Here is a 72,089-nt window from a genome sequence, read left to right on the forward strand (position 1 = left end):
TTTGGAGTTTCATTCTGCTTAGCTGGCTTTGGAGACTGGAAGAAGTGCATTTTAGCCCTTCTGATTATGCATGTATGCATGCATGTGTGCATGCATGCACTTACACAGGCATAGTGTATACATGCATTGTATGTATGTACGTGCTTATGCACACATATGCATATCTTTGGTTTGTGTGTATATGTAATATGTGCTTGTGTACATTACACATCTATAGTCTTTGTATGTATAGTATGTGTGTACACCCACAAACATATGTATATGAACACACACACATATATATATATATGTTATAAATTACAGAAAAGCTGCCAACTTGCATTTGAAAAGAGTTTATTGATCAAGGAATTCCCTGAACACATGACATCATTAGTCCAGCTCCTATGCCCAAACTCATGACTTTGAGCAAGGTTACTTAATTTTCTGTCTGCTCCTTTATATATAAAGTTAGGAGATAAGTAAATTGAAAAGTTAAAGAAAAAAAAGCCTGATTATAGCTTAATTGTATCAAAACTTCTGGGGTACCACTCCCTCAGCTAAAGGACATCTTGATTGATTCTTGATTTACTAGTGATTCTTATAAAAAGCAAAGCACTCCTGAAAAAAGCTAAAAATAATGATAAAGAAAGAAGAAAGGAACTACAAACAAAGAAACAAAAACAGACTACTGTCAGGTGTAGTTAATAAAGGGTAGGAGAAGAAATAAGAAAGGATAAGGAAGAGGTAATAAAATGTCAGGGGTAAAAAGAAGTCTTATAATCAAAAATGGAAAATAAAGTAGCTTTTGAGGTAAGAAAAAAAGGTTGGATGTAATATGGGGACAATATACCAAATCACAAAAGCCCCTAAAAAACAAATAGCTCTTTTTCTCCAATAAAGACATAGAAGATATAGGATAAGAGGCAGCTAAGTCAATTCTATGGAAAGAAAACTGGTTCTGGAGTCAGGAATACCTAAGTTCAAATTTGGCATCAAAATTTTTCTGGTTTTCTGATCTTGGGCAAGTCACCTGTTTGTGACTTGGAGAAGGAAATGGTATACCACTCTAGTATCTTTGCCAAGAAAACTCTATTGCATGCTATGATCCATAAGGTCAAAAAGAGTTGTACAGCATTATACATTAACAACAACCAGGTTTAGGATAACTTGGGGAAAATGAGTAAGGAGAGAGAAAATGTAAAGGATATAGGGCAGTGATGGGCAAACTATGGCCCGTGGGCCAGATGTGGCCCCCTGAAATTTTGTATCTGCTAGTGCGACATTATTCCTAATCTGACAAATACAATGAGTAGGATACAATTCAATGAAGCTTCAAAAGAGTTGCCTTAGAAACAAACTGACAGATGAGCATTTCCTTTCCTTTGGCCCCCTCTTTAAAGAGTTTGCCCATCACTGGTATAGGGGGCAACTAGATAATACAGTGTATCAATATGCTTTCTAGAAACCCTAGGTTTGCCCCTATCCTTTTTGGGAACTTGCCTTTGAGGGAAGTCCCAGCCTGACCTAGGCTCTGGCTAAACAATAAACTTTAAAGTATTTAATGATCCCAGTTTAAGTGGGACTAGTAGATATAATCAAATGTTAAATACTCTTTTTGTCTTAGAAGTCTATCCAACCTCAACAAAGTTCTCTCCCAAGTAGCACAGCCCTTGGCTGGACGCTTCCTTTTGTATACACTGTAAAACATCAGCCTCTCCCTGATAATCCAGCTCTGGACTTCTCCTTTACTTATGACAATGTAAAGTCAATCAATTTTTCTTTCCCCCAAAGTTATAGGAGACCCCTATATTCTATTATTCTTTGGAAAGTCATCTTTGGCAGTGATTCAGAGACACTGTACCCAGATCCTCAGAGTTTTGATTCTGTGTAGTATTTAGCACTTGGCTCTGTGTGGCAGCTGATTATTAAAGGCTCATCTCTTTTCCTGATTAAAGATTTGGTTTTATGACTATTTTAGTAGTTCTTTATTTTTCCAAGTTTACAGGTGGATAGAGAGCCAGACATGGAGGTAGGAGGTCAGGGTTCAAATCTAGCTTTAAACATCTCCTAGCTGCGTGATCCTGGACAAATTGCTTAACTCCATTAATCTAGCTCTTAACACTCTTCTGCCTTGGAAACAACATATACCATTATATCCAAGATGGAAGGTAAGATTGAAAAAAAAAGAGAAGAGCATTTCCTATAAAGGTAAATGAAGGCCAACTGCTCAATAGACTTTTAGTATTTTTTAACAGTCATAAATTAAAGTTAACTTTAGCTCAATGTCCTCATTTCAGAATAGTATATTAGAAATGCTATAGATATTTTTTTCTAGAGGCCTGGGAAAGTGATTTACCCAGGATCACATAATTGCCACAAAATAAGCAACTTTGTGAGTTAAAGGGGGCTTCAATGATTATTTACTATAACTCCTGAGGAAATAAATGGCAGAACCAGGATTCAAACAGAAAAACTCCTTTCTAGAGCTGTTGTTACTTCACCATACTCCCTTTTAAGAGCAAAGAAAACTATTGATTTAATTCCCTGTGTGAATATATACTGTAGTATCATAATGGATTTTCCATATCACTACAATAAATTTACTCTAGCACAGTGATGATTTAAGCTGTAATACTGTAGAAAAAAAAAGAAGTATTTCCATAATCAGAGGAACACTAAGAGCTATATGATACAAGAATAGAAAAAATCTTCTTACTATTGGATTCCAAACTTTTTTTTATTTGCAATAATCTTTAGGTATTCCTATGTATAGACTCAGTGGTACTTATAAAAATATTTTTTTTGTCAATTGGTGTTAACCAGTTTAGAAGACATTTATAATGAATGAATTTAGCATTTAAAACTGAAACATCATTGGGAGTTTGTTTGTATGATATATTTAATGGAGAAAGGGGAAAAACAAATTTAAAAAATCCTTTCCTAACCCCATCCAATAAAAGCAAATCTAGAAGCCAAAGAACAATGTATAAGTTTTTCAGAGAAATTATTTATTAACCTTTTTGGCAATCAAAAAGTGTCACAATGTTAATAATGTTCAGTTATTTGGGGAAGATATTCCAAATTGAACACTAATGGCTAGTAGTAAATCATCTCTAATTCAAGGAAGAAAAGTTGATTGTTTTCATCTCTTCTAAATTATATAGCTTCCATTGAAATACTATGTACTATAAAGAATGGAAAGCAGGATGATGACAGAAAACCTGAAAAGACTTACATGAATTGATGCAAAAACAAGTGAACAGAAAAAGGAGAACATTGCATACAGTAAAGCAATTGTTACAATTATCAACAATGAATGGTTTAGCTTTCTCAGCAAAAGAATGATCCAAGGCAATTCAAAACAACTCGTGCAGAATATACTATCTACCTCCAGAAAAAGAACTGGTGGGTGTCTGAATACATAGGAAGCTTACTATTTTTATTTTATTTTCTTCTTTTTAAAAATTTCTTCTTTCACAACATGACCTGTTGGAAGCTATCCAGCAGCTCCAGGGGTCTGGAAAGGTGTACAGTTTAGGTGAGAATGAAAGAAGCAGAAGCTGGGAATTGTCAGTCCAATCCATTAGCACATGAATACTTATAGGCATTGAGCTTGGGGTTTATTATATACATTTTTCAAGAGCAGTTTCTTACAAAGCATAATTGAGTTCATAGCTGTATGGAAATACCCAAGTTTACAGAATTGCATCATGATTGGCATATAGCTTACAAAAAATTTCTCTCATGAAGATTATACCCAGATGAGACAAGTTCCAAGTTTGAAAAAGGAGTCTCACTTTATCTATATTCTATTTTAGTAAAAAGCTTCCATACTTCAAAAGATATGTTAAAGAATAAACCTTTAAAATTATGGGGTGTATTTAGTTACTGGAAAGTACCTAAGTGAAAGTGGAATTCGTCTGGATCTTCCCTACAGTGTCCTTGGAATGCCTGAAACAGAGAAAAGAGATACAAAAAAGCTTCAGCTGTTCTCTGCTGAAAAAAAGACTGTTAATTCATTAACTGCTGGTTTACTGTATGGTACTTAGTGGTTTCCTGCAAAACTTAAACCTATCCTAAAACACTAAATTATAATGCTTTCAATAATAAAAGGAGTCACAGAGAGGGGTCAAATTTTTGGATAACCCATCCATCCTGTAGCTTGATTTTCAGGCCACAGAAACCAAACACAGAGCTTTGCCAAAATTGCATTGATCTTGATGGGGTCCAAATAAAAAGTCCCTATTAAAGACCCTATTTCTCTGAGTGGCTCCTGACAATGACCAACATGTAAATATATTTTGCATGATAGCGCATGGACAACCTAGATCAAATTACTTATCATATAAGGGAATGAGTAGGGTAAATAAATAAATTTAGAACAAATTTTGGATTTGGAACTAAAATTTTAGAAAATGAAATTTAAGAATCATTTTTACATGTAATTGCAAAAAATTATATTAAAAATAAAGAAAATTAAATGAAAATTGACATAAAATAAATGATAGATCTTTCAATAGAATAAAATTGTAGATGAGTGGAAAAGTTATTTTCTGAGACATTTCAAAATATTCACACATGTATATCTATTTTTGTCTTATTCTGAAGCTGCTTCTCTCATAACCTTTTTCTATATATTCTGTTCTTAACTTCTTATGACTCCTCTAGCTAGAGTCTACTATTTTAATTTTTTATAAGTTACTTCATCCATCTATTGGTTTTCTCTCCCTTTTTCACAAAAGAAGAAAATAAGTTTTATTTTGGCTTTTAAACCCTCAAATCTGAGACTCCTCATTCATAGTGGCCTTCCTCTGAAAATATACAACTAAACAATTCCATATCTCTTTCAGGTATGACCCTATCAATCCTTAGATAAGCTTTACATGTTTACAAATGGTTATTTAACTTAAAATTTTCATAATTTTAAGAATCACAGTCAATGACCTAATCATGGCAATTTGCCATCTGTGTGTCTTTCCTCAACATAGATTGTGATTTCCTGCCCTTAAAAAAAGGAAAGCACCACCATGGAAAAAAGCTAATAGTTTGGACAGAGAATAATTTAGTACAAGACCAGATAAAATCATAATATCTGCTTCATTTTGTCATCATGTTTTTATACTTTTACGGAAAGTCCATTTCACAACCATCATGGAAAGCAATGGCAAGATTATCTGGAAACTGCTTGAGTCACATCTGACAGAAGGATAGAAATACTAATGCATGTATGATGATATGGAAAAACTAAGCAATTCTCTTTAATATTAGATAATTATAGAGTTCACAGTAAGATATTAAATAGTCTTACTATCTATATAATTTATCACACCTTATTGACAATATCATGTAATTTATTCTACATGTGGACTGTTATTTTTTAAAATATTAAATATAATTAGAAAATAAAATTTAAGATAATTTGCACTGTGTAAATAAAATTAACTCTAGCCCATTCATAGTCAAAAAACTACTTACCCTAGGCAATCTAGATTATACCATCCCCACCTCCCTCAAAAGGGGAATGGAAATAGTTAACCACACGTGACAATAAGTATCAAATCAAGAACAAGGGACTGCCCTTTGGGCAGTCCAATTCAGTGTAGAAGCAGCCATTGGTCCACTTGAATTAGAGGTGGGTCCACAGGAAATGATGAGAGGCGCTATCTCTTTAAATACGTGGGTTACAACCTGGTAAAGTTAGTTCAGGAGTGGAAGGAGTTCAGAAGTTCAAGAGTTCAGGAGTTCTGGCTTTGGACTTGGGGCTGAAGGTGCTGGGCTGAGACCTCAGAATGCTTCTACTCTGAATTGTCACGTGGGTAAGTTAGGCTGACTTCCTTGGCCTACCTTGGCATTTCCAAACTCTGCCTTAAGTAGGCTTATAGCCTCTCTGATTTCTAAAGTCTTGTGGCTTGTAACCTAGTTTAATTAGTCTTAAAGCCTCTCTCTCCGTCCAGGCCTCTCCCTCTCTCTATTTACCTACCTTTTACCTTCCTAATTGTAAATAAACTACCTTAAACTGGATGCTGACTTGGGTCTGTTTTAATTATGGAATCAATCTGAATTGTTGATTCCTGGTGGCCATATTTTAAATACATATTTATAAAATACCTGAAAATCTCCCTCTTACAGCACACACATATATTAACTATACAGAGTTTTTAGTCTTCCTATAACATTAAACAATTCATATTTAGCATTATGTAAGCCTGGATTTCGTTTAAAAGTCAAACAACAAGTATTTCAAAAACATCAAGTACTATTGGGATATCCATGTAAGTTTCATCTATCGGTAAAGAATTTGAGGCTTTGGAGTAAACTTTCCCATGTCAATGTAGCAGAGATGAAATTATTAAAGTTGGTTTTTATCCTTACAACTCTTAAAAACCATGCTCTTGAAATAAAGATATCTTTTCAAATTGAGGATTAGGTTGTTGGAATCCTTTTATATTAGTGAAATTCTAGTTCAAATATTTTTGTATATGGTTGACAAGTCAGGGTTTTGATGGTAATCATTAAAAAAGAGTGTACATGGCAAAGATTGATTATGGAGATAATTACAAATTAAATAAGTATATATGAAGAAATTGAATTATATTATATTTAGATGAATTAAACTGTATACAGATGAATAAAATTGTATACTCTAACTTGATGTGAATTATGCAATTGTCCAAAAAGTCAATGCAGTTAGGATGTTTCCAAGCAAACACATTTCATTCTACATCCTGGTATAAGTGAGCATTCATTCCCAGGATCCACAATGTTTGCATGAAAAGTTAGGTGAACACAATACAATGATTAATAAGCATAACAGTGACAGATATTTGGCATTTAACACATTCATAAAAGGTTTCTTTTCCTTTTTTCTGTATTGCTGATAAGAATGAATATATATATTTATGCAATGATTTTAGTATGATTTATATTTTACTATACATTTTTAATATATAATGCATAAATTAAATAATAATATAATTTATGATATCATTCAGACAGTAAGTATAGTGGATAGAAATCTCCCTTAAAGTTAAGTAGAATTACTTTCAAATTCTATCTCTGACACATACTGTGTGCTCCTGGGCAAGTCTCATTGTTCTGGGCAACTCTTGAAGGCTTAATGTTCTAAGAGTTCATCTTACTAATATAATCACAAATTTAGTACACATTCCTATCTCCTATATCAGTGATAGGGAGCCAATGCTTCTCTGAATTCCATGTAATTGTTATTTCTTATAGCACAGTGATATTATATTCATGTGCCTGCATTGGCTTAGCCATCCTCCAATCAATAAATATCTACTTTATTTCTAATTCTTTGCTAGCATTAGAAAAAAGTTATAAAAAAGTTTTGTCAATTTCCTTCTTGGCATAAAGGCCTAGGGTTGAATCTTGATATTAAATGCTATTTTGTCCATTTTATTTGCATAATTTCAATTGTCCCCCAAATATTGCATGTTTTGCATATGCATAACTCCATTGACACTGTATCAGAGTGTTTAATTTTCTACAGATACTTTAACATTCACTATTTCAATTATTTCTCATTTTTTTGCCAGGATGCTGGGTATAAGATTAGGGCTTTGATGTTTTCATTTGTCTTATCAATGATAAGAAACATTATTGCATATAATTTTTGCTTATTCTTTTGAGAACTTTATTTCAATTTTTTGACCAAGTACTTGCCCATTTTACTGAGGAATATTGACTTCATTTTCAACAAAGAGTAATCAAGTTCTATTCTTCTTTATGTGTGGATTTTTTTCTATCCTATCCATTAATTTCTGACTTCTTAAAAATAGTATAGATCATTGTTTATTTATGGGAGCTATGATTATGATTATTTTTAAAATTGTGTTTTTATTGTCATGCAAAATATACTTCCATATTAATCAGTGTTGTAAGAGCAAACTCATTTGTAACCAAATCCCCAAAATAAAACCATAAATACACTGATGTGAAAGAAGATATGCAACAGTCTTTCTCTGCAGGTGAATAGCATTACCTGTTGGAAGTCTTTTAAGATTATTCCAAATCATTGCACTGCAGATAGCAGTCAAGTTTTCACAAATAATCATCATATTATACCACTGTTATTGTGTATAATATCTTCCAGTTCTGCTTATTTTGCTCTGCATCAATTCCTACAGATCTTTTCAGGTTTTTCTGGAATTATCTTGTTCATAATTTCTTATAGCACAATAGTATTCCATCACCAACATGTACCACCATTTTTTCAGTCATTTGCCAATTGATGGACATCACAACAATTTCCAATTCCTTTCCACTACAAAAGAGCATTTATTATTAAATAAATATTGTTTATTATCTCTTTGGGATATGGACACAGGGATGGTATTACTGACTCAAAGAATATGAACAATTTTATAGCCCTTTGGGAATAGTTCCAAATTGCCCTTCAGAATGATTGGATCAGTTCACAACTCCACTAGCAATGCCTTAGTGGCCCAATTTTGTCACATCCCCTCCACCATTTACCACTTTCCTTTACTGCTCAGATTGGTATGAGATGTTACCTTAGCATTGTTTCAATTTGCATTTCTTTAATTAAAAGTGATTAAGAACACTTTTCCATAAGATTATTGATGGTTTTTATTTCTTCATCTGAAAATTGCTGGTTCTTATCCTTTGATCATTTGTTAATTGGGAGATAGATTGTATTCTTAGAACTTTTTCTTAGTTGTGAGACATAAAAATGTTTCAGACGTTGGCTACAAAATTTTTCTTTCCTAGTTTTTTGTTTCCCTTCTAATCTTGGTGAAATTAGGTTTGTTTGTGCAAAAGCTTTTTAATATAAGATATTCCAAATTATTCATCTTATATCTTATAATGCTATCTCTTTTTTGGTGATACATTTTTCCCTTTTCCAGTGATCTGCCAGGTAAACTATTCTATATTCTCCTTTCTAGTGCCAGAGATCTATTAGCTCCAACTTTTCTAAGATTCCATTCACTTCCTTTACTTCTTTCATATTTATTTTTGTTTGATTTATCTAAATCTGAAAGGGGGAAGTTGAGGTTCTCCCTCCCCTTATAGTTTTGCTGTCTATTAACTATGACTATTTTCACCACAAAGGTGAATGGATCAAGAATCACTTTGGTTAAATTCAAAACTGATTATTTTTCATAATACAGTTATGCTATCATATACAGTGGTACAATGTCTTCCAAATCAGTGTTCCACAGTTAAACTTGGGTGGGGAGAATGAACAAAAAAGAATTTTTTTTAAATTCCAGAAATTAAGCATAATGTTTATGAGTTTCACCACCACCTGGCCAAGCAAAATAGACTAGAACATGGTGAAGTCTGTCAGCTCAGTACCTGAACTCATCTTCCTTTGTCCCCATGCCCATTCTTCTTTGTGAAACTTTCCATCAGTCAGCCTCTAGTGCTCTTACTAAATACATTAGTTGTAGCATTATCACAGTACCTTTATGAAAGCCTTTATGTTTGTGGTTTCTGTCATCCACGGTAGGTTCTGGAATATATCCCCCAGGGATATGGGGGCTTTACTGTAACTCCTTTCAGCTTAGGTCAAGTGCTCCATTTTATAGGAGATATTTCCTAATTTACCTAACGGTTGATGTACTTTCCTATAAAGTTCAATGTTCAGATAAACCATTTATTTGAATTATAATTGGATTTAACATTTTAGTAAATATGTGCCAAATTCATATTATGTATAAGTCAAAGTGTTACCATTTGGTTGAAATTCTAAAATGGCAAGATATCAGAGCTCCTCTAATCTAACACATACCTGCCAGAATCTTTGCTTGAAGACTTCCAACAAGAGGGAGTCTTCTGACTCCTGAATGCAGACCATTCTATTTTGGAATAGTTCTAATTAAATTTATTGTCCCCTCATACTGGAACACCATCTTTCATTTCAAGGTTAAATGGCCTCTTTGCAACTCACACACATTGTTCCTTTTTATCATCTGGGGCCAAGAAGAATGAATAGTTTGAGTAGAACAAGGCTATTTCCTCTTCTTCACAACAGCCTTTCAAAATAATGTAAGATGTTAAAGATGTTACCCCTGAGTCTTTTCTTTTCTATGCTTAACATATCTATTACCTTCAGCTTTGATAAAACACAGGCCTGTCTGCAACAAATACATTCTATACATTAAATGCTTTAGAGTTAATGTAAAAATATCTTAGGTATATTTTCTAGAGTAATGCTCAGGGACTTTGCTATTATGATATTGAAATAATTTAATTCTACTCTGATACACCACAGCACCATCTAAGAGTTCTATTACAGAATATGATAATAAGATAAGTTGCTTGGCTGCAGCTAGCTAGCTTCCTCACATTTCTCATCTCTTTGGCACTGGCTAAGAATCACACTAATTACTGTGAAATTGGCAGAGAGTACTCTTTAACAAAGCCTGTTAAACTGCTTGTGGCAGACTCTTTAATGATGTGCAGTGAAGGGTTGCAAAGTCTCTTATTTTACTCATTCTTTGGAACCCAGTACACAATCAGATAATAAATCTAGTACAATTCAAATAACCTTTCTGTTATGTTTTGTCTTCCTTCAAGTTCTTACCTTGTTAGTGATATGAGTATATTACAATGAATAATAATGCATTAAACCTTCACATATGTGATATTCAATTTATTTTTGTAGACATTTCTTTTTTCAGGAAGGCTCAATTAGTTCAGGCAATGTAATTAAAATTTTCACATAAAATTTCAATCTCATGAATCACCCAAAATTCAGTTTGGTTCTAGGCAGCTCAGGATTATCTATTTTTGTGAGCATCAAAAATTTTCTGAAGAAATAATTGCATTCATACAAATTGCTGAACTTCTCAATGGAGTGAAACTTTAACATGTTGACTTCTTTCTTTCATTCTTTCTTTCTTCCTTTTTCATTTTTCCTTCTCTCTCTCCTTTCTTTCTCTCTTCAATCTCTTTTCTCCATCTCTCTCCCTTCCTTTCTATCATTTTTTGTTTTCCTATTTATTTCTTTATATCTATCTTTTCCTGTTTCTCTGTGTTTCTTTTCTATCTCCCTACTTCACTCCCTCACTCCAACTATCTATCTCCGACTGTTTTTTCTTTCTCTCTATGTCCCTCCTTCTGTTTCCATGTCTCTCTTTTTCTCTGTTTCTGCCTCTCTGTCTCTGTTTCTGTGTCTGTCTGTCTCTGTCTCTGTCTCTGTTTCTGTCTCTGCCTCTGTCTCTCTTTCTCTCTCTCACACACAGAGAACTCTGGAAACCTATCCCTTGGTAACTGTTCAAGTAAGTAATAGGACAGAAACCTACCATGCACTTACTTATAAAGAGGTACATTCCTGTTCTTATGTGCCTTTTTAGGTGATAGACATTATAAATGACTTTCCTAATTTGCCTATATTAAAGTCAGAACATTCTAGTTTTCCTATATCTGATACATGCATGTTAACTCTTCATTCAGCTTTTCGGAACTTCTTTGGTCAAATATGATTAAAGTAATATTACCATGAGTGCCTTTGAAAAGAAGGGTTCCCAATACCTAAACAATAATCCATAGAAGTATGCCATAGTACACATAAACCTGAGTAATTCCCATTTTACCCTTTTCTCAAGGCTCTACTATAAAGGAAAAAGTGTTTACATTGTTGATGAAGTTTGGGTGAACAAATATGTGGTTGGCCTCAGTGCCATTTTGTTTGTTTTTGCTGAACTCATGATTTATTTGGGGTAAAAAACAAAAACAAAAACAAAAATCTGGTGAGGAAAATCCCTCTAGCAATGCACAATAGTAAACCATTCTCTGCACTTTATATCTTTAGGGAGTTGTCTTTGTAGCACTGAGAAATTAAGAGAATTGTGCAAAATTGTCATAAAGCCATTTTATATAAGAGTCTGGTCTTGAACCCATATTCTGACTCTAAGGTCAGCTCTCTATCTGCTTTGCTATGTTCCCTCTATCAGAGAAGATGGTATGAAGGGCAATTTATAACTGAATGGCAGATGGAATAGAATGGGGAGAGCCTTGAGGTAGTACAACCCACCAGCAAGTAGACTATTGCATTAATCTTGGTGTGAGATGGTAAAGGTCTACAACAGCCTGAAGGCAGTGTCATAGGAGAGAAGAGGTTGAATAAAAGAAATGTTAGAAAGGAAGGACAATTTAATATCATAAGGCTCTTTACTATATTATCTCACTTGATCCTAATGATGATGTTAGTTGTTATTTCTATTTTAAATAATTAAAATGCCTGAGAATCAGAAGGATCATGGGACTTGCCCATGTTCAACCAGCAAGTTGGTGTTAGAAAGATTTTAATTCAAAACTGATCACTCCAGTACATTTCTATTTCTACTATACTTTCCTTTTAAAATTGTTTTTCATATTACAAATTCAGATTACACATTACATTAATAATAGTTTTCAGGCATTTTGTGATCCATTACTTTCCTTCCCTCACAACCATCTCTCTTCCCCAAGATAGAAGGTACTGTTATATAGGTTGTACTTGTATTATCATAAAATAAATATTTCCTTGTTCTTCATTTAAAATTATATTACAGTAAGTGCAACTAAAAAGAAGGGTTGGTGAAGGAAAGCACAGATTGCTTTGTAAAAAAATCATTTACATTAAAGAAAAATTCATGGAGGAAATTAAGTGAATAATGACATGTTTCAACCTGTATTCATACTCTTTGAGTTCCTTCTAGAGTGGTGGATAGCTTTTTTTCTGTTGAGTCCATTGGAATTGTTCTGAATTCTTGATTCTAGTTCTGCTCACTTTGCTTTGCATCACTTCATATAAATTTTTAAAGGTTCTATTCTATTTGTGTGTGTGTGTGTGTAATCCTATTGTTCATCATATCTTATCGCCATAATCTTCTTATGGTTTATAATAAGTATTCCATTACAATCATATAGCATAACTTGTTCAGCCATTCTTCAAATGATGGACTTCTCTTCATGGCTTCTTCTGTCCCTACTTTTTTGCTACCATAAAAAGAATTACTTTAAACCTATTATGTTTTCCCCTGCTATGCTAAGCAGAGCACCTTAAATAACCATCATATTTATATGGTCTTTATTGATGAAAGAATACTTTTAACTCTAAACTTTAGTAGCAGATGGGATAATGGGAATGTTATATACCTCAATCCATTCCTAAAATATTTAAAATTTTTCTACTTAGCCTCTATATTTTGAAAGTTTTGATATTTTAAATATCTAATATGTTGACACTTGTTACAAATGCTATTCTTTAAATTCTTAAATCTGTAGTAATTACTTTCTTCTATAATATTTAAGTGTAACTTAAAATCTGGTATCAAAATTAAGATTATATTCTTCTAGGTAATAAAATATAAGAATTTATTATCAAAATACTGAATTTGAATATTAATTTTATTGCTACGATAGATATAATAGATGTTGGAAAAAAATTATAAGCATCCAAAGCTGAATTCTGTCATTAAGGATATGTCAACAAAGCAGTATAAGTGACTGAAAAGTGAAAAATGTAACCACATTACAGTGGAGTAGAAAGATTAGAGTCACCTCCTACTGACTCAAGCTTTTCATAATTCTTTAATTTTTATACATTGAAAATTTTAAAAAACTCACTAAATATCAGGGTTGCATTGTCCAGCTTTAAGAAATTGATGGAGAAAATGTTAATAAGGAAGATTAAACTTTTAAAATCCTTACCTGTCTTAGAATCACTACTAAGCATTGGGTTCAAGGTAGAAGAGTGGTAAGAGCAAGACAATTGGGGTCACAGAGCTAGGTGATGTCTGAGGTCAAATTTGAACTCATTACCTCTTGTTTCTAGGGATGGCTCTCCAACCACTGAGTCACCTGTTTCAGCACATATTAGTTTTTAAAAGGGTTTTGTATAGATGTATGTGAGTGTATAAATATGTACAAATATATTTTATATATATATTTTATATATATATAATACACATATATAAATACTATATATCTATATATCTAAGGATACAGAATATATATATTGCAATGTCTGTTAAACATTTACAAGCATATCCATTTAAAATATCATTTAACTGTACTGAGTCAGGTTTGTATTCAAATATTGGTTCCAATACTTAATAACTTTCTGACTTTTTACAATATTTACCTTTCTCAATTTCAATTTCTTCATCTGAAAAAGAAATGGAGTAGTCTGTATTAATATCTAATATCCCTTCCAGCTTTGATATCTTTCCTTAATCTTCTTATATCAGTGGTGAGCAAGGCTAATTCCTTCAGCTAATCCTCATAGAATGTGATCTCTATACCATTATTTCTCTAGGCTCTTCTCATTACACTTTATCACTTATCAGTGTGTGGTTTTTTTTTCTTCCTTAAATTGTGGCACTAAGAATGAACACAGCTGTAGAACTCAGGGTTATATAGAAAGAGATGTAGAAGCTAATATTCCAAACTAGTATTTATTTTATCTAAAAACAAATACTTGGATCCTTGCAACCACAGTCTCCAGACTCTGGAGCTGCAGAAGTAGGTCAAATGTCTTTATTGCTTGTTGCTCAAGCCCCAAAGTACTCTGGTGAGTGGTGATGTAGGAATACTTAAAAGGAAGCTGACTCATTTCCATAAGCTTTCCTAAAACCATCACACAGTGAACTCAATTCAAGTTTCATTTTAAATCCTTTTTGAAGTCTAAATTAAATCAGTGTACTTGTCATTCCCTAAAATCCTGCTATGCGTTTCCACCTCTGTGCTTAGGTCCTCACCATCCTCTCTGCTTTGAATGCTCTTCCCCTTCATCTCTGGCACCTGAAATTTGAAATCATTCTTCCAAATTCTTCTCTGATAGCATGAGCCAGACATGATCTCTCTCTCCTGTGAACTGGCGTAGGGATCAATTGGTGCTGCTTGTAAACTGTTGCATGTCTATTTTTATATTCATTTTTTTAAAAGCAGTCCTAAATTGTAAGCTCTTTAAATAACTTAATGATTGATTTGTGATCCTCAATGCCAAGTTTATCATCATCATTTATGTAGTAATGTAAAGTTTGCTTTTAAATACATATGCAAATATATAAATAATGTAAATAGAATACACATATATTTGTTTATATATGAATATGTATGTCTGTAGACATGTATACAATACTTATGTATATGAATTCCTATGCAAATACATACACATACATATATACACATACAGTGCAGCAAGGTGGTGAAATGGACAAAGTGCCAGAACTGAAGTTAAGGATCATCTTCCTGAGTTGAAATCTGGTGTGAGACATTTACTACTTGTGAGACTCTGGCCAAGTCACCTAACTCTATTGGCCTCATTTTCCTCATTGATAAAATTAACTGGAAAAGGAAATGGCAAACCTTTCCAGTATCTTTGTCAAGAAATTCTCAAATAGGTTGAACTGAAATGACTGAAAAACAAATATATATCATTAAAGCTGTATCTATTGTTTTATTTTCTCAACAATGATGTGAAGATCACCATTTTCCACTTTCTATCTTCTGCCCTGCCTATTTTCAATTCCACTGAACATGAGAACAAAATATTCCTTCTATCATTTCTATTATTTTTATTTATTTTTTTTTTTAATTTTAAACCCTTAACTTCTGTGTATTGACTTATAGGTGGAAGATTGGTAAGGGTAGGCAATGGGGGTCAAGTGACTTGCCCAGGGTCACACAGCTGGGAAGTGTCTGAAGCCGGATTTGAACCTAGGACCTCTTGTCTCTAGGCCTGGCTCTCAATCCACTGAGCTACCCAGCTGCCCCACTTCTATCATTTCTAAACAAACCACCATCCTACTAATTCAAGCTCTAATTGACTCCAACATCCTCAGCCTCCTCTCTGCTCTGATTGGAGGCCTGGAGAGAAGAGTACCAAATTCTTCCCCAAGCCTTTTATAAAGGGCAGAAACTAGACCTTTGCCTCTACTGCCATGTGTGATTTCAACTCCACTAAACAAGATATTTCCTTGCAGAGTATCTCTGGAGTCCTCTTCCCCAACTCCGACTCTTTTCTGTCTTCTTTTGTATGTTGCTTCTCCTTTAGATTATAATAGCAGAGACTATCTCATATTGTGTCCCTGTGGCTTACCACAGTCCCTGGAACATCATTATTGGCACTTACTTAACTAACGTTTATTGGTTTGGATTGCAGGATTAGGAATTATCATGCCCATTTTTACAGATAACTAAACTGAGGTAAAAAAAAAATGCCTAGGTAAATTTCAAGGCAGAAATTAAACAAAGCCCTTCCTGATTACAAGTACAACGTTCCAGTAACTATGCCCTCTAGCTTCCTCATGTAATCTGTCTATAACAGATGTTCAATAAATGTCTGAATAGATTAGGAACCTACTTATTTACTTGAAAATGGGTCTTTGGTTGTGTTCACTCACAGGAATAATACGAAAATTAAAGCCCCTTTATAGACCTGGAGTGAGGAGGAAGAACTGAGATGGAGGGTAATGTTCTTATGTATTTTGTGTTATATCAAAAATTAACTAGGATAATTATGACATGAAGATTGATGTTTAATTTATGCAAAATGATAGAATTACACTAGGATTTAACAACACTGACTACTATGTTATTAAATGCTAAATTTAATTATTTTCCCAAATTCTTATGCATATAAAGAGAACTTTATTATTGGTTACTTGAGGAATTAATGGGTGGTTTTTTTTTTCATTCTTTTCTTAGATAAATTTTATTCCACTAGTTTGTACAATTATTTTTGTAGCTTAGGAAAACCTAATTTTCAGGGGGTTATCAGACATGATTATGGCATTAATTTTATGATTACAAACATTTCCCCTGTGCATGTGTTTGGAGATATAAAAAGATTATCTTTGATTTGGCAACATTGTAAGGAATATTATAAGTGCTGCTTTTTGTTATTAAGAAGAAAATGGCTCATGCTATATTAGAGGAGGAATGCTAATGCACAAATATGCTGAAGAGATAATATTAGTAGGCAGGTTTATTTTATACATAACATGCTTTCTTTTCATAATCTTAAAAAAATAGTTTTTTAAAGGGAAAAAAGGTAAGATGTTTGGTGGCAAGGACACAAATAAATGCTAGGATTTTTGTAGAATTTCAAGTCCCTAACTGATGCTTAAATCAACATATTGCTTAAGTCATGACAAAATTCATCTAAGGATCAGAGATGAATCAGTTCACCTTTTGGCATTTCTATTGAAAAATAAGCTCTCTTCATATTGTGCCTCTGTCTTCTATTGACCTTCTCTCACTATCAGTGACCTTTTTATTGGTTCCAGAATCCATTTTTCATTTCCTTTTTGCTACAAAGTCCATGGATTTCTACATGATAATTTGACTAAGTCCTCAGTTCCTCGTCTTGTTCTTCCTTTAAATACTTCTTGTAGAGAACATTTTTATTGCAATATTTTACTATATTTGATGTCAATAGCACTGCTGGGCATCACAAATTAGTTAAATATATTTTATTTTATCATGATGAAATGGGTTGCTAGTCATGCAGGTTTTTTGGTTCACTGTCAGTTACTCAAGATCCTATTAAAACCTTAACCTAGAAAATTTCTAAAAGATGTTTTGAATAATGTAGAACTCCTTTATAACATGGGCTCTTCTAAATGAATTTAGAATTATGCCATACCATACTTCCAGAAACATAACATTAAAACAATATAAGAAACAAAGAAGACAAAAATATAATAAATATTATTTTTACAATAATAAATATAATATTTAATGTAATAAAACACTTTTTGCCTATAGATAGAATGAAACAGAGGTTGGATGATAGTTAGGGACATAAAGCTACTGAAGGGATCTGAATGATCATTTTTATTCAAAAGGAAAAAAAAGAAAGAAAAGTCAATCATAAGTTCATAGTATCTGAAAACATTTGTGTGAAGTATTTTCAGAGACATAGAGTTTATGTACAACATGATACCTGGCCATCAAGGAGTACTTACTTCTGTGATAAAGTAATAAAATCAATAATAGTTACACAAAAAAATTACATGTTCTCTTCTACATCTCTTGGATGGAAGTCTCATATATAAAATACAGAGAACTTAGTCAAGTTTATAAGAATGTGAACCATTCCCCAATTGATAAATATTCAAAAGATATAAACGAGAGTTTGGGGATGACAAAAATAAAAGCTATATATAGCCATATTTTTAAAAATGCTCTTGATCATTACTAATTAGAGAAATACAAATCAAAACATGGTAGAACATCTTATACCTATCAGATTGGCTAAAATGAAAAAAAAAGGCACAATGACACATTTTGGAGGGTATGTGGAAAAATTAGAACACCAACACACTTGTAGTGGAACTATGAAGTGATCCAACCATTTTGGAGAGCAATCTAGAATTATATCCAAAGAGTTAAAAAAAGCTTTATATACCTTTTGACCTATTAATATCTTTATTAGATCTATTTCTAAGGTGATCAGGGGAAAAGGAAAAGCACCTATATGCTCTAAAATATTAATAGGAGTTTTATAGTGGCAAAGAATGAAAAATTGAAGGGATGCTCATCAAATGGAAATAGCTAAATAAATTGTGGCATATGATCGTGATGTAATACTAATGTATCATAAGAAATGAAGAGCAGGTTAATTAAAAAAAACATCGAAAGACCTACATGAAATTGTTAAGAATTAAATAAACCAAATCAAGGGAACATTACATACAGCTACCACTATATTATTGGAAGAATTATTGTACATGTCCACCTTTAGAGAAAAAACTGATAAATAAAAAAGCTATACATAGTTTTACATATATACATATATATATTATATATATAGTCAAATGATAAAAGTAACATGGGGAGGAGAGAAAGGAAGGGAGATACTGGAGAACTTAAAATAACAAACAATTTTTTAAAATTATATTCCTATTTCAACTTAGGATTTTTTTAATGTAATTGCAATACAGGCTTAAGAATAATAAAAAATATACGGTATAATCAATGGTATTCAAGATTTACACATTCAAAAGACAATATCAACCTTATAAAACTAACTCAGATGAGCTAGGTGATCAGTAAATAAAGTGAAGGTGGAGGAATTGCAGTTCAACACAGCAAAGCTGCCTTATTCTGACAGGGATGCCCAAGGTGGAAGAAGAGAAAGGAAATTTTTCTAAGGCACTGATGGCAAACCCGTTAGAGACTGTGTGCCATGCCCTAACACCTCCCCCTGACTACATGCCATGTTGCCCCTCCCCTGCTTTATCCCAGGAAGGGGAGGAACAAAGGGAAGGAGTGGACCAAGGGTCTGCCCAGGGGAGGGAGTAAGCACTTCCATTAGGCTGTTGGGCAGAGAGGCAAGGAAGCATGGTATAGAGGGGGAATGGAGCAGCTCCATGGAATCCCTCTACCTTTCTACTAACTAACTCTGGCAGATGACACACACGTGCCTACAGAGAGGCCTCTTCGTGCCAACCTTGGCACCCATGCCATAGATTCACCATCATGGTTCTAAGGGATATTGCTGAAAGCAGTAGAAGAGAGTATAGTTTGGATGCACAGAATAGCAGAGCTGCAGGAAGAGAGCATTGAAGATGTTAAGGGGTTATAAAAACAAGATCACCAAAATATCCTTGCAATTATCTGTCCAGAACCAATAGAAAATGCTGGGATATGTGATGGTCTTTCCTGGGGCAGTAAGAAGCTGCTGGTCAGAGCAGGGTAAGGGGCTGAGAGTTTCCCAGAGGATGATAACAGTGTATTATAGTAGAAAAAGCAGTGATTCTAGAATCAAAAGATGTGAATTCAAATCCTGCCTCAGATATTGTTATAAGGAAATTTAGGCAAAGATGTAATAGGGGATTAGGCTAATGGAGTAATAAGGTGGTTGTAATATGGGAATAGGCTAGAGGTAATAGGGAGATTAAGGCAAGGTAAGGTTGCAATAGGGTATAAGGCAGGTAAAGGACTAAAGATAATGTGAATAGGGATAAGGCACTATGGATAGGGGTTTGTGGATCCCTAAGGCAGTAAGTAGATAAGGAGAGTACAATAGTGAAGGTTGTAAATTGAGGTGGTAGGAGAAGTAAGGGAATGACTAAGTTTAGGGAATATAAACACAGAGGTATAATGAATTGTAAGGGCAGACAGCTACACCCTGAGAGACGTAGACTGGGACACAGGTTTGAGACAGAGACACTAAAGGGAAACAGACTGAGCGCTTTAAGTAGGAGGAGCACTTCTACAGACAAAGGTTAGGCCAGCCAAGGATGACTTGAAACTGACTAGAGGGGTTCTAGTCAGTTTCTCAGGTTCACAAAGGAAGAGCTAAGAGGAAGTATTAAGATTGCTCTTCCTCCAAAATGGACACCTCCAATTCCCTTCACGACCCAGAGACAATATTATTCCTTTCTTTCCTTCTCCTCTCTTATCAATCAACTAATGAACTAGCCAAAGGTTTGATTACTTGTCAAACTGGGTTTATTGACTTTTAGGGTTGATTGGAAGGGATGGAGGGGTACAAGGTAACTCTAACAGCCGCCTAGGGAAAGCTTCAGGTGGGGGAGGGAGACAGGAATGTGAAACTGAGATAGGACCTGCCTAACTCACCCCCAAAGGGTTTTGTAGCCTATAGGTCTAGGAAAGTTGGATACAATGATTCAAGAGATAATTTGTAACAAGGGTAAGCCCTATTTGACTACAGGGAAACTATGTCTACCAAGTTTGAAAGCTAACTCAAGATCCACCCTCCTTTCAGAACTCCAAGAAATTTAGGAAGGGAAAATGATGATGGGGAAGAAGGGAGATTAGGGAGAACTAAAGGAAATAGTTAAGCTAATGAATTTTAAGAGAAAAGCTGTAGAATATAGGCCAGGTTTTCAGTCTAAAGAACAGAGCTCAGTTGACCCTTCTAATCTCATCAAGTCCCCAGGGTCAACTGACTAACCTCAGGATTCTAAACCCTTTTCCAACTGTCAGAAACTCTCCAGTAAGGCTTTGCAGGGCTTATATGCACCCTATTTGCACTACAATATTACTGTGTGTTCTTAGGCAAATCACTTATCTAGTCTGAGCTTCAGGTCCCTCACCTATAAAATGAAAGGGGTGATCTTGATAGCCCCTGAAGGCCCTTCCAGTTCTAGGTCTAAGATACAAAGATTTGAGTTCAGAGGCAGAAGATCATTATCAAGTAAAAATTTCCTTCTCACATCCTGCAAATTCAGGAATTCTGTTTTGGAACAGCTACATAATTTCAGTTGATAGTTGGGGTATTGAAAAACTAGTGAGCAGACTTTAAGATTTGTGAAGAGCTTTACAGATATTATGTCATACAATACTATTTTTAGCCTATATAATCAAAATATTGCATCAAATATATGCCTTCATAGATACATATTTGTGTATAAAAATACATATTTTTCCATTAAAAGTTAGGAAATATTTTAATTCTGGGATTCTTAACTTGGGGTCTATGAAAATGTTTAAAGCACACTTACAGATAATAGTTTGATACCTATATTATATGTAATTGGTTTCCTCTGAAGTCATGTGTGCTATATCTTATGCATTTAAAGACTTTGCTCTGAGAAAGCTGTTCATAGGGCTTATAATTTGACACAAAAACTGTTAAGAACTTGACATTCAGTCCCTTAGTAATTTTTGTTAAGCAATTTTATTCTTAATAGCAGCAATGATTAACTTTTATGTAGATGATGTCTAATGATTCTCAATATCAGTTCTTATATATTGATTCATATTGACTTCTATTTCAAAGTGTGTCACTTTCTGACACTTTTTTCCAAGTACAGAGGGTACGGTCTCAAAAGGACCTATATGAGTATCCTCATTAACAATAGATGACCTGAAAACCTTGACACCAGCATTCCAAAAGAGTTTATGGAAACCAGTTATACACATTCATATATATATATATCCATATTGTAATGGAATAAATGAGGAAATATATAAAGGGCTGCTAATCAATGAGACTTGTCCTTGAGGGTACTGGGTGATATCTGCTTGGTCTTCAGGCAAGGAAGGCTATCTCTTAATACAGAGCAACTTAAGATAGCCAGAAATTGTGAGAGCCTGTCTGAAGGTTTTATTCAGCCCCTGCAGTTATTCTAAGCTCCTGTGAGGGGAGGAGTAAAGAGGCCCCTCCCTGCTGGTGAAAATTGAAACCTATAGGAAGTGAAAGCTGGCCACTTCCTGCCCAAGATGGATGCCTGGTTTAGCCCTCAAGAAATAAAGAAAATTATTCCTTTCCTTCTTCAGCCTTTGCCCTAGTAGTGGGTACAATAATTCCCCAGAAGCTCTTTATACAAAAACCAAAGGGGTTTATTAAAGCCAAGGGTAAGCTGAGGGGAAAAGGGGTTAAGGTCTTGTACTGCTGCTAGGGGAGAAGGTGGTGCTGGGGAAGGGTCACAGAAAAGGGGGTCAGACTGAGGGAGGCCAGCTCCATCAGTCAGGGATAATTTCACTGCCCTGAGGTAATAAGATTCAGCAGATCACTAGCTCAGGTGAAGGTTTGGTTTAGGTTGTCCCTGCCTGCCTACAGAAGCTAATTCCCACGATCTCTACCCACCAAAATATCCTCCTCCCAGGGTCCAGTGGGGAAATCCAGGGAATAGCACGATGTCAAGGGAGAAGTCAAGGGAAATCAGGCAAAGCGCCAAAAGCAAAAGGGCCCTCAGTTGGTTCTGAAGGAATATTTATACTCCCAGGGTCCAACAGTTTTGCCGTGAGATTTGGGTCAACATTCCGTTCTTTCCAACTGTCAGGGCTGCTACAGTTGGTTTGCAAAAGCAAGAGCTTTTGCTGTAACCCTGCACTACAATATCCAAATCCATACATGTATACATATTCACAAAATTCCTTCAATGTTAAGAATAGAAGTCTCTCTATGAAAAAATGAGAATAATTCAAATTGAATCACCTTGTTAAAAATCTAAAAAAATTACAATCTTAGAACAGAGAAATTACTAAAAATTAATATTCTGAAATAGTACACACTCAGCGAGATGAAAGACATAACAACCAATATGAGAAATATTTCACCATATGGTGAAGTAAATTGCTTTCATCATTCTTAAAAGTTAAAATTAAATAACTTTAAATAACTTAAAGTGATTACAACCCCTCATTTTATAGATGGAGATAATGGAAACTAGAAAGATATGTAACTCTCCCACCAATTCATGGAAGCCAAGAAGACAAGCTTGGATTATCAATGGCTTATACCTAGGACAAATATTTAATTTTTAATCCTGTTGATTCTTTTACAAATTTCCCTGGATATATATAATCAAATTGATATTTCAGCCAATTTATTTTAACAAAGAATAATAGGTTACACCAAATTGTCCTTGGCTTACTATGAAATACAGTCATCCCTTGCTATACCATGATTCACTTATCATGGCTTCACTGTATCACAGGTTTTTTTTTTTTTAATCTAATTCTGTATTACGAAATTTTGTTACATTGTGGGATTTTACAGATGAATACTATGCTGTGCACAAAGTACACCACTACCACTTATGCAAGTTTACCATCTGTTTGTAGAAGGCACACTATTGGCTGATGGAATGAAAAGTGATCAACTGTAGCATTTTTTTTCTGTATACTGGGCACTGATTGGCTTAGTGTTTATAAGAGTGAGGGAAAAATTAATGAGTGTGGAAAAGGTTTATAGGAGAGTGGAAAGGGTTTCTAAAGCCTTAAAATATATGTACATAATAAAATAAATATAATACTGCTACTTTGCAGATTTTCATCTATCACAAAGGTCTCCAGAACCTAATTTCTGCAATAGGTGAGGGATCACTGTAATACTAAAACATTTGGTTGAAAAGGAAAATTTCACCATACTGGCTTGTGTCTATAGTTTACAAAAGTTCAAAAAAAAAGCCCTAATACAATGTTGTTTTTGTCTCATAGAAAAATGAAAATAAGTTGAAATATATCCTTATGAATTCATTAAAATAATTTCAATAATTAAAAAGAGGTAAGGGAAAGAGATAAGCTAAGTGACATGCTAGTCCAGTGATATGTTAAGTCTCCTTTTGGCTCTCTAGGTAAATTCAGTAGCATATAAAAATGTGATAGTTAATTTTACTCAAAATGACTGTGTCAAGCCAATAAGAAAATCAATCATGTTTAATTCTTGTTGTTACATAGACATAAACATTTAAATAGTTGCCCCCACTGATCATGCATTTAGTATCATATGGGCTATGCTTCCTTATCAACATAAAAGAAGAGTTAATTCATTGACATCTGTAAATTTGTTAGCTATGTGTAAACCACGTGCAACAAACTATTTGGGTGAGGTACTCAAAAATGTTCAATCTAATTCCAAATATTTATATATGCAACAATCCACTTGAAAACATGTCACTGATGGGCATTCAGATGGTTAACTGGTCAGAAGATTATAATTGTAAAACAGTTTATTTTTATGAATTTTCCTTTTAGTCATATTAGAAAAATTTGACTTCTATTTCATATTATTTTATAGTTTCTGGAAATAGTAGAATAGAAGGACTCTATTCATTTAATGTCATTCATTTAAAATGAGCAGTAATGATCTCATCACAGGCTTAAATAAGGAATCACATATTTTTCATTCTTTCCTTTTTCCTCTTCCTTAGTCTCCATCTGTTGTTTAGGAAGTAAAATAAAAAAGGCCAAGTTGCCTGAATAGTGCAAAATTATTATAATTATCCTAAGGATTTGCTTTTGAAATAGAATAATTTTGCAATGCTGTTTGGTTGATAACATTGTTGAACAAATCTTCAGCTATTGCACTGAATTCTCATTAATACTGTTATAATTTTTAAAATGTAAGAAGAATCTAACATTTTCTACTAAAAATCCTAACCCTTCCTGTCTTGTGAATAAAGTCATGTTGTCAGCAAAAATGAATTACCTGTTTATTTTATTACATTACATTCTAAAAGGGGAACAAAAAGCCTAAAAGGAATCTCATGAATGAATTGAGGTGAAAGGAACAGTAGACTGTGTAGGGTTCTAATGGTGATAGAAGTCAAAAGCCTATTGAGACTAATGGAAATGAATGAAGGGAAATGGAAATGGAAGAGATAGAAATGAAGGAATGAACATAGTTTGCCTGAGATTCCTGCTATTAAAATGAAAGTTCCAGTAGGAATAAACCTTCCAAAGTGAGAAGATTGCTGAGTAGGAGGGACTCTTCCAGGATAAGAAAATGATGGCAAAAGCAGGTTTTCAAATGAGAATGTAGTTGGAGCATGGTGGAGAAAGAAGTTGAGATAATAAGGAACCCAGATTTAGAGACATTGAGTCCAATGGGTAAGAAGGGTGTGAATTTGGATAAATGACTTAAGCTATACCAGCACTGATTATTCATGAGAAAAAAATAGGAGGGAGGGAAAGATAATAATAGCACTCATCTCAAAAAGTTGATTTTAGTATCTAAAATCATAAAGTCCTGCATAAATGTGATCTTTTATTCCAAAAAAAAATTTTTTTGTCACAAGTCGATTGATTTTTTAGAGTAGTCATTTAGAATCTACATCCCCAATAATATCCCCATTGAACCATGTGATCAAGCAAATGTTTTTCTTCTGTGTTTGTACTCTCACAGTCCTTTCACTGGATGTGTATTCCAAAAATTCTTAAGGAAGTTGGATATTTGAAACTTAAAATACAAAATCTAAAGGAGATGAAGTTGAAAAAATACATGGTGATTAGGAGTTCAGATAAGCTCAGAAAAAAACGCATTTAGCTTGACAAATATTACTTGACTGACTGAAAAGCAGGTAGTATTAATAACCTATTTCAGATGTTGGAAATACTATTTCTGAATTCTATGAGAGAATCCAAGATCAGATTTGTATGTCAACAATGAATTCCAACAAAATCAATGACTTTGAGGTAGGGGATGAAATAGTAGGGTATTGGCAATATAATTGACCTCCACTTCCCCCCAAGATTAGTTTTCTTTTACTAATTAGACAATTTAGAGCTATAAAACCTGCAAATAGCATTATTAGGCATTTTGTTTTCTCAATTTCCCACTTTGGGTTCTTTATAGCTTATGGTATATGGTCACAGATCATATTACTAATCTTCCTGGAGTTGAGTGCATAGGCTGTTGCTGAAATGTTCTGCTGAGATTAATGTCATTGGACTGAATTTTGTTGTTGTTCCAGCTATCAGATAGTTAAAGGCAGTCAAATACAACCTAGGAGTCTCAGATTTGTCTCTGCAACAGCCCCCATCTACCATTTCCAAAATTATACTGTTCTGTCCCTTCAAGGCTGCAAAGTCCTCTCAACCACACAAAACATTTGGGAGAGAATAGTATCTTTTCAAATATCTTTTTTGGAGTCATGCTTGTGCTTTGTAATTCTGAAAAATTCACTTTCAATTGTTTTGTGGGTGTCCTTTAAACATGCATTTTTGTATTTATTGTGTAAATTGTTTTCTTGGTTCTGTTTACTTAACACTTCATGAGGCTATGTAAGTGTTTCATCCTTCTCTGTTTTCATCTTATTCATTGATTGCTATAGCATAGCAGAATTCCATTCTGTTCATGCACCCATATTTGTTTCACCATTCCCCTTTTGATGAGCAATTATTGAGTTTCCAGTTCTTTGCTACCACAAAAATTGTCACCATAAATATCATGGTGACCTTTTTCTTATCAATGTTCTCTTTAGGGTATATGCCCAAGTAGTAAAATTTCTGAATTAAAGAGTATAGATATTTTAGTCACTTTATGTGCATAGTTCCAAATGGCTTTTCTCTTTTATATAAAGCATTTTATTAAATTTTACTTTTTTAATTACATGTAGAAACAATTTTTGACAATTGTTTTCAGACATTTTGCAATTCACCATCTCTTCTTCCTACCTTATTCTTCTCCACCCCCAAGATGGTAAAAAGTCTGATATAGGTTATACCAGTGCTTTTTTGCAATAAGTATTTTCATATTCCCCATATTGTGATGGAAGACATATATCACATATACAATAAAAAATAATGAAATAATATGTAAAGTGAAAGATGGTATGCTTTAATATTCAATCAGATTCCCACACTTCTTTCTTAGGCTGTGAATAATATTTGTGTGTGTGTGTCCATGTCTGTGTGTGTGTGTGTGTGTGTCTGTGTCTGTGTTTGTGTCATGAGTCCCTTGTGGTTATAGTTGAACCTTGTTTTGCTGATAATTTAGTTCTTCATAGGTAAACATTGTACAATATTTCTGCTGCTGTATTCACTGTCCTCCTGGTTCTGCTTATTTCACTTTGCATCAGTTCCTCTAAGTCTTTCCAGGTTTTTCTGAACTCATGCAGTTCCTCATTTTTTATGGCTCAAGGAATACCTTTTCACCTATCTCTGATCTTTTTGTTATACAGATCAAGTGGTGATATTGCTGGGTCAGAGGGTATCCATATTTTTGCACATTGCTCTCCAGAATGGTTGTATCAGTTCACAGTTCTATTAATAGTTCATTAGCATACCAAATTTTCCCACATCCCCCCAACATTTATTATTTTCCTTTTTGGTCATATAAGTTCCTCTGATAGGTGTGAAGTGGTATATCAGAGATGTTTTAATCTGTGTTTCTTTAATCAATAGTAATTTAGAATAATTCCTCATATGATCGTAGGTAGTTTAAATTTCTTAATCTGAAAACTGTCTGTTCATAGCCTTTGATCATTTATCAATTGGGGAAAGCTTTATATTCTATTAAATTAGACACAGTTCTCTATATTGGAGAAATAAGACTTTATCAGAGAAACTTGGTATAAAAATTCCCCCCATTTGTTACTTCTCCTTTAATTTTGGTTGCAGTGGTTTTATTTCTATAGACTTTAAAATTTTTAATGTAATCAAAAGTAACCATTTCATTTTTGTAATATTTTCAATGTCTTCTTTAATCATAAATTCTTCCTTTATCCATTAGTCTGATAGGTAAACTTTTCCATGTTGCCCTAATTTGTTTATGATTTCCTCCTTTATTTCTATATCAAGAATAGATTTTGACTTAATCTTGGTGTATGGTATGAGTCATTAGTCTATGCCTACTTTTTGCCATATTCTTTTCCATGTTTCCCAACATTTTTTGTCAAATAGTGAGTTCTACCCCCCAATAGCTTGGATCTTCCAGTTTATCAAACACACAGATTACGATGATCATTATCTAATATGTGCTGTTTCCTATCCTATTCCATTCATCCATGACTCTGTTTCTTAGCTAATACCACATTGTTTTGATGACTACCACTTTAAAGTATAATTTGAGACCTAGTAGAGTTAGACTTCCTTCCTTCAAATTACTTTCATTAATTCTTTTGATATTCTTTTTCTTTTGTTCTTTCATATGAATTTTGTTATGATTTTTTCTAGTTTTATTAAATAGTTTTGGGTAGTTTAATTGATAAAGCACTAAATATATGAACCAATTTAAGTAGGATTGTCATTTATATTATATTGGTGCCCATCCATGAACAATTAATCTTTTTACCATTATTTAGAACTGACTTTATTTGTGTGAAAAGTATTTTGTCAATGTGTTCATATAGTTGCTGTGTTTGTTATGGTAGGTATTCCCCTAGGTATTTTATATTGTACATAGTTATTTTAAGTAGAATTTCCTTTTCTATCTCTTGCTGTTGAATTTTGTTGGTGGTAAATAGAAATGATGATGATTTTTCTGAGTTTGTTTTTTATCTTGGAACTTTGCTACAATTACTTATTGTTTCTCTTAGTGTTAAATTTATTCTCTGGTGAACTACACATTTTCATTATCACAAGTTATTTATTAAATCTGTATTTGCTGGTTTGTATAATATTGCCCCTTTAGAACATTAATGCTTTAGTTACTAAAAACAGAGTAAAAATATGTTCCTGTTAAAAATAAATAAATCTAGTTGGAAAAGGTTAAATATAATGACCCTTGACCCTTTCATAAGGAAAGAGTTAGGCCACTTTAAAGGGCAAAAAAAATAGTCATTTAATCAAAATTCCTACAGTCCATAATAAAGACTTTTTTCAGACAAGTGAACATCTTGTTTATCAAACAAAGCAAAAAATAGACTTCCATAAACTTAAATAATTTCCTAGGCTATTTAAAATAGCTTTGTGTATGAATAATTTTATGGCTTGAAAGTGAAGAAATAACTTTTATTTAAAATAATCTCATACAATTCAGGCTCAAGAAAACAATTTTCAGAGACATAAAATATTAAGATGTTAGTTTTGAGGATTGCAAAATGGCTGAAGTTTCAGGGTATTATGATCCTTCAGCTTTTTTTGAATATAAATGTTTTTGAGGTCAAAATTCACAAAATGATGTCACATAAGTCTTGGGATCATTGAATAAATTGTACTGGTTTTACAACTGAGATACAAAGGGAATTTGTGAGTTTTATTTTTTTAACTTCAAGAGAAAAATGAGTCATTAAGCATAATGAAGAACATTTCAACCATTTAAAAGCAAAGGAGAGAAAAGAACCTCAATAGAATGGTCCAAAATGGATAAAAGAAGGAAATTCAGTGAAGGAGTTCAAAAAGCAGCCAGCACTATGGAACTCTGAAAAATACCGGCAGCAGGAAGTTTAGAAGTTTTTACTGATTGATTGAAAAAAATGCTGTTTTCTCTTTAGAAGATAAATATTGCTCTTTAGTCTCTATGCACTAAGGAGAGAAATTATTATGGAAAATGGACCCACTTTCCTTATAACTACCAGCAGCAACTAATGGCCAATTGACAATAAAGAAGCCATGAATGTGGCCACTTCCCCAAGACCACTAGTCCTACTGCCTGCTCAAAGCTTTGATAGTAGGAAACAACTCATGGAAATAAGACTCTCCATCTACATCATCTGACCATTATCTGCATTTCAAGGAAGGCAAGCCAATCTAGCTAAGGAAACAGGGACCACTGCACAGGAGAAATGAAGCAGCATGTTCCAGGAAAGTGAAACCATTACCATTACTTTGACCACTATCTCTCAGGCACTGATGGAGACAACCTAGTATCCTGAACCCAAGATCACTGGAAATAGCAATGCTTCTGTCCCAGGACCTGCAACCACCATCTTGGAAAGCAAGTCCTATAGAGAAGCAAGTTGGCAAAAATACCTGCAAGTGTTATTAGTCACATCTATTGAAGACCCAGAAAAGGAAGTTCTTGTGACTGTTCAATATGAGAAACTGAGTATTGTTTATCGGTGGAAAAGACATTAAAGAATTGTTACCATCTGTTTTGCTGCTGCATAGTAAGGAGCCTGAGAATCTTCAATATGATTCATAGCTCAAACCTTCCATATGAATTCTCTCCCTTTTTAGAATACTGTCTACTACAGGACAGGAATGGGCTTATTTTTCTATTTGTATCCCCATCATTGAACATAGGTCTTTGTATGTAGTAAATGCTTAATAAATACTTCATTCATTTGTTCATAAGTGTGTATGAAACAGATAAAACCTCTCAGAGTTACCATTTGCTTTTTTGCTTCCCTTGCTGATTTGAGAGGGAAATGTAGAAAAGAAAAAAGATAGGCTTTGCTGTTGGACCAGCTAGCTGACTTCCGATGGAAAGATGTGGACTCTTGTTGAGTGAAGAGCTTGTTGGGCTCCCTCCCTTGCTTTGTCCAGAAAAAGTCTTTCAAATGAACTTTGCAATTCTCTAGCTAAAGGACTCACTGTTCAAATATAAAAATGTAACCTTCTCTCAATGCTCTCTTCAGGGTGATTATTAATTAAAATTTGCTTTCAGTGTCTTATAAGTTTGAGAGGAGAAGCAGAGGGGTTTGCTCAGTAGGACAGTAGTAAGGACCACTTGAAAAGCATTTAGAGTCAAAAAAAATCTTTGAATTTTTCAGATGTTCCTGATTCAACCAAAGACATAAAAAATAACAGTAAAAATTATGAATTGTGAACACAAAAGGATTTTTTCACTCACATTTCCATGCCAAGTTTCTATACATGTAATCTTACATTAATGAGACTGTAACTCATTTATGTGATGATTGTGACATTGAATATGATCAATATGTAGTTTATTATAGATTTTACCTTATTTTTAAGGAAATGTTTCCTTTTAAGAGCAAATGGTGGGGGCAGCTGGGTAGCTCAGTGGTTTGAGAGTCAGGCCTAGAGATGGGAGGTCCTAGGTTCAAATCTGACCTCAGACACTTCCCAGCTGTGTGACCCTGAACAAGTCACTTGACCCCCCATTGCTCACCACTCTTCTGCCTTGGAGCCAACACAAAGTATTGACTCCAAGACGGAAGGTAAGGGTTAAAAAAAAAAAGAGCAAATGGTGATTTCATTATTAGGAACTGCATTTGTATAAAAAGAAGTTCACCACTGTTGCCTCAAGAGCTATTAGAGTTAAATGGTGTAAGGTCCACCCTAATTCCACCCTCAAAAACTAGGATTTTACTCTGAAAGACTGCAGGAGAGTTACAGTGTCAGAATTAATGTCAGAGTAGACACATCTAGTACACATAGAAGAATAAATATCTGTTTCTGTCTCCATCTCTGTCTGTATCTCTGCCTCTGCCTCTACCTACCTATCTATCTATCATCTATCTATCTATCTATCTATCTATCTATACACACACACACACACACACACACACACAAACACACTTTAGAATTCTACAAGCATTCAAAATTGTGGCATAAAAAGCAGTTGTCCTTATTGGAGTAGGAGCTTTAATCGTATGTTTTCCATCTCCATTTGTGTTTTACAATTTGTTAGCGGCATTGTGTATAAGCATTTTATATGCTTTTTCACTTGTCAGATCAAAATATAAGCTGTGCTATTTTGTTTTTCTGTGACAAATGGTGTATGCATGCATGAACAATTAAATGAAGGACCATAATGTAAAAGACATCAATAAGTCAATGACAACTTGAGGAAATATTAAGAATTCTATTCATCATTATTTTACAAATATAATAGGTGAAAGAATGAAAGATTTTTAGGTTTGCACTTTAGAGGATAGAATAAAATTTAAATATTTTCTTATTTTCTTCATCAGTTAATGAAGTATTTTCTATAACCAATATGACAAATTTTAAAACATCACCCGGCATCAAGAGAATTTTATTGAAAATTTTGAAGCAGGTAATTAAATGAGTGCTAATTTAAAAAAAATTAATAGTGACATTCACTTTTAGAAAAGTCTTTGTAGTCAATTCATCTTTATATTTAGGAACATGAATAGAAAAGTTGTAGTGTGAATAGAAAATATTGTTAGTCACTTGGTAAGGGATATGCCTTAACACTTTTGTGGTATGTATGTATTTTTGTGTTTGTTCTTAGTCAGATATGTCTATCTTTCCAGAGATGGTGTTGCTGTTTTCCTTGCCCCCCTAAAATCTCACAATGCTCTATCCTGAAGTACCCCAATTATCTTTTTAAACATTTTAATTAATTTGATTCCCAATTACATGGAAAAATAATCTCCAATATTTAAAAAAAATAATTTTAAGTCTTGAATTATCTCCCTCCCTCCTTTCTCCTATCCCTGCTAAGATAGTAAGTAATCTGATGTAAATTTTACATATGCAATCTTGCAAAACATTTTTTTCCATATTAACCCTTTTGGGGAAGCAACTCCAAACAAAAACATAAGAAAGAAGGTGAAAAAAAATTACTTTTGTCTAGATTCAGACTCCATCAGTTCCTTCTCTGGAAGCAGATGTCATTTCTTATCACTAGTCCTTTGGGATTGTTTTGTATTGCTGAGAATAGGTAAGTTATTCACAGTTTTTCATCATATATTATTGTATGTGTGCAATGTACTCCTGGTTCTACTTGCTTCTGTATCTCTGATTCTGTATCTCAAAGAGATAAAAAAAAGAAAGGGAAAAGGACCTATTTATAAATCATATATATATAATATAAATGGAATTATTTCCAGCCCATTCTTAGTTAGACTCGTACTTAACCTAGACATAGAAATTACGTCACCCTCATCTTCCTTAGTGAGGAGGGGAGATTAGTCACCCACACATGACAATAAGTAACAAATCAAGAACAAGGGACTGCCCTTTGGGCAGTCCAAATCAATGTAGAGACTGCCATTTGTCCATTTGAATTAGAGGTGGACCCATGGGAAGTAAGGAAGGACACTATCTCTTTAAGTAAGTTGGTTACTTCCTGGCGGCCACGTTTTAAATATATATCTATAAAATACCTAAATTTTCTCTCTTAATATATATGTATGTATATATACATATATATATATATGCTTAAAGGACTCTAAAAATGCATCTTTTGACCTACACACATCAGTTTTTACTAGTCACACCACTAATTTTCAAGAGTTCCAATTTGTTATTTAAATTGAGGTTTTCATTTGTTCTTTTTCTAGCTTTTAGTTGCATGCCCAGTTCCTTGATCTGTTCTTTCATAAATTTCTTGATATAGATGTTTAGAGATATAAATTTTCCCCAAAGAACAGCTTTGGCTGTGTTCTATAAATTTTGGTATGCTGTATCATTATTTTCTTCAACTGAATTCAGTTCTTCAATTGAAATTGCTGATTGTTTCTATTCAATTCTGCTTTTTAAAAAGTTCTTCTCTTCATTGGGTGTTTAAGCCTCTTTTTCCAATTATCCTGTTGTATTTTTTATTTTCTTCATTATCTTTTTGGTCTCCTTTACCAAGCTGTTAACTCTTTTTTCTCCATGATTTTCCTGTATCACCTTCATTTCTTTTCTCAATTTTTCTTCTACAACTTATTTGATTTTTTAAATCTTTTTGAGTTCCTCCATTAATTTTGTGGGGGGCATGAAGATTGATTCATATATTTCTTAGAGGCTTTGGATGCACAATATTGACTTTTTTGTCTTCTTTTGAGTTTGTGTTTTGGTCTTTGCTATTGCCAAAATAACTTTCTATGCTGTTTCTTTTTTGTAATTATTTGCTCATTTTCTAGCTTTTTTCTTTTCTTTTCAATTAAAAAAATATTAAAATTGGGCTCTGTTTCTATGATGAAGAGAATACTTTTCTAAGCTTCATATTCTTCGTGCAGCTTCCTTCAGAGATAGCTCTGGGAATCTATAAGTTTTCAGTTCTTTCAAGATGGTGTGATATAAAAAAAGTTATGGCAATACTCTCCCAACTTGTGCTCTGGTCTATCAGCAAACACAAGCATTTTTTCCTGTTATATAACTGTGACCAGGACACCTTGTCCCAGCCATAAGTGCTGGTGTATATTAATGTTCCTTCTTGACCCAAGATAGCAACCAAGGAGCATGACGGATCTTGGTATAGGAAATATGACAAAATTCTTATACCCAGAGCCAGAAAAGGGACTCTGTAATCTCATTTCTGCAGTTATCAGTGCCTCTTACCATCTCTGCCCGAGAGGTTAGCTAGTCTTTGCTACTAATGTAGCCAGCCACCCCCAAGCCTTGTTGCTACAGTGGAATCTGCCTTGGAGTGCTCCACTTCCACCCAGCTCACTAGATTTTTCTTTTCTTACTGGCCTTCTAAATTGTTTTGAGTTGAAAATTTATTTTACCCTGTTTTTTGGTGGGTTACACTGTTCCAGAATTCATTTTGAGACATTATATCATAGCTGTTTGGAATGGAATTTAGTAGAGACTGGATTGTTCTCTGTACCTTCTCTGCCATCTTGACTCTACTCTCCCAAAATATTCATCTTTATTTTACTTGCTTCTTATTTAAAAAAAAAGACAACCTTCTCATGATGTGCCAGCTATAAACTAAACAAAATGGGGAAGAAAAAACACAATACTTTTACTCTTTTAAACAAAAAACAGGGAATCACATTACTGCTTTCTAAATGATGAACACTAATAACAAGAAAAACAATTTGACATTTTTCACTGACTTGACCAGTTGCCCTGTTGTCTGGTAGACACAGCCTGAGGCCACATCTGTCGGTAGCCAGACATGAACAGTGGGGCAACAAATCTCTTTAGATAATTCACTTATAACCGGGTTATAGGTCTATCTGGGTCTCTGCACAGTCAATTTGGCTTTGGAGCATCTGGATAGTAGACTGCCTGCTGTAAATGGTTTTGACCAGCTCTTACATGCTGTGGTTTATTTCTTTCAGGAATTTAAAAACAAGATAAATTAATCTGTAATGGACAAGGAAGTGAGCATTTTGTTGCTTCTGCTTGAATAATTGGTGTTGCAGTCACTGATGCATATGGCTCATTTCTCATACTAGAAATTGAATAAAATTGCTCAAAAATGTAATGATGGAGAATATTCTTCAAAATTCAAGCTTTTGTAGTTGGGATCTGCTGTGTTTACATGATTTCAAATATCAGAGAATTTATAAAGAATCTCTGACATGACTTCATGCTTTTCTTGGATAGCTAGCTGCTGAGATCAAAAAGGAAATAAATAATCAAGTTAACATTACCGATAATCTGAATCTTGAATGCCATATTGCTGTTGTTACATTTGAGTATCCGTGTCAGTTAGACTAGTCAGGTAAGGTCCTGAGTCAAACACAAACCACTTGTCTGGGGAATTAAAAGTATGCCCAAAAAGTCAATGGGTCTTCTGCTAACTTCTCTGTAGTAAAGACAAAACTTCATGGAGAAGAATCAGGTCATCCCTAAAATGGTTAATTTGGGACAGATGGAGAAATTTGAAGGCATTGTCTATTTTCCAATCAATGAAGTTGAAACTTTAAAGTCATTTTTGACTGTTTACTCTCCCCATGTATCAAATTAGTTTTCAGACATGTTGATTCTACCACGACATTATACCTTTCCTCCCCTAGCATGTGTAAACTGCCATGCTATTCTGAGGGGATAAACAAAGTGCTCTTCTCCCTTCTCATCCATTCAGTAACACTAGCCTCATACCAACTGTTATCAACTAACAACTGGAACATGTGCACAGAATCACACACTTTCTTCTGGCCTCTGCTTTTTAATGTTAATTCCAGAATAATATTTCTTCAAAGAAAATGAAAAGAATCTAAAGAAAATGAAAAAAAAATCTAAAATTTGGCCATTTCACTGATTTGCTCAAATTTACTCTGTTATGAAGAAGTGAGGCAATCTTGGTTAAAGGAGGGATAAGGCTGATATAGGTTATAGGAGGAGGAATGAAGGGGATAGCTGAGTGTATGGAAGGGATGAATGGGTAGGTAGTATATAGGAAGGTAAGGGAATGAATGGGAGTATACAGGAGGGCAGTTCAAACAGGCTAGTCACAGGAGGCTAGAGACAGAGGATACTTGGAGGACATAAGCTGGGTTCTTGGGTCAGGGAAGGTATCTCTATGGTACAAGATGAATTTGGGCCAGTCAGAAATGTTTAGATCAAGGCTGGGGTTTCTCTTGTTAATTTCTAAAGTCTTTTGAGGGAGGAGCCAAAGGCTCTTCCTTGCCAGTGAAATTGATGTCTGCAGGAAGTCTCCGCTGGGTACTTCCTGCCCAAGATGAATGCCTAGGTTTCCCCCAAGGAAATAAAAGGAAAATAATTCTTCCCTCTTAAGCCTTTGCCTTAATCTTTAATACAATCATTCACCAGAGGCTTTGTATAGGTAACAAAGGGGATTTATTAATGTCAGGGATAATCAGAGGGAAAGAGGTTTTAGGTTTTTATAACTGCTGCTAGGGAGAAGGCTGGTGCTAGGGGATGGGTCACAGGAGAGGGTTAGACTGAGAGAGGCAGGCTTTCCCAGTCAAGAAGGTTTGACTGCCTTTGAAGTAAAGTATTTATGAAATCATTAAATTAGGGGTGGCTTGATCCAGGATGCCATACTTGCCTACAGAAACTAAACCCACAATGTCCAACCACCAAGCCCACCCTTCTTCCCAGGGCCCAAAGGGAAATTCAGGGTAAAGAGTAGGGATGTAGATGTAGATCAGGGAGAGGTCCAGAGAAATCAGACTAGGTCCAAATGTCCCAAAGACAATTAAGCACAGGCCAATGCCGAAGCCAAAAGGCAAAAGCCCCTCAGTTGGAACTTCAGCACTATTTATAGCCTCAGGTTCCAACTGCCTTTCTTAACATTCTAAAACCCCTTACTGTCAGGGCTGCTTATAGTTGAATTAGCAAAAGCCAAAGGCTTCTGCTAGCAACCGTGCATTACAGCTCACTTAAACTATTGAATTCATATCAATTTTAAAACATCCAATCCAAATTCTACTTGTGCCATGAATCCTTTCCTGACTCCCCAGATTTTATAGTCACCATTTCTAGTGGGGTTTCAGAGTACTTTGGCAAATTGCAGTCTATGTTTTCAAAAAAGTATTCTATGTTTCTCACCTTCAGGCACTCTGTATTCCAGGAAAATATATCCACTGATTATTCTTTACACATAACTTCATATCTTCTATCTTCATATTATTTCATAGGTTGTTCTCCCATGTCGCAAAAGTCCTTCCTCTGCTCTGATTAATACAATGCCTAGCATCTTTCAAAGCTCAGTGTAAGGGACTAGTTGAGGTTTTTCCTGATCTCCTATAATTCTGATATCTGATACCTTCAATTTATACACACACACACACGTATTCCATGTGCACATATATTAGATATAATGTATATGGAATTATGTTACTATATTTAGACAGTAAATATATGCATATATCAACACATACATATAAACATACCAAATAAATAACACATGCTAGGAAATATATGTACACACATGTTCACCAACTTGTATACACATGCCCATTTATAGTAACGTGTTTGCATACATGTAAGATCCATTCAGTCACAGACCCCTTTGGAAGTTTAACGAAATCATTGACCCTTCTCAGAATAATACTTATTACCGACAATAGTAATGGAACAAAATTTAAATTTCAGGTAGAGGTTAGTGAATATATATATATATATATTTGCCTCTAATTTTTCTCTTTCTTCCTCCTCTTCTCTTCCTCCTTCTCATGCTCTCTCCAACTGTTGTTATATACCCACATACATGTGCATATATACATACCCACACACATATATATATACATATATATATATATATATTCCTTATAAGTTCATATGCTCAAGGCATCATCATTTGGACTAGCACTGACTTGTTTATTAAGGGTGTTTCAGTCCTAGAAGGCATTGAAGGTAAATATTTTTTCAGTGCTGGAAAAGTATACATTAATAAAGTGGAATTTTTAGCTGCCACATTAAAATGGTTGAGATAGTCTGAGTCATTGTATGCAGAACTAATTGCATTGCTAGTAGCATTTATCAAGAAGTCATTTGATCCTGAAGTACCTTCCCAAAGCATGCTGTGGACAAGGCCCCATGCTCAGAGGTAAAGTCAGCATCTATTATTGAAAAAGACAGCTGTTGGCAGGATCATTGTGAGGCACAAAAGCATTCCAGGCTAGCTAATCACTGCTGTTTTGTACCATTATCTGTTGGTGAAATAAACAAGTGTAAATTCTGTCCTCAGCAGTCGATCTTTTTTATACACAGGGAACCTCTCCTCTCATCCCCCACCATTGTTGAACATAAGCTTGGCTTCCTGGCAGTCTCTTTTTTTCTATCCTATTTTACACACACACACACACACACACACACACACACACACACACACACACACACACGTTATTTTTCAGCATTTTTTCATACATACATATATATCTCTAATATGTATATGTGTGCATATATTTCTATATGGGTATGGGGTATATATTTATATATGTATACATGCTTCTGAAAAGTGACTGATCAATAACCATATATATTTGCATATATATGTGTATATGCATATATATGTATGTATATGTATATGTATGTAGTGATGCTTCCTGCGGTGGTATTGTATCTTTTCAACTCCTTTCTCCTCCCTCCACCTACTACATACAATTTGATGTTCTCTTTGAATTCAAGACAGGGCCTGAGCCTCTGTTTTCATTGGCAGAAGGATATCCTGTTATGGAAACAACCTCCACAAATAAAGAGCAGTATCTTCTTTGTAGCTCTTAGCTTTAAAGTGTTGCTAAGGAATGGAAAGGTTACTTAACTTTTCCAGATTCAAAGTCTATATGTTTGTGTATAGTATGGTGGGGCTCAGTAGGCAGCTTTAACCTTTCCCTTCCTCTCAAAATAATAAAAAGTATTTGTTTAAAATCATCAGCAAGTATCATCTACAATGGGGATAAGGTAGGAGCTTTCCCAATAAGATCAAGTATGAAACAAGGAGGCCCTTTATCACCACTATTTTAATATTGTATTAGAAATGGTAGCAGAAGCAACTAGAGAAGAAAAATAAAATGAAGGGATTAAAGTAGATAAAGAAGAAACTAAACTATTGAAGTGAGGTAAACTAAGTCATTGACTAGAAAACTTGTTTTTCCCTGGGAGAAGTAGAAATCAGAAATGAGATTTCCTGTGAAGGTCAGTCAGCTCAGAACCAGAACAACACAGTCAGGATCCATGAGTAAGTAACTCCCTTACTCAAGCAGCCAGGATAAGAGATACTATGGAAAGTCCCACTATTAACCAAAATAGCTCCCAGATGATAAGGTTTGCTTGCTTCTTCAAGGTTATGTCTCATTAAGGAACATCGTTTGCTTTGTATCTTGTACCCTATAAAACCTGCATTGTAATTTCAGTCTGGGGCAATTTTCACTAGGAAACTGCCCTGGCCAGTAAAAATAATTATAATTAAAAATTGGTTCAATTAATCTGAACTTCTACATCTCCGAACTCGCTTTATGAAGTATACTACTTCACTACTACTCTTTGTAGATGATATGATGGTATACTTAGAGAATCCTAGAAAATTAACTAAGAAGCTAGTAGAAATAATAATTTTAGCAAAGTTTCAGGATACAAAATAAACCCCCACAAATCATCAGCATTTCTTTATATTTCCAAAAAAAAGCAGCACTAAGAGTTAGAAAGACAAACTACATTTAAAATCACTCTAAAAGATATAAAATATTTTGGAATCTATCTCCCTAGACAAATTCAGGAATTACATGAATACAACTACAAAGCACTTCACACAAATAAAACTAGATCTATACAACTGGAAAAAACATTAATTGTTCATGGGTAGAATGAGCTAATATAATAAAAATGACAATCCTACCTACACTAGCTTACTTATTCAGTGCCATATCCACCAACCTACCCAAAACATTTTTAGAGAATTAGAACAAAATTATAACAAAGTTTATCTGTAAGAACAGAATATCAAGAATATCAAGGGAACTAATGAAAAAAAAGGATGAGGGTCTAGCAGGACCGGATCTTAAACTGTATTACAGAGCCATGATCATCAAAACAATATGGTACTGGCTAAAAGATAGAAGGGTGGATGATTGGAATGGACTAGGGGTAAATGACTTCAGCAAGGTAGTGTTTGATAAACCCAAAGATATCAGCTTTGGAACAAGAATTTACTATGTGACAAAAACTGCTGGGAAAATTGGGAAACAGCATGTGAAAAATTAGGTTTAGATCAGCATTTCACCCCATATGCCAATATAAATTAAAAATGGGTGAATGACTTAAATATGAAGAGTGAAATCATAAATAAATTAGGTAAACATAGAATACTATACCTTTCAGATCTATGGGAAAGGAAGGAATTTAAGACCAAGCAAGAGATAGAGAACATAACAAAATGTAAAATGAATGATTTTGATTATAGCAAACTAAAAAGATTTTGTACAAACAAAACCAGTGCATCCAAAATTAGAACAGAAGCAACAAATGGAAAAATTAAAGCAAATTTCTTTTACTAAGGTCTAATTTCCAAAATATATAAAGAACTAAGTCAAATGTAACAAGAAATTAAGCCATTCCCCAATTGACAAATGGTTAAAGGATATGAATAAGCAGTTTTTAGATGAAGAAATCAAAACTATTAATAATCACATGAAAAAGAGTTCCAAATACCTCCTAATTAGAGAAATGCAAATCAAAACAACTCTAAGGTACCACCTCACACCTAGCAGGTTGGTCAATATGACAGTAAAGAAAAATGATAAATGTAGGAGGGAATGTGGCAAAATTAGGACACAAATAGAGTGCTGGTGGAATTGTGAATTGATCCAAACATTCTGGAAGGCAATTTGGAATTATACCCAAAGGGCTTTAAAATAATGCTTGCCCTTTGATCCAACCATACCACTATTAGGTTTGTACCCCAAAGAGATAATAAGGAAAAATACTTTTACAGAAATATTCATATCTGCACTCTTTGTAGTGGCAAAAAAATTGGAAAATGTTGGGGTGTCCCTTGATTGGAGAATGGTTGAACAAATTGTGGTATATGATAGTGATGTAATATTATTGTGCAAGAAGGGACAATAAACTGCTTGATTTCCATAGAAGCTGCAAATACCTTCATGAAGTATTGTGGAGCAAAATGAGCAGAACCAGGACAACATCGTACACAGAAACTGAAACATTATGGGACATTCATATGTAATTAATTCTGCTACTAATATCAGTACAATGATACAGGACAATCCAGACAGACTTACAAGATAGAATGCTATCCACATCCAGAGAAAGAACTATTTGGGTAGAAATGCAGAAGAAAAACATATTATTGATCACATGATTTGATGAGTATATGATTGGGGATTTTGACTTTAAATGACTGTTCTATTGAAAATATTAATAATATGGAAATAGGTTTTGAAGAATGATACATGTATAACCCAGTGGAATTTATTGTCAGCTCATGAAGGGGGGAGGGTAGAGGCAAGAGAAAGAACATGACTCATATAACCATGGGAAAATATTCCAAATAAATAAATAAATAAATATTATTTTTTTAAAGGAAGATTCATTTTCTTCAGTTCAAATCTCAACTCAGAAGTTTATAAGCTGTGTGACTTTAGCAAAGTCACTTAATTATGTTTACCTTAGTTTCCTCATCTGTGAAATGAGCAGAAAAGGAAATGGCAAATTGCTCCACTGTCTTTTCCAGGAAAACCCCAGAAAGTATAAAAGAGTCATATATAACTGAAAATCTAATGGCCCTACTTATTTCACTGTTGGGTAAGTAGATAATGTGAAGAAACCCCAAAATCTAAAATAGTCAAAAAAAGGGAAAATAGTAAGTCATTTGGTAAAAAACAAACAAAAAACGCTGTTAATCAGAAAGGAGTTGTGATTCTTTCTCATCCAGATTCTGGAAGTTTTACATTACATTGGATTTATATAAAGCAGCCACACAAGAACCTCTTTTCTGCTTTGGCCTTTTCATCAGGAATGCTTAAAGGTCTTCTACTTCATTAAATATTTATTTTTCTTTGGAATATTATAATCAGTTTTATGGGGTAAGTTATTCTTGGTTAGAATCTTTGTTCTTTTACCTTTCACAATATGACATTTGAAGTGCTCTCCTTCTTTAATATTGAAGCTGCTAAATTTTGTGTGATCATGACTGATTTCATTGCATTTGAATTACTTCTTTCTGGCTGCATGCAATGTTTTCTCCTCGACATGAGAACTCTGGAATTTGATTAAAATATCACTGGGAATTTTGACTTGGGGATATTTATCAGTTATTGATCACTAAATTCTTTCAATTTCTATTTTATCTTCTTTATCTAAAATTTCAAGGCAATTTCCCTTTATAATTTCTGTAAATTTAAAATCTAGGGTCTTTTAGACAGCTCAATATTACTTTTTAATTAATTTTATTTTTAATTGTATTTTTATTGTGATTTTTATCACGATGTAATTTTATTGAGATGTAAAACCCACTTCAATATTGGTAATTGTTTCAAGAGTAAAGTCATACATAACCAAAAACCCAAAATAAAACTATAAATACACTCTTGTGAAAGATGACTCCAACAGTTCTTTCTCTGGAGATGGATAGCATTCCCTGTAATAAGCCTTTCAGGATTGTCCCAAATGATTGCTTTGCTGAGAATAGCCAAATTTTCACAGATAATGATCATCCAAATTTCTTTCATTATGTACAATGTTCCCAAGTTCTGCTTACTTTGCTCTGCATCAGTTTCTATAGATCTTTCCATTTTTTCTTGAAATTATCTTGCTTATCATTTCTTATAGTATGATAGTATTCCATTACTATCATGTACCATGATTTGTGCAATTATTCCCCTATTGATGGATATCCCTTCAATTTCTAATACTTTGCCAACACAAAGGAGCTGCTATAAAAATTTTTCTACAGGTAGATCCTTTCACCTTTTTTATTATGCTTTTTGGAGACTTTATATATGCTTCCTTAATCTATTTAGCAGGTCAGTTTTTATCCCCAATGAAATATTTCACATTTTCTTCTGCTTTTCATTCTTTTAACTTTGATTTACTGTTCCTGGATATCTGATGGAGTCATTGTCTTCCATGTGCCCAATTCTAATATTTAAGTAATTTTTTTCAGGAAGGATTTTTGCCTCTTTTATCCATTTGGCCAATTCTGCTTTTAAAGAGTTCTTTACTTTGATTTTTTTTAAATCTTTTTAATTCTGTTTTTTAAGGTTTTATTTTCTTCAGTGTTTTTTTGGTGTGTGTTTCTTAGAACAAGATGTTAATTGTCTCTAATAATTGTCTTGCCTTGCTTTCATGTTTTTTTCTGATTTTTCATCTATCACTCATTTTTTTCCTTTAATTCTTCAGAGATGTCTTTTTGGCTTTGCATCTAATTAGCCACTTTCTTTGAGATTTTCTTTGTAGCTGTTCTTATATTGTTGTCTTCTGAGTTGGTGTCTTGGTCTTCCTTGCCACCAAAGTAGCTTTTTATGGTCAAGTTCTTTGTTGTTTTCTCTCTTTTCCAGACTATTTCTTGACTTTGAACACTACCTTGGCTTTGTTTGCCTCTAGGTGGGGTAGCACTGTCCCAAGATTCAGGCTTTCTTGTGATTCTGTTTTCTTTGTTGGTTTGTTATTCATAAAAATTTGTCTTCTCTCCAACAATTGAGACTGAGTTTTGGTTCCATTGCAGAAGAGTGGTAAGGGCTAGGCATTTTAGGTTAAGTGACTTTCCCAGGGTCACATAGATAAAAACTGCCTAAGGCAAGATTTTAATCCAGGACCTCCCATTTCTGGATTGCCCCAAGGAGCATGTTTTTAGAGCTAATTCTGGGGTTTTTCCAGTTTTTTACTGCTCTGGAGGTTATATATGTATATGGGCAATGGGATTCTTAATCAGTACCAAGCTCTAAACCAAATGCCAGCAAAGGGTCCCCAGTAATCTTCTCTGTCCAACTCTCTCACTCTCTGGGCTGAACACTCCCAAAGCTATGACTCCCACTCCTTCACAGCTAGTGTTTGTATCATGTGTGATCTGCTCCCTCCACCTTCCTCCCAAGGGAGGCCTCGCCTGCCAACTTCCTAATGTGTCCAAGGTTAGAAAAAATTATTAACAAAGCCTCAAAGTTTTATTTATTCTACCCCTCCAAGATTCAATTTGAAACATTATTTTCATTATTTGGAGGATAAGATAGCTTGGCTGACTGTGTTATGCTAATTTCTGAGAAAATGTATGGGAGGAAATTAACTTGGTAGAGAATAACCATTAGAGGGTGACAAGAATGGAAAGGTCCTCAAATTCATTGTTAGTGAGAATCAGTTTTAAAAATCTTTTAAAAATCTGGAGGTGGGGACATAGTGATTAGGGAATTGCTTAAGGCAAGGATGGGCAAGCTACAACCTGGATCTGGCCCACGGGGAATAGTTTGCTCATTACTGGCCTAGAGAATTGGGCACTTAAGGGAACTTCAAGCATTTAAAAGACTTTTACAGTGAGGAGGGAGAACATTTATTCTGAGATGGAGTAAGACTTATATAGTGCATAGAGATCTGATTTTAATGTTAGGAAGACCAGGGTTTAGATTTTGGTATGTATTGATTTTTTTGACCCTATACAAGTCACTTGACCTTTGGATTCCCTACGCAGCTATTTAAGGGTATAAGTTGAAGAGAAGATACTTACCTTCATTGCTGGAGGGAAGTACTTCCTCTGCAGAGTGGCCCACACTCTAATGAAATCACAGGTAATTTCCCTCCATTCCTTTTTGGTCACCAAAAATAAAACTACTATAAAAGTAATAGAATAAAGGTGCAAAAAAAGGACAATCTAGCTTGTTAGCGTGGAAAGGAAAACTGAATCCAGCCTTTGGCACTTTGGCACACTGAGATGGATGCGGATAGCAGTTAGAATGTGATGGGAGGGGCAGAGACAGTTGGAGTGAGAGAAGAGAACTGTGGGATTAATGGCTAACTGAAAGGTCTTGGCATTCTGAACTCTGTCGAGTAAGGAGTAAAGTCCTCGAGCTCTAGATTCCCACCTTTGGAGAACCTCCATTTTCCATTGCCCAGAAGAGAAAGAAGGTTCCTGTAGTTGGAGAGCCTCCATTAGAGGAAGAACAAGCAACCGCAACTGCTGAGAAGGGGCTGATCCCTTACTTCAGGGGGTCACCCTGAAGATCCTTTCCTTCCCTTGACCTTCCTAAGAAGGACACTGGCCACTGGTTAAGGTAGGAGAGAAACTTTAATTAGATGCGAAGAGGAGTGTTAAATTGGGGCAAAGCCACCTTGGTTCAGCTGAAGAAAACAAGAAACCCCAAATAGGGTCTTCTCTTCCCTCAAACCTCTCTCCCCTTGATTCCTCCATCCTCTCCCTTCTCTACCTACCTTGTTCATCTACAAAATAAACCAATTCGCAGTCAGATCGAGGAGAAGTCATTACAGGAGGCCAAGAGGGAAAAGGTGTTTGAGCAGCTGCTTTGCTCAGATGCCATTTTGAGCGAGACCCACTGCAGTGCTGACATTGGCCATGGGGGAGGTTTCTGTAGGGAGAGGGTCCGATCTTGATCCACCAGCATTACCACCCACCTCTCCTAATAGGAAAGCCTTCCCTTCAGCATCCAGGGCCAGCTCCCATTCTCTGGAAGTCCTCCATTCCAGAGAAACCTCTTCTGTTGTCTTGGGTAAAAGTAGAGTATTGAGAGGGGAGCTGACAGACATTCACACCAGGTCTGTCACTCTTTCCAACATCAAACCCTCTTCAATATTTACATATATTTTTACACTAGCATGAGAAGATTCCTGACTGAACTACCTAAAATTGGTAGTGGTGACTTTTTGAAGCAAATCCTAAAAGATAATTATGGTTTCCCATTCTCTTCTAATCAAATGTTCTTATTTCTTTGTCAATGAAGACACATTCTCCTATACTTTGATGGAACTGTCTGTGGAATTTGCTGTGTTTTATATTCAGCATTGCCTGTCAAATTTTTTAAAGTTAAGGCTAAATGAGCATTTATTGGGGATATTGATTCAGGCTTTGGTAGGTCTGGACTTGATGACCCTTTCAAAAATCCCTTACAATGCAGAAATTCGATAATTTCATGATTGTACATTGAATCACTGAGCAGAAGTCTTAAAGAATTACTCTGCATGACTGAAGTGGAGAAACATGAGGATCAATCAGTGGAAGCTATAAAAAGGCTTTTTTATAAAAATTGCTTCAAAATGATACAGAATTTCTAAGAGTGACAAAAAATTACATTTCTTGAAAGAAAACTCAAAAACTTCAATATCATGGGAGTTATCTTAGATGGTAAGTTCTCTGCCACAGTGAATGTTTACACAGAGTTTGGATCACTGCCTTTCAGTAATATGGTAGAACAGTTTGGGTAAGGAATGTAATCATATGAGGTCCTTTTCAAATCAATGTTTGGTTTTTGTCCTAAATAACATAATCTTTGAATATGCATTAAAACATTCATAGAGAAGTGCAAGAAAGGAATTAACTTTATTTTTAGAACTATTTTTAGAACTTTATTTTAAGAACTTTTTAGAACTGTTATTACAATGTAGGATCTAAATCCAGAAAGTGAATTATTTTTATTTAAATCCTGGCTGGTGAATAAATCTAGTCAGTTTATTTTTTTTAATTTACTTTTTAGATGTGCAGACTTTTTGTAGAATTATAGTTCTACTTGGTTTCATTTGACTAAAACTTTTGCCATGACTACTATTATGTGGTTTGGCTTAACAATGAATAGATACAACAAATATTTCTACCTATAATGCTTTCAAGGTTTTGATTCTCACTCCAGAATTTCTGACATTATTTTTGTAATCATTTACTTAGATAGGTATGTTGTTAATACATAGATTATGGATATGATGACTGAGGGAAACTATTTCATTTTAGTTTTCTGAAGTTACATAAAGTTACATTTTATGGTATTCTATTCTTCATGTTATATTATTTCTTCTTTTAAGTTAATTAAAACATTGTTAAAGTAATAACTATAAAAAAGATGTATCCTGTTTCTAATAATTTTTGCATAATAATGGCATTTATTCTTGTAGTCTAATAAAATCTACAACAATAATGATTTATATATACAATACTTTATAGAATACACACTTAATGTGTACTGCTTATAAAATCAAGATCATACTCTATTATATGATATGCTTTGGTTTGCAAAATAATTTTCTCAAAATCATTATTTTTAGTAAGTGATGCAAATATCACAACACTCAGTTTATTAGGAATCTATGACTAAAAAGGGTACAGAGATTTGCCCCAAACCAAATATTTAGCAAGTGTCAGAGATAAGGTTAAAATTCAGAATTTTGATCTCTAAATCTAGTGATTTTTTTCATTATGTGTTATAGTAATTAAAATAAATTCTTGACAAAATGACTTATAGCTAGTATATGAAATAATACTGTAACACCTTTACAAAATCCATGGTATATGTCCATTTCTTTCTAATTACACAGTTGCCACATAAGTGCGAGGAATCCTCATAGTCTTTCTAAAATGCTAAAATAACCATCTGATTGGTCTCAGTGCCAAAGAGGCTCCCTATTTTAGTTTATCCTTGACTTAGGTGCCCAAGTGATCTTCATAAAGAGCTAATATAACCTTCATTCAATAAACTCTGGGGTTTCCTTTTTTTATCAAGTTTGAAATGCTATTTATCTTTTAAAGTCTTTAACAATCTGGGTCCTCCTTCCTTTTCTACTCTTTTTTCCCCTATCATATATCTGATTGATAACCATATAAACTAACCTGCTTTCATGTTGACTATTGTTTCATTTTAGTTTTGTGTTGTTTTGTTGCACATTTTTCCTTGTCTCCTGACTCCATTTATTTTCTTTGTCTATCCCCCAGAACTAGAATGTTCTCTATTCTCATCTCCTCTTTCTGGCTTCTCTGGCCTCCTTCAAGACTTTGTTTAGATTAGTTTAGATTAGATTGCTCAAAAGGACTTTTGTGAATCTTACCTAAAAATACAATCCTTTTACACAGTACAAAACTTGTTCGTAAATTGTAATATCTGTTGCCCTGTATCCCCCATTAGAATGTGAGCACCTTGAGGGAAGAGACCATATCTTTTGCCTCTCTTTGAACCCCCAGTGCTTGGCATAGTACATGACACATATTCAGCAATTTTACATGTTTTTTTAATCTAATAACTTACAAAGTGATGGCAGACTCGGCAAATAATCTGTGAATGGAATTATTAATTTTTGGCAGAAAGAATTAATCAAATGGATACATATTTGAAAGTTGATATTGTGTTCTCTTTTCTTGTATAAGTTTTTAAATATTTTACTTATTCCAAAGACTTTTTCCCTAACTGGAAATTCATGTAAAATAAAACTACATATTTTTTTCTGTTTGTTAGTTAAGATTTGTATTGTAATTGAAGAAAAGAAACTACATTGTAGATCATTTGGGGTCATGGGCTCTCTAAGTTTTTAAACTATAAGCCAAGCATCTACCAAGGTGCCTAGAATATGTTAGGGGCTAAATAAATCCTTTTTAATTTATTAATTATATAAATGTAAATACTCACTAAAAAGAAATGGAGATTATAATTTAAGGCTAATTAATTATATTATCATTATTATTTTATATCTTTGCATCTTTATAAATGTTTCTAATATATTTGTGATATATGATATTTCATTAATTTTTTAATATCAGGCAAGTTATGTCTATTAAAGGAAAATTTCCTCAAAATATAGCAGTTATATTATTAATGCAAATTTTTGAAAAGCAAATGTTTATGGAATGAAACAGCTTTCATTTATAATTGCATTAGATCCAGGAGTGTTCCCACATGAAAAATATTTCTACTTTTTTCCCCTAATTTATACCTTGATGTGTATAATTTCAGAAAATGAAGCCTTTGGTGGCTTTAGTTATACTGTCTTTTTCATGTAGCTAGAGCAAAGATTAGGTACAGATGTTCATATTATAAATAGTATGATCCATAATAGACCCCTCAGTGATGGGAAGAACTCTTGGAGTAGATATTATACTAAGTTTTAAACATAGCCTACATAATATTTTTATTTATCATTTAAAAAATATTGTTAGCTTTGTCTCAAGACAAACAGATGTACTATTCTACTCTAGGGAAGTCCAAGAATAGCTCAGATATCTGTTACTCCAAATATACTTGAACTCTGTAAATAAGTCAACAGCTCAGAAGAGAGTGGCAAAATGTTAATTAAGAGGAAGGGAAGTTTTCTGCCTAGACACTTTTAGTCTCTTAGCTCATAGAACAATAGTATTGTATATACAGGAGATAAATACATGAGGAGTAGTAAAAATAGTAGCCTTTGAAGCATTCCCATGAATAGGGACTAGAGCTCTGATTTTTTTTTCCCCATTTAGGGAAGTCCTGTACTACTGGATGTTGAATTGGAAGACACGGACTCAAATCTTGACTCTACTACTTAATGTTTTAGTCAATATTACTTAACTTCTAAAAATTCCTCTTTAAAATTAAGGGCTTATTCTGAGGGATTTATGGAAAAGAACACTGCCCACATTCAGAGGAAGAACTACAGGAGTGGAAACAGAAGAAAAACAACTGCTTGAAAACATGGGTTGATGCAGACATGTTGGGGATGTAGACTAGAAAATACCACACTAATGCAACTATCAACAATTTGGAAATAGGTCTTGATCAATGACACATGTTAAAACCAGTGGAAATACACATCTGTCATGGGGGAGAGGGGGAAGTCGTGGGGTAAAGGGGAAAGTAAGAGCATGAATTATGTAACCATGTTAACTTTTCAAAAAATAAATATTAATAAATGTTTTAAAAAATAAATAAAATTAAATTAAGGGCTTAGACTAAGGTCCTCTCAGGGCCAGGCCATCTCTTATTATTTTATATTCTAGTGATTGACAGCTGACTGAACATTTTTTGTGTGTATATCAATACTTATTAAAAGAGTGATTTTCAGTCAAAGGATATGAATAGGCAATCCTCAGATAAAAAATTAAAACTAACTTTAGTTATAGGAAAAAAATTTTCTAAATCAATACAAATTAGTGAAACGAAAATTTTAAAATCTCTAAGCTACATTTTTCACCTATCAGATCGACTAATATAATAACAATAACTAAAATAAGATGATAAATGTTGGAGGGGATATGTAAAAATTGGGAAACTCATACATTGTTGGTAGAAATATGAACTGATCCAACAATTGTGGAAAACAATTTCATACCATGCCCCAAAGGCCATGAAACTGTGTATTCTCTTTGGTCCAGCAATATTACTACTAGGTCTATATCCCAAAGAAATCAAAGATAAGAGAAGAGGATCAATTTGTAGGAAAATATTTATCTAGTTCTTTGTGTGTTGGCAAAGATCTGGAAACTAAAGGGATGTCCATCAATTGAGAATAAGTAAATGGGTTGTCATACATGAGTGTAGTGGAACACTATTGTGCCATAAGAAATGACAAAAAGAATAATACAAAAAACCTGGGAAGACCTATAAGAAGTGATGAAAAATAAGTAAGAATGTTATACATATTAAAGGCAAAAACATGCAAAGATCAATTGTGAATGACTTAACTATTATCAGCAAAGCAAAAATAGAGAACAACTCAGAAAGACTCATGACTAACAGGGCCACTGCCAAAAAAAAGGAATTGAGAGAGTCTGAAAGTAGATTGAATCACACCATAGTTCACTTTATTTCCTCTAGAGTAAGTGATATGTGTCTGCTTCCATACCATTATGAAAGTGGAAAAATGTAAAATAATACATATATAGCTTATATCTTATTAACTGCCATCTTAGAGAAAGAGAAAAAGTGAGAGAAAGGGAGAGAATATGGAGCACACAATGTTAGAAAACAATTGTTAAAAATTGTATTGCCATTTACTTTGTAATAAAAAGACAACTCAGGCAAAAATAGTCATTTTAATTATTCTGCTATTCTTGAGACTCTTGTACAAAATTAAAACTTAAAGAATAGAACATTTAGCTCTTGATTTTAAAGTAATTTTAAAAATCTAAAAATTGAAAGGGACCTCAGAGACCAACCAGTATAATCCACATCTGAACATGAATTTTTAATAATGTATTTGAAATTATTGGATCTTTGACCATACTACAAAGTCACCCCCTCAGTCTGGCATTTAATTTAGTTCCATATTTCATCTTATTATTCCAAGTTCTGGGGTAATTCATGGCTATGTTGGCTCTTTTCTTATTAACTAATAAAATCACAACTCATTTTCACTAATCCATTAGCTTGATCTTCCACTGTACTTCATTAAATATTATTGATATAATAAAGTGTCAAATTCTCTTTTCTGAATAGAGTGCTAATGTATCTATAAACTGAATCCTTTAATCTCCAATATTTAAATGAATAGTAAAGTTACTGTCTATAAAACTTAATGCCAAATCAAATATGTATATATGTATGTATATACATATATACATACATATATATATATATCCAGACACACATACAGATAGGTATATGTGTATATATAGTTGTGAGAAGGATCACAGCCAGATACATCTCAAATCCTCCATATGTAACAAATAAAATTGATATAAAAGGATATATTTTAAAATATTAGGGTTTTATTAATAGCCATATTGATAATTAAAAAGAACCATATGCCTGCTAATATCTAATTCAAATGCCCTGCCATGCTTTCCCCTTGGCTGCTTCATAGGAAAGAGAGCATACCAATCAAGTCCTGAATCTTTATACCTGTGTCTATGTAATTACATTTTCTGTCCACCTTATTACCCAAGAGGAATCATGGGAAATGTAGTTTTGAAAGAGTCCTAAATGTCCACAGGAAGTTTAGACCAGAGACCTCAAGATCTATTCAAAGAACTCCAAATTTCCAATATCACACATATAACATGAAATGACTTATTTTCTGTTGTAACTATATACTTCTAATTTAATAAATATATTTTTTCACGATAATTGTCTTCTTCATCTCTCTCAAAATAAAGATTGTAATATTGTAATGAGGAAAAATTTAATTTCCCTCTGGTCTTTCTCTCAGAACAAAAATGTATCCAGATATGGCAGTAAATTTAACCCTTTTCAAGCCCTCACTCTTAATATTCTCTCTCTATTTTCTTCCCTCACAAAATTCTGTTTTTTTATGTTTAATCTTCAAACAGCATTTGATAGTTCTAACAAGAAAGAAACTTCTCACCTTTCTCTCTGGCTTTTCCATAGGCTCACATAAATCTCAATTGTAATTGAGACCATACATATTTCCTTGTATCCAGTGGGAGAAGCATCACATAGAATGACAATTAAACCTAATTGTAACCATCTCAGCTCTCAGGGAGACAGGAGCCCTTCAAAATGCTTTGGGTGGGGGACCTTTTGAAATAAGATCATAATAATAAATAATAAGCAAATAGATTTCTATTTTCTTTTAAAGACTTCCAATGATGGAAACATCTATTGCATTTTTGATTGCTCTATTACCAGATTTTTAATTACATGAAACCTAATCTTCTTCTGTAAATTTCTTACTTATTGTTCTAATTTTTTAATCTTCTCTGTCCTAGCAAAACAAGTTCAATCCCTTTTCTGCAATTCTCCAAAGGTCTGCAGACTATAAACCTATCCTGGGTATTTTTTTTTCTTCTCCAGATTAAAAATACCCAATTTCACTATAAACTATTGTCTTCTAGACTATCATAATTTGTGTTTTCCTAAAACAAGGCACATACAACTAAATATATCACTCCAGATGTAAAAGGTTAAGGAATAGAGGTATTAGACTAGCATTCCTCTTTAAGACCATTAACCCTCTTTTAAGATAGTCTAGAATAGCACAATCATTTTTGGGAGTCCTATTTGAATATTTTTATGACAAACACTTGACTCTATCTACTTTCTGAGGAAGAGCCAATCTAAGGGTGTAAAGACAATTAGGCTAAGTGTTTAAAGCTGAATTATTTTGCCATTGTACCCCATGGAGCAAAAACAAAATGTAAAGTGGTTGTCTGCCCTGTGTGAAACCCTCTTGCTTACTTGGTGACAATGGCAGTGTCCAAAATTCCAGTTCAGCAATTACAATTTTAAATGTAAGATACATGCCCAATGAGATGTTATATTTTTGTAGGTACCAAATTGGATAATCTGGGGGTGCTCAAACGCCTAAAATCCAAAGACAGAATAATAATATTTTTAATGTTTAATGTTTCCTTTTAAGGAGAAAAAATAAAAAAACAAAAAAGCGTGCATAATTTTACTTCATTGTACAACTAGAAGAAATAGACATTATTTAATAGGATTTTTGCTCATTTTATATCATTGTGCTCATGATTCTCATTTGTATTTTCAATTTTTTTTTCTTCTCCCTAGACATATGATCTTATCAGTATGAGGAGATTACCTTCCAAAGATGGAAATGGATCTCCTTTCCTCTTGTCTTGTCTCTTCACTTCCCATCTCTGCTCTTACTTTGTCTCTCTCTCTTTCTCTAGTCCATCTGTGTGCATCTCCATCTTTTTTTTCTCTTCTATAAAAAATAAAAGAGATTCAAATACATGTCACTATTTGCTCCTAATTTAAAAGACAATTCTATTTGGACATCTAAATTTAATTAAGCAATGATAGAGTATCCATTTTTGTACTATCTGCATTAAAGTCTCTTTACAGAACCTCATAAGCCACCTTATAATATACTAATTTAAATGTAAGTAAATTTATGAGAATTCCTTTATCATCTATTATTTCATTTGTGCTATAGAGGGTAACTTAAATGATTCAGTATTTAAGTTTGAAATTTGACCTATTTGGACTAAGAAAAAGTACAAGGAGAACCAATGGAAACTGAAAATGTGATATCTTTGACAGTAAAATCCTACCTAACTAGAATTAATGAGCATAATTTAATTGAAATAGTAATTAAGCATCTATTATTATCTGGTTTTTTTCCCATTAAGTAAAAAAGGAAAAAAAGCGTTCCCAAAGCTAAAATGTATATCTTTATTTCAGACTGGATTTCTGTCTATTCGTCCTTCAATTTATCTTCCTCATTTGTTACTTCAACAGCACATGAACTTCAGGGCACCTTAATTTTACAGAGCCCATTTTTGTTTTTCCCTGAAAATTTTCTTCTGAACTTATCAAGTGCAACTTGAAGACATTACCTTTCTTCCTATAACTCAGGTTAACTACCTTTGAGTCAACCTCAGCTCCCTCATTTCTTTTTTATGGCTATTTATTTCTTTGTTTACTTATATATTTTGATATTAAAATACTTATTGGTTATTTGTTTTCTTTATTTTTCTGTTTCTCCATTTCCATTGTCCTTTCTTTAAACCAAATAATAAAAAAACACCTTTCCTTCCCCTCCTACAGCTTACTATTTTTTATTAAATTTACTTTTTTGCACCATTTTGTAGGACATTTTTCTTGGATTGGTATTTTTTCCCATCCAATCTACTCAAATTAACTCTTTGATTCATGGGCTATACTATTATTTTTTTCTTCCTCATTCTTTCTTTGTATCTCATCTGAAGCTTGTTTTAATTCCTTCTTCTGTCAAATATTTATATTATTGCCTTTGTAATTATTTTGACATCCTTTCTCATCTCTTACTTTTATATGAATTTATTTTGGCATTAGGTATTACTTTGTTTTCTAGTTCTTGAGGTCCCATTTTGAGCCCTCTTCTTACCTGATTTTGCCTATCTTTATTCCCAAGTCCATGTTAAAAAAAAAGGAAAAAGAAAACATACATACATGCATACATTCTCTCTATATAGAGTACATATATAGATATATGTATACATATGTATGAACACATAAAATTGTGCTTTAAACTTTTATGTTTATTTTTTCTACTAGTTTCCAGTTGAATAATCTTCTCACTTCTATTTGTCCTGAACTATTCACAGAATAGTCTATTTCTCAACGTTATTTTTTTAAAATAGATGATTATAGTAAAGTTAAAAGTGCTGTTATTCTGAGTTGAAGCTTGGGTTTATTTGCTTTTTTTTTTTTTTTAAACCCTTACCTTCTGTCTTGTGTATTGGCTCCAAGGCAGAAGAGTGGTAAGGGTAGGCAATGAGCGTCAAGTGACTTTCCCAGGGTCACACAGTTGGGAAGTGTCTGAGGCCATTATTTTCTTTTTGCAAGTCATATTTTTATCAATCTAATGTGCAATTCCTTATGAATTATCCTGAACTATTGGAATGTCTTTTGTTGACTTTTGAGTTTCTTTCTCCTTACTGCTTATTCTTTTCTTTTTATTCACAGTTCTGAATTATAGCTTTTTTTCATCTTTTAGTAAATTCCTACATTCTCTCTTCAGGTATTACAGTTTTTCATTTTCCTTTTGGATACCTATGATCTTTAATCTGTTTTACTCTGTCCATCCTGTTTTTAAGGTCTGTCACTTTGGCTTGAATAGATTTCATGCCTTATTGGGATATTTTTAATTTTTTCTTTTCTTCTGCTAAATTGTCTTCGTCAATATTTTTGTATTTCAAATATACTTTTCTATCAGAGATTCTACTGCGTTAGTGAGTTCATCTTCTTAAATTCACATTTTTAATGCTATATAATGTTTTGTTTGAGTTCTTTGTTGAAAGTTTTATTTTCACTGTAAAATCTTTCCAAATTTCTCCTTTTAGGAATTGCATTTCTGAAGAGGCAGAAATGCTTAGTGGATAGAGAGTTCATCTTGGAATTTGGGAAACTGAGGTTAGAGTCCTATCTCTGACTCATACTGACTATGTTATATCAAGCAAATCATTTAATCTCTCACTACCTCTATTAGCTTTTTAAGAAGTAGAATTGAGGGAATTAGTTGCCAGTAAATATTAGTAGAGGGAATTTCCTAAAATAGAGTTGCCAATTACACTGAAAGCAAAGGTCTCAATTTAATTTCTTTTCTCATTTGTACCGTTATAGTTTCTTTTTGCCACTCAATAATCATTTGGGAATCCACATAATTGTACCTTTCATTATGTAGCATTGGCTCATTTTCCTTTATATTGTTGTGCAAAATACTTCAGTGTGTGTGTGTGTGTGTGTGTGTGTGTGTGTGTGTGTGTCTTTTTATTCTATATTTATGATACTATCTGCCATTTTTTTTTCTTGTATTCCTCCTCAATCGCTTAACTTTGAGATTCCCCCGGAGAATCTTCCCCTTTCCACCTCTTTGTCTTCGGGGATGTAATGCTGTGCCAGTTTTGAGTCCTTGCCATGAGTAACCTATGAGGGAGAGGACTGGTCAAAGACATTTCTAGTCACTTTCCCCTCATGTTTCATTCTCTATATGGGAAATGATTAATAATTTTTCAAATTTATAGGTTAAAAAGTTTAGAAAGCAACTATTTCACCCTTGTACTTGTGATTGATCTAATTCCTCAGTCTTCCTAACACCATATATATATATAATCAATTACAATGAGAAATCTACAATGACAAAATAAAACTTCATTGTGTGTTCACCTTTTCCTTCCAGTAATAGCTACTGGCATAGTTTGCTTTATGATTTCTTTCCTGGACTACTTCAAAACTCTCCTGGTTGGTCTGCTTAACTCTGCCTTTTCTACTTTCCAATCCATCCTTCTCAGTGTCCAAAGTGAAATCCCTAAGGTATAAATATGATTATATTATTCCTGCTCAATTAATTCCTGAATCTCAGAGATCAAATTCAGCTTCTTCTTTTAGCACCTATAGTAATTCTCAACCTTTCCTCAACTTACTTTTCCAGGTTTATGCATTATTCCCCTTCATGAGCTCTCCATTTTAGCGTCTTACTTACTAGTTTATTTCCCACCTTTTTGTTTTGTTCCCCACATCTGAAATATATGTTTTCTCTGACTCAGAATCCCTAGTTCCCTTCATGGTATAGGACAAACAACACATAGAAGGATTCCTTGATTATCCCAGGTGCCAGTCCACTCCCCTCTCTCTCCTTCAAAATCATCCTGTATTTATTTCTTACTTATACATTTTCATACTCATACATATGTATGCTTTCCTACATGCTGGGATATAGACTAATTAAGAGCAGGGACTATTTCATTTATGTCTTTATTTCACCTAAATGAAACACAGTTCCTGGTATATACTGGTTCTTAGTAAGGACTGGTTAGTTGATTCTTATTTTTTATTACATGGTTTTACCTAGAGATTTATTTATTTGTTTACTGAAAACATCAATAAAATTACATAATACACATTTATAGAGAATATGTGATGTCATTGGCATATTAAATTCAATAGTTCATACTTAAATGGCATTTGGAGGTATATTTAATATGACTGGCATTATTGTTCTCAGGAAGATCTATAGACCTTTGAAAAAATGGGAAATTAGGCAGAATTATTCCCTCCTTACCAAGTTTTAATAATGGTGAGCATGAATTGTTGATGGTATCATGTCTCTATATTGACAGATCTTTGAGTCAATGAGATGTCATCATAGCTCCTAGATGGTATACATTTACTTCACTATTACAAATTTTATAACTATGTCTTCAGCTTTTTGGATGCTCCTTGAGCTACCTATGCATACTTGCATAAGTTTTACAATTTTTGCCTATACTCTTCAGGTTTGGAGTTTACCTAATTTTCTGGGACCTTCCTCAAGGTTCCTTCTCATCAAAGAATATCAGTGAGGCATAAAAAGGATTCAACAGTTTTTTCATGTGAACAATTCACATTTTTCCCCTTGATAATATCCCTTTACTCCTCCATTTGTAATCCATTTGTTTTTATCTTTGTGCTTTCATCATGAAATTTTATTGGAATGACTACTGCACTCTTTAGCTCATCAAGCTTCTTTAAACTTATTTCCCCCTCTGCTTATCCACAGTGTTTCATGAAGGGATATGATTACTAATTTTCAAACATATTTCTTTTTAAGCATATGTGAAGTAATATTCTAAATTTAGATTGCCCTGGGCAACTGTATTGCTTGACTTAGCAAGTAGGTCAAATGGTTGCTGACTAAGGAAGTTTTTATACTTTTTCTGTCTCCTCATTACTGCAATTGTTTTACATCAGTAAAACCTCTTTATGAAATTTATCATTGTTGATGCTTTCTTCCATTTAGTTTCTGGTGTTTTATGTTAATAATTTATTTAAATAGATCAACTAAGAAAACTTTTCATTACATGTCATATATATATGTATATATATATATATATATATACACATATATATTCCATTTTCTTCTTTTTCTTTTGATTCGTGCTATAATAAACCAGGTTTTTTATTGCCCACAACTCAACTCTTATATTAGTAGACAGTTGTTTCCTGCCTGTTGGAATTTAATGAATTTTTTAATGTTATTCATTTCTTACAATGTTTAGCACTTTCTGATTCCATTTTAACTATATTTTAACTATTCTTGATGTATAGGTTTGATATTTCTGTGTATTTTACAAATGTTTGGCTTATCCATTCCTGACTCCTGAATGTTTTTTCTAACATTTTTCACTATCCTCCCCTATGTTCATCTTTGTATGAAGTCATCAAATACAAAAATGTATATTGATTAAACTGTACATTCTATATAATTTTTGAACTTCTTCAGAATATGCAGTAGGTACTAATTCTTATGCCATAAATATTTTTACGTTGGTAATTTGCAAAATGCAAGTACTTATTATGAACATTGGATCTTAAGGGTTTATCTTATGGAGTGAGCAAACCAGATGATAGGTACCCAAGGTACCCTAAAGAAGAGATAGGAGGCAGGAAGTGTCTGATAAGTCTAAATTCTAAAACTACTTTGATCAGCTTCTCTTTGACATTTATGGAAATAACCCAGAAAAATGAACTCAGGTTCCCTGGAAATGAGTAACCTTCTTCCCCATTCCCTCCCCAGATCATTGGTTTTGCTTTGACACCAAGGACCACTACTATCAAGGGCAGAAATTGCTCAGGATAAGGAGTCTAAACTTTCTCACTAGCACTCATACCACATAAAGACCATTAGTAACTGAGTGGCAAACAAATCCAAGAGCCCACAAAGATTCTAAAAAACCCAGGCACTTTCCTGGGAAACAATCTTAATGAGCATATGGACTGATTCTAGATAGGTGCTACAGCCACACCTATCTGACACCCTAAAAGAAGGATTTGATCTAAACCCTTAATATCTTCAAATAATTCAAAATAATAAATTAATAATATTTTATCAGTGGAAATAGCATTAAAATGCACATAAATAATTACTTTGCTATTATACCACAAAACCCATGCAACCTTTACATCTATCTTTTTTAGAGATAAAATCATTCTACATCTGTTATTTAGTCCTTTTGAATAAAATATTCTTGAAAGCAAGGAGCCAATTGGAGAAATAGGGTCTTTGATAGGACCTTTTATCTGGATTCCCATCATGATCAATATGGCTGATGCAGCTTTGTGATTGATTTGGGTAGCCTAAGCTTGAAAGGCTGGGCTACTAGTAGACTGGTTAATCCAAAATAATTGACCCCTCCTGGAGGCTCCTTTTTTGAAGTCATTGAGAGAAACAAAGTCTATAATAGATATTTTATCTGGACCCCATTACGAGATCAATGACAGATAATACTGTGTGTTTGATCTTTCTGCCCTGCAAGTCAGGACACAGTCAGGATGAGTTATCTAAGATAAAAATCTTGACTCCTCTCTTTAATTCCTTTTATGATCCATATCTTTCCTTATTGAAAAACATTATAATCTGATTTTCTAGGAAGCTTTAAGTTTTTAGTAAACCAGTACTTAATGAGTTAACAGCCTTTTTTCACTCAGCAGAGTAAAGCTGCAGCTGTGGGTATATCCATCTTACTGCTCCAGGCATCCCAAGGTCATGGAGTGGCAGCTTCAGGAAAATTCCACATTCACTCACTCACTCACTTAGGTACTTTCCAGTGACTCAATTTATAGCCTTGGACTTTGCCTCTTTCTTCATTATCTTCATGATTAAATTCTTTGTAAAACTATATCCCAATCATGAGGTAATTCTGTATCTGCACAGCTGTGAAACTTCTTTGAACTGTGTGTGAAAAGGAGTTTTGTTGAATACTATATAAAATAAATCTCAAGCTCATTGCTGGTTGGAGGAGCAGCCAAGAGCTGACAGACAGACAGTCTCCAGCATCATTCTAAACCATCCAATCATCAGATTCCTAGAGCTGTTGGATAGCTTTTAACAGACTATCTTATTTTTCCATTTGTGTCAACAGTACTTAGTGCCATTGTTTTGTAGCATAAAGTATCAAAAAATTAATGTATTTTAATTCTATTGCTTTCTTCTTAACATCTTCTATTTATGCTACAGAAAAGGCCTCTTGAAGAAAGTGGACTTTTAGTTTTAAGCCATTGTAAGTCAATAATTGGGGAAGAGATGGGATAGAAAAAAGATGGTGGAGAAGGTATACAGGCCCACCTGCTCTCTCCCAGATTTTTCTCCAAATAACCAAGATATTACACTTCAAAGTGAATTCTAGAACATAATAACCCATACAAAAAGACATGGTGAAATAATTTTTAACCCCCCAAAACTTAGGCTGGCATGAAATCTCTATTGCACCATGGTGGATAGATGGAGTGGGTTTTTGGGGGGGGCTAGGACCCTCAGAAATCTCTCTAATGAGCAGGCAGGAAACTTAGATAAGATGTTGACAGGGAGTAGTCTTTATTTGAGGAAAAGCATAGAGTAGGGAACATTGCTAGGCATTACCTCAACCAAGTCCATTGGCTTACAAGAAGTATCCTTATTTTATAGGAAATCTATAAAATGGTACCTTGAGTTTACCACCACCTGTGTTTATCATTGGTTTCTCATCTGGTTCCCAGCTCTCTTTGAATCATGAGAGTTTTTTGCAAATTAACACTTTCTCAGTCTTAATCATAATTGAGAAATGTACAAGTCACAGCCTTGGCAACAGTTTTCCACATAGGAGTTTTACTGTATCTTTTCGGCTCCATGGTCTCTTCATGGTATCCCTTGTAATGTAATTTTCCATTGGACTTCATTTTCTTAACCCTTGAAGTGCTAATTGCCATTTAATTGAGAGTTAATAACAAAGAAAAGGCAAGGCTTGAGGCCACTTTTAAAGAAGTGCTAATAATCAGAAGGGGCTTGGATGAGTGACGGGTCTATTCATTTCTCTGGAGAGGATGTCTCTACTGTTTGTTATGTAGAGCCAGGCTTCTTTCCTCTTTTCCCTGAAGGACCTAGCTCAACTAATCTATATAGGAGAGTTACAGGGATAGTTGATCAGAAATTATCACTACTGCTATTAATCCTAATGCTAACTCATAACTTTTATGATTTGTATAAAATAACTAATAATTTTTACTCTACACAGTAGAAGTAGAATACAATGCAGCACACCAAGGCATGCCACATCCAGGCAACAAGCCTTAGGGACAGCTGAATTAGCAGTAAAAGTTTCTTGAGCTCTCAGCCACAGACTTTAAGGGAGGATCAGACAGCTGCTCAGAAGGAGAGTGATTACAGGGGTCCCTTAGCTGCCTCTGATTGCAAGACTCTTGTAGCATTGCACATGAACAAGTCCAGGTCAGGATCTGAGGTGGAAGAGGAGCACTAGCACAAAACATGACTTAAGACTTCAGGGGAGGAGGGGACCCTGGTCTCAGTTCCAGGATGAAAAGTCATATTTGTGGTTGCTCAAAGACTAGAGTACAGGTCAAGAGAATATTAAATACAATTGTCCTTAGATCATAACACCTTAGAAGAACTAAAAATATATCAATTCACAGACCTAGCTCTAAGAGCAGCTACACAAAGTATCTGAAGGTTGGAGATTGGAACAATGTTCTTTTCTTCACAGAAATAGAGCTCAAATGGAAAATAAGCAAACAAACAACAAAAAAACTGAACAGAGAATTATTTTAGTGGCAGGAATACCGAAACACGAAATAAAAAGGCAACAAAGTAAATATTGGTGTATCCTAAGCTTCTAAGAAAAAATATGAATTGGTCTCAAGTCGAAAAAGACTAATTGAAAATCTTGGAAATAATTTTAAAAACTAAGTAAAATGTAAAAGAAAAATTGGGAGGAGAAATGAAAATGATAAAAGAAAATCATAAAAAAACAAGCAAAAAGCTTTATAAATAGTATTTTTTCTATTAAATGTATTTTATTTATTCATTTAAATTTAATTATTCATTTAAGTTTATTTTAAAAATACTGTAGAAAATAATGCACTAAAAAAGAATAGGCCAATTGGTAAAAAAAAGGCCCAAAAATGTACTAAAAAGAACCTGTACTCGTTCAAAAGCTGAATTCGACATATTGAAAAAAAGAGGTTCAAAAATTAATTGAGGAAAAGGACTCTTTCAAAAGTAGAATTGGCTAGTTGGAAAAGAAGATACAAAAGTTCACTCAAGAAAATCAAGCCTTAAAAATTAGAATCAGGCAAGTGGAAGCTAATGATTCCATGAGACATCAAAAGAAAGAAAAAAATAGTAGACAATATGAAATATATTATTGGGAAAAGAATTGAGAATTGAGAAATAATCTAAGAATTATTATAATGCTCAAAATGATTCAGAAAAAAGAGCTTAGACATTGTCTTTCAAAAAATTACCAAGGAAAACTGCCCTGATAATCTGGAATCAGAGGGTAAAATAAAAGTGGAAAGAATCCACTAATCCACTCCTGAAAGAAATACCAAAATAATAACTCCAAAGAATATTAATTCCAGAACACCCAGGTCAAAGAGAAAATATTGCATTCATTGAAAAAAGAAAAAAAATTAAATATTGGGAAACTTCAGAAAGAATGACATGAGTTTCAGGAGTTTTGGCATAAGTTATCAGAGGGCTTGGGGATATGATATTCTAGAGTGCAAAGGAGCTAGGAGTTTAATCACGAAACAGCATAATCTTTCAGGGGTAAAAATGTGTATTCAGTGAAAAAGAGGACTTTCAAACATTCCTGATGAAAAAGATCAGAAATGAATGGAAAATATTACTCTCAAATATACAACTCAAGAGAAGCATATAAAGATAAACAGGAAAGAAAAATCAAAAGATATTTAATAGGTTAAACTGTTTACATACCAAAATAAGTAAAACAGAGTGGCAGGGGTAGTTGCAGTGGTAGTCACTCTAGTTGCAGCTCCCCCTAGAGGCAATGACAAGCAAATGGCAGCAGCAACTGCAGGGGCAGGCATGGCAGACATGGCAGTGGCAGTGGGAGATCAGGTCAATATGTTGAAGTAAGACACACTTGAATTCCACCAACTACTCTCCATACCACCATAAAAGGACAAAATTTTTTCAGAATGAATACCAGAGAAATAGAAGCAGAAAAATAAGGGGTAAAGTGGTGCTGTGACCCAGAACAATGCCAAGAGACAGCAAGGACTTTTCCTCCTGGAGTATGAGGAGGTGGCACTGAACAAGCAAGGCTAGGAGACAATATAGCACAAGTGGCAGGAGAAAGAGAACAGCTGGGTTGTTCTGGGAGAAGAGCAGAAGCCTACATAATACAGAAAAAGCAGTAGGAGGAGGAAAGGGACCCTGCATTAACCCAGCCATAACAAAGGCCAGGTGTGACCCAGCACAGGTAGCAGTGGGAGCAACTCAGCAAAACTCAACTCCAACCAACTGAATTGAATAGCTTCAGTTCTCCACATAGCTATTATACATAATATAATAGTATTATTATTATTATTATTATTATGTATAAAATAATAATAGCTAAGGCTGCCCCTGCAGAGGGCTCAGTCTATGATCAAGACTGCTGATCCCAAATACAGTGCCTCCATGGGACAGTACTCCCTCTATTCTAAGAACAGAGCTAAGCTTTAGTGTTTAGAAAAAAATAGACAAAATAACCCCCAAATGAACAAAAGATAGAAAAAAAAGCCTGATGCTATAAAAAATATTGCAACAAAAGAGATGACCAAAATAAAAAGTCAAAAGAGGATAGCAATACAAAAATGAAAAAGTGTGAAGCCTCAATGGAAAGTATGAAAGGATGTCAAGCCCAAAATGAACCCCTGGAAGAGCTGCTAAAAAGGGATAGAAAAAATAATTAACAAACTTAGAAGAAAAATTAGAAAAGAAAATTATAGGTCCTAGGCTATGGTTGTCAAGATTTAAATTTTTGTTTTCCCACTAAGATGTGTTGCTCATAAAAATGTGAAAGGGAGAATGAGGAAAGAAGCCAAAAAATGGACAAATTAGACTGAGGGATTCCATTCTCAAGAATGTATAATAAATAAATAAATAACATGCCTCAGAATCACCACTATTCAAATGGTGAAAGACCTTTTTTTTCACCACTCAAGGCAAATTGAGTGGTTCCAGTTCTACCAAAAACAGAAATCTTTTTTTAGGGCTAAGAGAGGGACAGAGTAGTAGCAGTATCAGTCGGATGCACATCAAAGGGTAATTAAGCCTGATAGCTGAAGAAATTACATGGGTGATGTAGACTAATAATTTTGAATAATAAAAAGTTCTTTTCAAGCTAAAGACAATTTGTAATTCTAAGCTGACAGTCCAAGATCAGCAAGCACTAAATGAACACAGTCCTTTAAGATCAAAGACTTTTCCTTTTAAACTTCCTAAGTAATAAAATAATTTCTTTAAAAAATAAATAAAATATACTTAATAAATTTTAGAATTGTTAGACACGTTAGAGATTATTTGGTAATTTTATTTTATAGATAAGAAAATTGAGATCCAGAAAGATAATTCTTTACTTTCAATCACACAGGTAGATTAATTAGGAGTATGCTCAAAGATTTCTGACTCTCATTTCACTTTCTTTTTTACTTTGTTGCTTCTTTGCCACTTCCTAGGACTTTCTGTCTAGAGTCCTTTTCTGAGAGGTTGCATGGTATAAATGATGGAAGAGTTGGACTTGGCATCAGTGAATGCATGGAGACTGAAGGGGGTTCAGTGTTTCTTTAAAAAATGGACTATGTGACTTTGGGTAAAGTACTTAAAATCTCTGAGCCTCAGTTTCAATGTCTATAAAATATGTTTAATAATCACACATGCCACACGAGTCTACAAGGATAAAATGAAAAATGTATAAAGTATTACATAAATGTCAGTTATTATTAAATATTATGCAATATAAGAGATATAAAATGATTTGTTTACTGAAAATATTGTTTACTTACCTACATGGGAAGTTGATTTTTGTAACCCCGAAGAACTTAATCACTATTAAAGTTATTAGAAGTAGTCTTTTCTTCTCTTGCTTCTTCTTCATTTTCTCATTCTCTGCCTTCAAATCCACACTTTCCTGATCCTTTACTTTGTATTTCCTTGGGTTACCAGAAAAATAATGAGTTAAATATCCATTGTGCCTTGGAAGGGACAATAAAAGATAATATTTTTCTATGTCACTCTTTCTAGAAAAAAAATTGAAAGATCTCTGAAGTATATCAAACTAGTTGGGAAAGACGGCTTACTGAAAAATAGATACCAGCTGATCACCATAAATCAATGGACAATCAACCAAAAGAATCACAAATTCCTTTTTTTCTCCTTTCTCCTTAAAAAACTCAACAGTAACAACTATGGGACATAAATAAGATCTTTATAGTTCATATACTCAGACATACATATATATATGTGTGTGTCTATCTGTGGACACACACATATTTATAGGTATATATCTATATATATCTATATCTATATCTATATATATTTTATACATATGCAAATCACAAATACATCTAGGTATGTATGGAATCTAGCCTCTATGAGACAGTTTTCTCAAGAGTAAAAGAATATTTTTTTTGCAAAGTGATTATAAATATATACACACCTACATAAATATAAATATATATACAAAGATATGTATGTGTTTGTAATTAAATATGAAATAACTGTGCCAAAATGTGAATAAACACACTTGCATGTGTACATATGCATATAAGTAAAACATTTAGCTGCACATTATGGGTACATGTAAACATATATGCACATATAGACATTTCTTGCATTGCCATATTCCATACATACAAACATGTACACACATGCATACATATAGATATATGCACATATTACATTTGCTAATAGTTAATCACTATACATATATGAAGTATGTATCCAACATACACATTTATACAGGTGTCTGGTGCTTCTTTGAAACTTTTGGTCATTGATCTAATACCAAAAAATATGTCCATGGTCATATTCTTGGTAAACAGTGATAGGATTGGATTAACGTTAGATCTATGTTCTAATGATGTGGTCTACCACTATTTTTTGACTAGAGGAAACACAATCCAGGGTATTTATCATCTTTTTATGTAAAAAAAGAAAATGAACTCCCCAATTCATTTGTTTAGGGACAAGGTACTTTTCTTTGCCCGATAGCATTGATTGAGTGAGTGCCTCTATATGGAGTCTAAGAGCTAATTACAAATATCAGCCCCAAGTTTTCCAGAAAACGTGAAAAATAATTTAGAGACTGTCAAGAGGACTCAATTTCAAAATAATTAAGCTTTAAGTTTTCTTTGGGCAGTAGAGTTGTTTTTGTTATCTCGTAAAGAATAATGGCAGTAACCTTCATTGGAATTTAACTGCCTGCCTTCCAAACTCAAAACTATATAGAATTGACAGAGAAGATATTTCATAAGTTTTTAAATAGAGATTAGTTTTTCCACTTTTTCTTGGCCCTACACAAAAGACATATTTCATGCTAAACAATCTAATAAATTACTTTGCTTGGTTCATCTTTTACTATAATATTTGAAAGGAAATGACATTTAAAAAGTCATATCTCATCTGCCAACGGAGATGAATGGGTTCAGAATGTGCATGGTGCAGTTCAATTATAAAGGACCATCTGCATCATTGAAGCAAGCCAGATACACTAGTGCTAGGCTATGTTTCTTGGTATAAACCAGGAAATGATGAAGTGCTTTATATTCCAAGCACACAAGACTCCACAGGACATTCCACCTAGTTTTTCTATCATGATGTTCTCTTAGTCAGGGCTAAACACATACATAGAGAGAATGTTTTCCAATCACATAGGTTGATTATTAGTAGTAATATCTTTATGTAGCATTTGAGCTTTAATAATATTCTTGATGTTACCCTTAATATAAAATTAGATATTTCTTTACTTATTAGATTAGATTAAGTCAAATCTGAAGTATGACCTTCCAAGAAGAAGAAATAATTCTCTGAAATGGAGCACTAGAGTGTACAGTAGGAAAGCATTCTGTTAGAAAAAAGCCATCAACAAGTATTTACTGAGTGTTTGCCATATATGTCTAGTAAGAGAACATATTTGGTATTAAGAAGATAAAAATGATTAAGATAATTTTGTTTCATGAATACATAGGTTAACGCTTTTTATTTTTTAAGCTGGCATATGAAGTATAAATAAACCTCTTTGATCCATTATGAATAAGTAATGAACGTTTAAAAAATCAATTGTTGGGGCAGCTGGATAACTAAGTGGATTGAGAGCCAGACCCAGAGATGGGAGGTCCTAGGTTCAAATCTAGCCTCAGATACTTCCTAGCTGTGTGACCCTGGGCAAGTCACTTGACCCTCATAGCCTAGCCCTTACCACTCTTCTGTCTTGGAGCCAATACTATGTATTGGCAAGACAGAAGGTAAGGGTTTAATTTAAAAAAATTATAAGGAAGTGTCCCTCAGAAATGTATGACCATCATCTTCTTGAAAACATCTTTTTAAACATTGAGGGCTATATAGTTAGATCTAACAAATATAGATTATTCTTAACTGATTTTTATTAATATCCATATATAGATATTTATACATGAGATGTGAACATGGTTTGGGGAAAGAGCACCATACATAACATCACAGCCTCTACTAGTATTTGAATACCTTTCGTTTTACCTAATATCTACTCTTCATTATCTATTTTTGACTTTTACTTATTAAATAGAGTAGGATAGAACTATAAATATTATTAGGTACATATATATGAGTATGGACATATGCATAAGTTGCATATGTAGATATATTGATAAAATATATACAAATAAATGTGTATATACATATATAGATTTTTATATTTTTTGAGTAGATATAAATTAATGTATTGAGATAGAGGAAGAAACATGTGCATGCAAAGGAGATATATAAGAGTTTTTTTATAATAGTATGTGAAAGCATTTTCCCCTTAATTTGACAAAAAAGTGTTATGGAGCTCTTCAACCTGATAGGGAAATTGGGAATTTTCCTTGAATGAGGGAAATTGACAACACCCAGCAAACAGAGAGAGGTTCTCCTATTTCTTTATTTTCAATAAAAAAAAATCAAAACAACTGAACAGTGATCTCTGGTAATTAAGAGGAAATCAAGAAGAACTCATTTTGTAGAGGTTGATCATTATCATCATACACTCATATATTTATATACATATATATGTATAAACACATATATGATGTGTGCACAGTTGATAGAGAATGGGTGTCACATTCAGGAAAAAAAAATTAGGTCGTGTACTCCCTTTGAAGTCTATGTCTGAATAAAAGGGTCAAGTCATTAGTCCTTTTTGGTCCCACAGACAACAAAATCTCTAAGAGCATACTGTACAGTTCCTAATCTGCATTGGCAGTAGTTTCGTCTCTGTGGATCTTTTACACAACTGTGGTAATTTTTACTCATAGCTTTTTTCCAAATAATTAAGATAGGATTCAGAAGTCCAGTTTTTTTTTTCATTTATTTATTTTTAAAACATTTATTAATATTTATTTTTTAGAAAAGTTAACATGGTTACATAATTCAAGCTCTTACTTTCCCCTTCACCCCCCGAGTTCCCCCCCCACCCCATATCTGATGCACATTTCCACTGGTTTTACCATGTGTCATTGATCAAGACCTATTTCCAAATTGTTGATAGTTGCATTGGTGTGGTAGTTTCGAGTCTACATCCCCAATCATAACCTATGTATTCTAGCAGTTGTTTTTCTTCTGTTTCCACTCCTATAGTTCTTCCTCTGAATGTAGGTAGTGTTCTTTTCCATAAGTCCCTCAGAATTGTCCTGGGTCATTGCATTGCTGCTAGTACAGAATTCCATTACATTCGATTTTAACACAGTGTATTGGTCCCTGTGTACAATGTTCTTCTGGCTCTGCTCCTTTCGCTCTGCATCAATTCCTGGACGTCTTTCCAGTTCACATGGAATTCCTACAGTTTATTATTCCTTTGAGCACACTAGTATTCCATCACCAGCATATACCACAATTTGTTCAGCCACTCCCAATTGAAGGACATACCCTCCTTTTCGAGTTTTTTGCCACCACAAAAATCGCGGCTATAAATATTTTCATACAAGTCTGCTTATCTAAGATCTCTTTGGGGTACAAACTCAACAATGGTATGGCTGGATCAAAGGGTAGGCATTCTTTTATAGCCCTTTGAGCATAGTTCCAAATTGCCAACCAGAATGGTTGGATCAGTTCACAATTCCACCAGCAATGCATTAATATCCCAGTTTTGCCACATCCCCTCCAGCATTCATTACTCTCCCCTGCTATCATTTTAGCCATTCTGCTAGGTGTGAGGTGATACCTCAGAGTTGTTTTGATTTGCATTTCTCTAATTATTAGAGATTTAGAATACTTTCTCATGTGCTTATTGATACTTTTGATTTCTTTATCTGAAAATTGCCTATTCATGTCTCTTGCCCATTTTTCAATTGGGGAATGGCTTGATTTTTTATACAATTGGTTTAACTCTTTTTATATTTGAGTAATTAGACCCCTGTCAGAGTTTTTTGTTATAAAGATATTTTCCCAATTTGTTGTTTCCCTTCTGATTTTGGCTATATTGTTTTTGTTTGTACAAAAGCTTTTTAGTTTGATATAATCAAAATCATTTATTTTACATTTTGTAATTTTCTCTAACTCTTGCTTGGTTTTAAAATCTTTCATTTCCCAGAGATCTGACAAGTAAACTATTCTATGTTCACTTAACTTATTTATAGTTTCCCTCTTTATATTCAAGTCATTCACCCATTCTGAATTTATCTTGGTGTATGGTGTGCGATATTGATCTAAACCTAATCTCTCCCATATTGTTTTCCAAATTTCCCAACAGTTTTTGCCAAATAATGGATTTTCGTCCCGAAAGTTGGGCTCTGAGTTTATCATACTCTGTCTTGCTGATGTCACTTACCCCAAGTCTATTCCTCTGATCCTCCATTCTGTCTCTTAGCCAGTACCATACTGTTTTGATGACTGCTGCTTTATAGTATAGTTTAATATCTGGTACTGCTAGGCCCCCTTCCTTCACATTTTTTTTTCATTATTTCCCTTGATATTCTTGATCTTTTGTTATTCCAGATGAACTTTGTTATAGTTTTTCCTAATTCAGTAAAAAAGTTTTTTGGTAGTTTGATAGCTATGGTGCTAAATAGGTAAATTAATTTGGGTAGAATGGTCATTTTTATTATGTTAGCTCATCCTACCCATGAGCAATCAATAGCTTTCCAATTGTTTAGATCTGGTTTTAATTTGTTTGGAAAGTGTTTTGTAGTTGTTTTCATATAATTCCTGTTTGTTTTGGTAGATAGATTCCTAAGTATTTTATATTGTCTAGGGTGATTTTAAATGGTGTTTTTCTTTCTACTTCTTGCTGCTTTGATGTTTTGGAAATATATAGAAATGCTGATGATTTATGAGAAGTCCAGTTTTTAAATGTTGCTTTAGATATGCACAAATGATTATATAATTTAAAAGTAAAGTTATGTAAGGAATTAATTAATTATAATTATCCTATCTTCTCATTAGGAAGTAACTGAGACTTGGAATAATTGACTAACTTTCTTAATGTCATTCAGGCAGGTTTTGGCAAAGATTGTCTTAGTTTCCACTGACTTGATTGATGGTAACTATTATAGAAAGATTGTAACTGAAAGAGGAATATGCAATAATTCTGAGCCATACTCCTATGTGGGAATCATAATGAGAGCTTTAAAGTGAGAAAGAATGGGTGAATTAAGAAAAAGGATAGCCAGATCAAATCTTTTCTGTTAAAGATAATAATTTAAAAATATATTTCATGTTTAATTTAAAAGTGGCCAGCAGTATATTAGGTGACCAAATTAACCATGTTATGATCCCTTAAGCATTAAAAAAATTCTTTTAATGGTTAATGTAGTTCTTATGAATTGACTTATAATACAGGGACTCATTTTGATTGTTAGACTATTTTCTCCCTATTAACGCTTAAGTAACAGATCTGTCATGAAGAATCAAATGAGAGAATCTACAGAAAATATACTTCACACAGCTTAAGGGAATATATAAAAGTCAGCTCTTTTAATTTACATAATACTTTCATATCCTTTACAATATCTGTATCTGCTATGATGCAATGAGAAAAAGATTTTATATATATATATATATTTGTGTGTGTGTGTGTGTGTGTGCAAACATTTATAAGCCTTTTAAATTTCAAGGCACTTTTTAATAATATTGTATGAACTAGACATATGATGTATTATCATATATTTTTCTTTAATTTGTGAGGAAACAAAGGAAAGTGAAGTTACAAAGTATGATTACTTATTAGTTACAGAATCAGAAACCCTATACAGATCTTCTCCCCATTATCTTTAGTACATGATATCATGCTATTTTAGTGACATTTCTTAGCTATATATATGACTACATTTCTTAACTATATATAGGAATATTCCCAGTAATTTACAGTATTAAATATTGTTTTAAAATCTATTTTAAATATTTGTTTCTCAGAATGCAAAATATTCTCTCATACAAGATGACCGATAAGTCATGAGATTCCTCTTTATCAGTTTGAAAAAAATACAGAGGAAAGCAAAAGAACAATAATTAAGAATGGGAAGGTAAAGGGAAATGCCATTTTGGGAGGGAAAAAATATATATATATAGGAAAAAAACACGTTGGAAAAATGTTAGCAAATAAGAAATTCTACAATGAA

Source organism: Gracilinanus agilis, chromosome 1, assembly GCF_016433145.1.
Source record: "Gracilinanus agilis isolate LMUSP501 chromosome 1, AgileGrace, whole genome shotgun sequence".
NCBI classification, from domain to species: Eukaryota; Metazoa; Chordata; class Mammalia; order Didelphimorphia; family Didelphidae; genus Gracilinanus; species Gracilinanus agilis.